The sequence below is a fragment of the Podarcis cretensis genome (genome assembly GCF_951804945.1).
Source record: "Podarcis cretensis genome assembly, chromosome: 13".
Lineage (NCBI taxonomy): Eukaryota > Metazoa > Chordata > Lepidosauria > Squamata > Lacertidae > Podarcis > Podarcis cretensis.
In genome coordinates, this window is record NC_137182.1 from 32,854,184 (window position 1) to 32,905,856 (window position 51,673).

Genomic DNA, 51,673 nt, shown 5'->3' on the forward strand with positions numbered 1-51,673 from the left:
AACTCCCTTTAGGATCCTTTTTTCAACTGCCAGCTGAGTATAGCCAGCTGCTGCCATTGCCGACTGACAGGGCCTCTTGTGCTCTGAGGTCATCTCTTCAGAGCTCATGGCTCCGGAATCTTTTGGCTTCACTCCCAGGCTATCAGCATCCAAAGCCACACCGACCATTAACAGTGGGAATGAACACCCCTGTGCATCCAAGCGCCCCTCTTAGTGGGAATGGTCTTCTACTAGATGGTGCTACGTACACACACCTCTTGGCCTTCCTTGTTGGTGAAGCCCTCAAAGACTTGACTAGCCTTATGATGAAGGGCCTTTACTAGTCATTATTAAATAAGCTTACTCTTTCCGGAACAACAGTTCTCTCTTTCTGTAACTTTGGTGTTATAGATGTTCTGAAGTGATGAACACATACCCTCCAACATTTCTCTGATGAAAATAGGGATGTCTTATTCCATCATCATCTTAGTAGTAGTAGTATCCTGCCCTTATGACTGGGTTGCCCCAACCACTCTGGGTGGTTCCCAACATATATGAAAACATAATAAAACATTAAACATTTTTAAAAATCTTCCCTATACAGGGCTGCCTTCAGATCTCTTCTAAAGATTGTATAGTTGCATATCTCCTTGGCTCCAGGGTCACATAACTCCATGCCCTCCCACATTTCTCTGATGAAAATAGGGAAAGCGGGAAATTCTGGGATCAAATCAGAAATTGGGATGGCTTGGATTGTCAAACAAAGACACCAGTAGGGTGAGGTGAGAAAAGAAAGGGGGAGGAAAAGGAAATGGCAGCTTTTCATGCCAGCTCCTCCAAATTGTTGCCTGGCCTTGAGAAATGCACATATTTCATTTCATTTCTTTTTTTTTTTACTGTGGTTTTATGCAAACGTGGTATATTGGAAAACTTTGTATTTTTTCCTTTTTAAAAATTAAAGCCATGCACCCTGTAATGCTTCTAGGGGTTGCTCGTGCGTAAGTCATCGCCACACCTGGCTGGGTTACCTGGGTGAACCCTTTCTGTCCGGACAGCCACCCATCCGTGGCTGTCTCAATCGGTGGCAGAATCCGTCAGTGGGCGTTTCTTGAACTTCTTCCAGCAAAGAAGTTCTTTGACGCCTAATCTCCTCCTACTCTCCCTGCGTGGAAGTCTTCTGCGCAGGGAGGGTGTGGGCAGCGGAGGACCCGTGCTCTCCCCGCTGGTCTCCGGAGAGGAGTCATGGAGCCCCCTCGCTGATTCCCCCATCTGCCCCCCTTCTCCACTGGTGCTATGCTGATTTCCTTCCCCAGCAGATGGGCTGCCTCTCTCCCTACTGGGACGCTCTCCGGCATCCCTCTGGAGCCCTCCCTCCTCCTCTGGCTCCGATGGCAGTTCCCTGACACACCCAGCTAAACAAATGCCCACAACTAGCCTCAGGTTTCTGGGACTTTGGGTGGGAAAGTACTAACCGAGGGCAGGAGGCAACAACATTCAGGATGAATATATCCCATCAAGCACCACCCACTACTAGTGTGGATGGGAAACACCAAGATAGATTTCAGAGGCATAAAATGGAAGGTGCTCATGTGTGACACTAACACACACATGGAATCCATCATCTACGTCAACATGAATGTCTTTGTGGAGGCACAGCCCAAGGAATAGACCTGACAGAACTGCACAGAATTCCAGCCTACCATTCAAACCAGTTCTGTCTCAAACCATTCTCCTACAGTTGTGTGTCATTTGTTTTATACCATTCTCCACTGATCAATGAGAAAAGAAACCTATCAAAGGGGAAAAGAAACTTTAGTCAAATTCTCGTGGGTAGAGAGCAGGGTTGTTGTTGTTTCTGCCATGCCTACCCTTACTTTTGAGGTGGCCAATGTTGTAGGAAAATCCTTGGGCTCACTTGGATTGCCAAGCAAAGACACCAGCCAGGAATATAGAAGCAAAACAGCAGCCAGTAGGCCTGGTTTTTATTTTAAAGGACTGGGTGAAGCAGGAAGAAGCCCAGAACAAAGGATGGCTCCCACTTTTATCAAAATAAATCAAAAAATTAAAAAATTGTCCAGTAGCACCATAGAGACCAACTAAATTTGTTCTGGGTACAGTGGTACCTTGGGTTACAAACACCTCAGGTTACAAACACTTAGATTACAGACTCCGCTAACCTGGAGGTAGTACCTCGGGTTAAGAACTTTGCCTCAGAATGAGAATGGAAATAGTGCGGCGGGTGCGCAGCAGCAGTGGGAGGCCACATTAGCTCAAGTGTTACCACAGGTTAAGAATGGTTTCAGGTTAAGAACAGACCTCCAGAATGAATTAAGTTCGAACTGGAGGTACCACTGTATAAGCTTTCATGTGCATGCACACTTATCTGAAGAAGTGTGCATGCACATGAAAGCTTGTACCCAGAACAAACTTAGTTGGTCTCTAGGGTGCTACTGGACAATTTTTTATTTTTTAAATTTATTTCTACTGCGTCAGACCAACACTGCTACCTACCTGAATCCCACTTTTATCAGTTTTACAAAGATACCCACAACACTCCTAAAATTACATCGTGCATACATCACAAATACATCACAAATTGGGAGAGTCTGGTGACAGCAACCTGAGCATCAGGTTTGCTCCCATCTTCCCTTGACCTCCACCTCATACCTATCAAGTAAGACAAAAAAAGTATTTACAAGTTCCTGGTTTCCCCTACCAAGTTAATCACATCTCTTTCTCCTGACCAAGAATCTAATCCATGGGTAGGCAAACTAAGGCCTGGGGGCCGGATCCGGCCCAGTCGCCTTCTAAATCCTCCCTGCAGATGGTCTGGGAATCAGCGTGTTTTTACATGAGTAGAATGTGTGCTTTTATTTAAAATGCATTTCTAGGTTATTTGTGGGGCATAGGAATTCATTCATTTTAATTTTTTTCAAAATATAGACCAGCCCCCCACAAGGTCTGAGGGACAGTGGACCGGCCCCCTGCTGAAAAAGTTTGCTGACCCCTGAACTAATCCATTCCTGGATGGGTTGCTATTGTCCACAGGATGACTACCTGTCTGGCACCCATTTGCCAGGATGCCAGTGATTATCTCTTATGCAGGAGGCTGCTGTGCACCTGATTCCAGGATTCAGGAATTATGGTTGTCTTTTACCAGTTTCCCAAGTCCCCCCTTCGGTAGCCATCTTTTCCCAGAGCAGAACAACGTTGGTCGTGCATTATGTGGTGCTTTGAGGAGACATTGTTTGTGAACAAAGGGGGGGGGGTACACACTGCGTGCTGGAGGGGCAACCCCACCCCAAATCATTATAAAAATTCCTGTAACACCAAGGAGTCCTTTCTTTCCTTCCACAAATCATATCACCAGTGCACTGCATTCTGCATCCTTCCCAGGTTCCCATGCTACAGTTAAAGTCTGGAGGAAGACATGAGGTAACTCCTCTTGTGAGTCTTTTCCAGGTCTGGAAGCAGAGATAACCAGGGAGGTCGCAGAATGGTGAAGAAATACTGGCTGGAAAGATGCCCACACTCACACCAACTTTAGCTGAAATGATAAGCTCAAAACCCCACACCCACCCAAATCCAAAGGTGCCCTGGCAAAGGGACAGAAATGGAAACTTCTTTCACAGGAGGTGGGAGGGGGGAATGGAAGGGAGATTTTGGCATAGCACAGCTTCAGACAAGGCCTGGGGAGATTACCAAGTGTTCACTATGAACCAAAGAATTTAAGAATTGCCCTGTGTGAGACAAACATTCCTCTTGCCCACTCTTTGCTAATAAAGACTTTATACTATTTTGTGCCAGAAGATGGCAGTAGGCCTTCTCATATGTGAGGTAAGACTCCCATATCTCCAGGAAACAAGGCAGTGAGTGTGTCACTTCAGGTTTTGTTGTCCACATTAAGCAACTCACATGAAGGGTTGCAGTAGAAGAGGTCTGGAAGTGGAAGATTTCTCCTTTCCTTTCTGCTTTTATTTTTACAAGGTTCTCTAGATCTGTGTTTGTGAGGTGCACTTCTGGAACACTGGCTGGGAGAGGGGAAACAGCTGTGGATGTGTGTTTTCAGAGACATGACACTGCATGACACTGTTTAAGAAATTAATTTTCTTCAGGGTTATCTCCAGTACAAATAACTGATTCCCTAGGGTACTTCGTATAGGAGAAAGGCTCATTGGTTCCTCTGAAGAGGTCTCATCCAAGCCAAGCTTTACCACTTTACTCTGATCATTGTAACTGGCCCTTAGCTTCGCTTCGCCTGATCTTGTTATAGAGTCTACCCAAGTTCAGGATTCAGTTTCAAAATCTAAGATTTTTTAACCCTTAAAAAAAAAATAGTAAGCAAAGTTTCAACTACCTTTTTTCTGAGGAGAGCTAAAAGACATCAGGAAAGAATGGGTTGGGGGGCATTATTAAGTAATCATGGCATTATCCCAGCTATATCTTCATTTGAAATATTGGAAACAAACATGGAGCAAACATTATATAGAAAATACTTTGAAGCTATTTCGGGGGGGGCATGGGGGAAATGACAGATGGCCCTGAATAGAATAAATGTCCTAATCTTGCAGATTTGGCAGTTATAACTACAGTTCAGAGATTTAAAGTAGCACTTTCTTCAGATTGCCCCCTCTTCGTCACCACAGGGCTGCTTAAGGCTTTTCCTCAGCCTATCCCAAAAGACAAGCTGAGCTGTTGGCTTCTCAGGCCAGTCTATGTAGGTCTTCTTCTTTACCAGCTTGGCCAACCGATGGTAAGATGAAAGCTGATACCTGGACCTGCGTTCCAAGAACACCAGAATCAGTGTGTCATCTGGTTCTGCCAAGAGTCGGTACGTAGCCAGGCTCAACTCCAGAGAACACCAATGGTTGCACAGGGAGTGTGGGCTGATCACACAGATGGCCTTCCGGCTCCTGTAGAGGTTGTCCATAATATTGTCCACAATAGCCTTGCCCACCACAAAGTCCCTACTGTGTAGACAGAGCTTCAGGAAGGGAGGACCATTGCGCTCTAGGTTGGGTACCAGGTTCTGAAGGACCCAATTCTGGTCCTGCCTGCAGTAAGACACGAAGGCATCATATTCAAACCTCTTGCCTTTCCCTATTTCACCACACAGTCTATGCCACCAGCCTCGTAGTATGTAGATGAGGAAGAAGAGCTCTGAACCACAGGTGACATGAATCAATGGGAATGACATGAGGAAGAGGATCAGAGAGGAAGTGGCCATAAAGAGAATGAAGTCTATCTTCAGGATGCAATTTTGCTCAACAAATTGCAAGAACTTCTGGGATTTCAATGCCGTTGTCAGTTGCTGACACCTCAGTGGGTGTACAATAGATACAAAAAGGTCTTTCTTTCCTGAAGCCCAGCCGACAAACCAGGCATTGGAACAGTAGCACCCAAAGTTGCCTGCGTTCAGGTAAAAGTACCTTAGTTGCCCCATTTGATCCTGAAAACTAGCATCTAGGGTAAGGATTAATTCACTTTGCAACACAAGAAGCTGCAAACTCTTCATGTCCCGGAATAAAACAGGGGATACATATTCCAGGCCCGATTCCATCAAGTGCAATACCTCCAGGTGAGTGAGGTTCTGGAAGAGATACTGGGCATCAGCTTTAGGAATATCTTTAATTGCATCTGCAAGGTTAAAAACCACCAAGACCCTTAGGTTTGATAAATGGGAAAAGTTGAAGTGTCCCCTGTAAGAACCCTGTACGATAACACTATGGTGAAGTTTTTCTAGGAGAGGGAAATCATGGAAAAATGGCCTAGAGGTATTACAGGAAAAAATGAATCCTGACAAATAAAGTTCCTTTACTTTGGGGAAAAAGGGCGATTTGCATGAGTCCACTTCAAGCTGATTACACTTGAGTGTTAATTTCTCCAAAGTGGAAAACATCTCCATGCTTTGTCTTCTAAATCTAACTCTGGATTTGGATAGAAGTTCAAGATTTTCAAGGCCAGGGATTGAAAAGCCCACATCCAGGTCACCATAATTTATAAAACCAAATTGTAGTTCTCTCAGCATATTGAGACCTTGAGAGAAGTATGTTGTCAGCACTTCAATTGGGTTATGCCTTAGGTTCAAGAAGGCCAACCTGGAGAGGGAAGAAAAGGAATGATTTGTCAAATGAATAATGTAGTTGTTTTCCAGATTGAGTACCTTAAGTTGATGAAGTCCATAAAATGCCATTGAATCTATCCTTTCAATATTGCTGGCATAGAGTAAGAGCTCCTGTAAATATGGCAGGCAGGAAAAGGCGTAGGCTTGGAGGTTGCTGACATTATTTCCTGAGAAATTCATAATCTGCAGCTTAGAGGTGAAATTCATCCTCTTATACACTGGTGGGCACAGGCCCCAGTGGAGGTTATTTAGAGAAAGATTTAAAAGCTGGAGCTGGGGCATTTTGTATAGAATCAAAGAATCTACATATTCTAGTTGGTTCCGCACAAGTGATAATTTCTCCAGAGAGCGGCAGGCATCATACTTTACAGCATCAAAGGTTTTGAAAAATATCCGGGACAGTGACAGAGAACAGAGGGAGAAACGGGAAGCCAAATCACAGACTGGGAAGGTCTGGCTCTTGAACCTTGGGTTGGTGTTTTCCAGTGAAAGGGAGTCAAGTTTTTCTATTTCTAATGCTAATATTAGGATCTCACCCAGAGTCAGAGGGGAAAAGCTCCATCTTAGGTTCTGGAGAAAACATCTGTTTTGGCCTTCAGGACTCTTTCCCTCTTTCTGAGACCATGAGGTAGGGACAGCAGGAGCCAAGCTGCTAGGATGCTGCTTTTGAGACAAAGAGGAAGAAAAGGAATCTGGCATGAGTTGATTTACAGACCCTTGAGGTGATGACTTCAATGAGAGGAAGAAGTGGAGCAGCTCCAAAACGTGTTTCAAGCTGCATCTAGAAACAGAGAGCAGTTGGAGTTGATGAGACAGTGTTATATCTCCTCCTGTGGGACTGACATCACTTAGGACCAGAGTTTGAAGGGAGGGCATAGGGAAGAAGGTTTCACAAATGTCGATGAGTTTGGAACAAGGCTGAAGATTTTGGAATATGATGAAAAGGTACTGCAATTTATTCAAGTCTATAAAAGCCCTGGGTGAGATAACAACATCCTTCTTTATCACGAGTCTCAGATAGTGGAGTTCTGGAAAAGCTTGGAAGGTTTGAGCTTCCAAGACTTTAATGTCCCCTGAGAGACAGAGTGCTTCAACCTCCTTGGGGACGGTGATGATGTCTTCTGGCAAGGAACATACATTCTGGCAGTTCACTATCAGCCTGGTGCTATTAGGTGGAGAGCAGCTGGGAAAGCGACGCACCACATAAGGCATCAGTGACCCTTCAATGGTATAGCATTTTAGGTTCATCAAAGCAAGAGAGAAAGGTTGTCCCAAGGAAAAAAGCATCAAGATGGCCAGCATTGTTCTTCTCTGTTGCATTGGCCTCCTTTCCACAACTGAAGAGTTTGGATCACCTTAGAGGTGCCAAGTAACCTGGCAAAGAAAAACAAACAGTTTGAGTTCACTTTGTTTAGCAACATCATCACCACCATCATCATTAGTCATCTTTCCTCTATGAAAGCTTGTCTGCCATTAGATTCCATTGGGAATCTAATCAGCTTTCAAAGAAGCCCAGGAGGTCTCTGTTCTTTTGAACACAGTTTGAAATTTAATAGTTTAGTACTTGAGTGGGGGATGTTTCATTCTGGGCAACCTTCCAAGGACCAGTGATGGGTGGGGCAACTAATGTAAATTTTAACCTTTGTACAGTCGGCTAGTTTAACACACACACCTGCCAACAGCTCTATCCTTCATCCAGACAAGCAAGAGGCATTGCAGACCCACTCACAGCACCCCACACTGAATGTGAGTGAAGGCAACAATACATTTAAACAAATGGGACAAGACAATGTACCATACTTGGGTGAAGTCGGCTTATATTTCCAGGGGGTGGACCAGAATGAAGACTTCCACACTCTGGTCCACTGCCCAGGCTCCGCCCCCAACCTACTCCTGATTGGGCAGTTCACATTTGTTGTTGGTGAGCTATACTGCCATTCATAGCAGCTGACCAGAGGAGGACCCAATGGCCAGCTGCTACAAAGAGGCTGCAACCACCACTCACCTTTGATTCAGGTAAGCAGCTATTATCAGAGCCCAAGAACAATCCTAGCCAGGCAAAAGCGTTGTGAAGCAGAGCCAATGAAGGGTGTGGCCTGGAGAGAGTTTTAAGTACCAGATAGTTCCAAAGGCATCTCTACCTAGATTTGAGTACCTTTGGGTGAGAGACCACAGGCATTTTGTAATATTTACAATGTTTCAGTGTTTGGAGCACTTTCTTTTTTTATTTACCAATGTATGGAAAATGTATACAGTAATTGGAAGCCAAGAATCACAAGGCAGAAGATCCCTGAGGATCCCTTCAAGGCAGCCTTCCAGGTTGCACCCCGCCCCCCAGTCTTAACTGACTCCAAATACAAACTCTGTACACATAGTCTCCCTCTTTCAAAACTGCAAAATGAAAAAGAGAAACTATTTCTTCACAAACAAATGCCTTACATCTTCCCCATTCTCAGAGCTGGAGAGGTGTAATTTTCCCAAGTTCTAGTAATGCTCTTTAAAACACAAAAAATTGCTTCTATACTAAAGCCCCTCAGTGCTGCTGAGACATTGCTTTCCCATAATTACATGGGTGAAATTAAAAGTTCTACACAGCTCAAGGTAATATTACATTTTATTCATCAACATGCATCCCTTTCTACACAATTAAGAAGCCTTCTATAATATTCACTATTAAGTCCTGGTTGGCAGATCCCCTTTCTGGTCCTAATTGCAAATGGGCTGACTGCAAGTCCTTTTCATTTTAACTCTTTCTCTTGATCACAGCCATGAGATTGGTAAATGTCCTTTTAGTTGCATCTTCAATAGTCTTTCTTAAAGCTCATCAGCTTTTCTGTGGAAAGCCACTGCATACCACTGAACTGCAGCAAACATCAACCAAGCTTTCTTGGGATTGACATTTGCTTCAATCTAGAGGTAAACAGTGGGTTTTCCAGAGGAAAGCAGTGGGGCAAATGGAAAATCAGTCAGACCCATGCCCAGAAATATGGGATAAATGAAGAACTGCTTGGACCCACACTTTCTAGGCATGGGATAAGCAGAAGAGTGGACAAACCCTTAGTTGTCCCAGCACCAGTTTCTGTTCCCCTATGAAGGGTGGAAGTTTCAACTGCTCATTTATTCTCTCTCTCTCTTTGTAATAGTGAAATTGTACTATTTTGTTACAAACAGAAAGAACCATATGCAAGGAAACCAGTAACCGATTCATTACAGATCAGGAGAAAGCACAAATCAATGAAATGGGTGAGACCTGCACATGGGATATTTAGAATTAAAGGCATGGGAGTTCTAAAAATCCTCAACAGCAGTTGGTCCTGCAATTGTGTTTTCTTGCAGAACAACATTGTCACTAATTGCATTTAAAAAAGAATATTCCATACAGGAAAACACTAGACATCAACACTATGGCAGTGACACTGTTCAGATGTGCCATAAAAATGTGTAAACAAAGGATGGTGGTTCCAGTAATGTAGAAGCAACTGTCAGTCCTCAAATATCTCCTTATCATTAGCTCCCATTGAGCAAAGCAATCAAGCAACCATCCTGGGGCACTGAACCATAATCTTCCTTTAGAAAGAGAAATGAGCAGCCAGAAGCAGCAAAAGTGCTTTTCCAGTGATCTCTCCTCCAAAGGAAACGGCTTGCTCATGAAACTTCCTGCTCCTTAGGAAAGTGGGTGTCTAAATAGGTCCAGAGTGACAGCCACAGTACATAACTTCTTTCAGGGTCACCCAGAAGTCCTCCTTTGGGACCTCAGAAAGGGCGAGTTCTGGTATTGCCTCATACATCTTCCAGAATCTAATGACTTATTCCCAGTTCCGTCCCTAAGCCATACATACCACTGCAAAGAAGCTCTTCCTTTATATCAAGGCTTCCTTCAACACCACTCTTTCATCTCAGAGTGTTTTCCCACAGCTTGCTTACATGCAAAGCCCATGTCAACCCATCCCTAACCCTTTGCTCTCATCTGGCCGTACTGTCCAAGCCCAAGTTATAGAGCATTGTTCTTCACCAAGCTTTTCCACCCTTTCTATTCTATAACAGTTCCTAGCTGAATGCCCCATGAGATCTGTCCAAATGACAACCTGTGGTGTGCGGGGATTCCCATCCACAAGTGTGCAAGACCATTGTTCATAAGTCACTTACCTCTAAGCAGCAACATGCAAAGACGCTTCATGTAGTTGTGGTTTGCAAAGGGAAAACACATAAAAAGGCTTCTTCTAGATGAGGAAGTAGGAAAGGCACAATTCTAGTAAATTCTCACTTCTGCATAGAGTTCCAGTTTTTAAATTACTGCCTTAACTTGCATGTGAAAGTTGCATGCAGTTTTGTAGTAAGAGTGAAAGAGGAATTGTGTCCTGAAGTGGAGTAGTGAGTAGTGAGATCTGCTATACCCTTTGTAACTAAGTTTATCCAGTAGAGATACTACTTGTATGAGACTTAGGGAGAGAAGTTAGCTTGAGGAGCAGGGAAAGAAATACTGGAAAAGAGAATGGCTAAACATGCAGTTCTAGCACCAGGATGGCGAAGCAAAGAGGTACTGCTAACTGGCTTTTTTCTCCCTTTTTCTCTAGGTTAGTTTTCAATGGGCTTATAATTTCATAGCAATGTATTCTGTGGAACCTGGAGAACCCACACAGATAAAAGCTGACTTTCCCCCATTTGAATGGGTATTGTTAGAGGGTTCAAATGAACATCTTAGAGGTAAAGGACATCATGGTGTGATTTTCAGGAGAGGAGTGTGTCTTTGTCTCTGTGTGCATATGGTATGGTCTGTATGGTGACAATGCCATGGAACAATAGTTGCTCATCTGCTGCTGGGTCATATTTCAAAATGATTCTAGGATGTGCACCAAGTGATTAGACCAGGGACAGGATTCAAGCCGTGTCTCATACACACAGTGTCTGAGGTGCCTCAACCGCTTCAGTTTTTCACCCAAACCCACCAAATTATCACCACTTTGTCAATGAGTAACTGAAAAAGAAGGGGCAAAGCAACAGGTTCTCCAGTTTCCTATTTGAGTGTTCAGGCCCACATAATGTTAACTGCATGAGCCAAGAGAGCTGGTCCACACATATTCATCCCACCTCCACATCGCAGGTCATGAGTTTGGTAGGTTGCACCTACCAAATGCATAAACAGTACTGAAGAGGGGCAGGGCTGTCTTTACCCAGGGGTGCAAGGGGTGCGGGACACCTGGGTGCCGAATTCAGGGGGGCGCCAGGCACCTGCCGCTGAAGCCACCTAAGCTCTTAACTATCTACCTGTTATGAAATAATAAAGAATTTTAATCAAGCTAGAAAAACAGAATACATATATTCCTAGGCATTACCGAAATGTATACCTACTGTTTCACTAAAGGACGTTTGACTTTGTGCGCTCATTTACCAAAGACGTGCCACGCCAGCGGTGGCGCTTGTCATTCACAACGGCGCGCTTGTCAAACTCAATGATAGCGCTTGTCATTCTCAACAGTGCTGTGCACGCAAACATAACTAAATTTGGGGGCGCTGGGCGGATCTGTGCACCCCGGTGGCACATATGCTAAAGACGGCCCTGAATATGGGTCAGCCCAGGACACAATGTGGGAGTATGCTGAGCACAGCCACACTCCCATGGTTCATACAACTGACATTTTGTGGGCCTTCACATACAAAGAGAGTTCCTGCAAACCAGGGATAGGGAAGCTGTGGCCCTCCAGATATTGTTGGAGTACAGATCCTATCCCTGACCATTGGCCATGCTAGCTGAGGCTAATGGGAGTTGAGCAATGCTCAACAGTGCCCTACACTGTCATTCTAATATATTCACTTGCTTTTAACTATTTAGGGTTACATTGCTTTTTTATACATGCAGGACCAAATTTGTGTATAAGATAGAAAGCATGTATTTTATAAGGCTGTACCAGTGTTTTTCTACTACCTAATGAACTCTTTATAGCTGTGGTGGGTGGGTGTTTTAATGCTGGTCTTAGACTTTAAATATGGGCCATCAGGAAAGAAAGTCTTGACATTCATGCCACATGAGGTAAACACAGTGCTGCCTTATAGACATCAACAAAGATGTCCTGAATTGTGTGAGGAAGTTGCCTTTCTGTGCATAACTTTACATGAAGCTGTACAGGAGAACCTGTCCATTTATTCACCTATACAAATAACTCAGGGCAGAATTAAAGATATATTGAGATGTCTGTTGCTAGAAGCAGCAGCCACCAGGTACTGAGGAAACTTCAGGAGCAAGGGCAAAACGGCTTCCCTCAATAATTAAGGGATACTAATACAAGGCCTGGGGTGCTCTGGTCCATGGGGTCATGAAGAGTCGGACACGACTAAATGACTAAACAACAACAGTACAAGGTCAGTTATTCCCCAAACTTTAAAGAAAGAAAATTGGGGTGGAAAGACCAAGGTAAAGGTTGTTTTCATGGAGCCAAGTTGTAACAAGTACAATATATAAAACTGTGGTACATATTTAATGTTTCCATGATACATAAGATGGGCACCTTAATCTCAAATTCCCATGCTTTTTGATACATGAGTGAATTTGTATGCACCTGATCTCTAATATTAATCCAAATGTATACATATTAATTCAAGACTCTTAAAAGGCTTCAGAATAAAGTGAAGTGAGTAGACCAACTGATAAGAGTGTGACAACACTCTACATATAAAATAGTTTCAAGCACTTACCTGCCCTAGCAAAGAGATTCTGGGAACTGTATTTCTTCTTTGAAGAGATGCAGAAGCTTTAGCAAAGCCTTCACTTAGCATTCATTCCAAAATTCAGTTCCAAGTGTCAAGATTTATAATGTTGCTAACATTACATTAGAGATGTGTATAAAAAGTGTGCCTCTGTGAAAAGATTCCCTGCATTCCCCAGTGCAAATTGCAGAATACCAGGTACCAGTGTCTGCATGTCAAACAGTAGGCAGTTTTGATCACCGCAAGTACCTCTTCTTAAAAAAAAAAAAACAGTGATCACTAGATGGACAATGTATGATTCCCAAATATCTTTCAGAGAGATGGAAGCCCTTTTCAGAGGAGCTGCTGGAATAAATTGGAAGCAAGAAGAGTGGCCAGCATCTTCCTGCTCTTCCTGTTTCTGAGCCCACCTTTCTGCAAGGCAACACTCACCAGCAAATGTCAGATCACTGAGGGCTGGCTACGACCACACACATCTGAACCCCTATCCCTCTGTCTCTCTGCTTCAGATGCAGGTCTGGTTGCATTCTGTAGCAATGTCACCTCCTTGCAAGAAGATCTGGCTACTGTTCCTGAGCTGGTGAGTGCCCTTTGTCTCTCCGGGAGTGTTGTCATTTATGAACGAGCTTTCTCGTCTTTTCCAGAACTTAATCACCTGAGCATCAACTTGAAGGCACCTGTTATCTCACCCAGGGCTTTCCTGGGCCTGGACAAGCTACAATACTTATCAATCCACCACTCAGATACAGGCTGCAGCAACAGCTCCATCCCAACTCAAGCCTTCCACCAATTAGAGCAACTGCAGACTTTGAACATGAAGGGCATCTATCTCACAGGACAGCGAGGGATAAATCTTCCAAGTCACTTAAAATCGCTTTCCATTTCTGGATGCTGCTTAGACCAATTTTCAGAGCTGTTCAGCATTTTCCCATCTTTGCAGTCAGTGCCTCACGTGTCTGTAGATAACTGTGAAATAGGGAGGTTTCCCCACTCTTTGTATCTGAGGCAACATCCTAACTTCTCAAGCTCTAGGGTCCCATCTTCTCAATCACAGGAAAGAACAGGTCTTTATTCTCAGAACAAAAGCTCACTTCAGTCCCTGGTGCTGAGCCATTTCCCTCTGGCACTCAGTGAGCTTCTATCCTTAGAAATAAAAGAACTTGACACACTTTCGTTGGAGAAGACACACCACATGCATGAGAACCAGACTTTTCAGGTCTGTGCTCTGGCCTCCCGTTTCTCCCTCCGATCTCTGTCATTTTCATTGAATTACTACAAAAACTTCAACAGTGAAGAGCTTCCTGGCTGCTACTCTGTGGAGAATTTGGTACTTGAGGATAATAAAATGGAGCAAGTAGATCCCTTGCTTCTGTATAAGCTCTTCTATCTCCAGCTGTTAGATCTTTCTGGAAATAATCTTTACTGGAACCTTTGCCCACTGGAGTATGAGAAGATGAACTTTAACTCCCGGCTGAGGATTCTTGATTTCTCTGGTAACAGATTTAAAAGTCCCCAATCTACAGTATTCTCCTGCCTGCCATACTTAGAGACACTCTCACTCAATGACTGTGGGTTTGAGAACATTCCAGTATCTGCCTTCTCTAGACTTGGCCACCTTAAGGTTTTAAATCTGAGAAACAATCGATTACGCAACCTTGCAAATGCCTCTTTCTATAAACTGTCCAGTCTGGTTTCCTTAGACTTGTGTGGCAATCCCATCACACAGTTTGAAAGCGATTCATTCCAGGATTTGGCTTTTTTGAGAAAACTCCAAATAGGCTTTCCATATTTTCAGGAAGGGGAAGAAACGCTGAGATTCTCAGCGAAAAATGTAGAAAGTCTTGTATTGCAAAATTTTTCATCAATTGCCTTATACAATCCGCCACAGTCTGACTTTGCTTCAGTGCAGAATATGACTCTAAGTGGCTGCTTTGAATTTTACAACTTGTCTCATAACACATTTTTCCCCAATGTGCGATTGATGCATTGGGAGCCAGCTTTGGAATGTGATTCTTCTAAGCCCCTCCATCTGCTTTTCCCTGTGCTGGAGCAGCTTGTTTACAAGTATAAGTTAGAAGCAAGATCTACTGGATGGAATTTCAACATGTCTCATCTGTCCAAGCTGCAACTGCTTGAGGTGCACAACCTGCCTGAAGTACCTTACGGTTCCTCTGCACCAGAGATGCAGTCCCTCTTCATGGATCTGCCCCAGGTGGAGGCCCTGAGAATGGTGAACAGCAACATCAGGTACATCTCAGCAAAGTTCTTCAGAAGAAAGTGCAAACTCAAGCAACTCGTGCTAGAGAAGGAGGCCTTCCTGGAACTTGACAGTGACATTCAGGATCAGATACTGGGACAAATGCCTCTCCGCTACTTGCATTTTTCCAGTGTCACCTTCAGGTGTGACTTCTCAAGTGCCTGGCTCATTGACTGGGCCATCAGAAGGAAAGAGATTTATGTATTTGGGCTGGAGCATGCAGACTGTCTGGATGTCCAAAGGAGAGAAAAGAAAGGCAACTATCTGTCTTTCATTGAGCAGAACTGTAGTCAGGATGTTGGCTTCCTCCTTTTTGTTTCAACCTCCTCGGTGCTGTTCCTCCTTATTTCACTCCCTATCCTGAAAGCCACTTGCGGCTCAGAGCTTCTTTTCCTGATCTACATCCTGAGAGCATGGTGGCATGGACTGTTGAATAACAGAAAAGGCCAGAGGTTTGAGTATGATGCTTTTGTGTCCTACAGCAGTCAGGACCAGGAGTGGGTGTTGCAGCACTTGGTGCCCAATCTGGAGCAGAAGGGACCCCCCTTCCTGAAGCTCTGTCTCCACAACCGGGACTTTGTGGTGGGCAAGGCCATTGTGGACAATATCATGGAGAGTCTTTACAGCAGCTACAAGACCATCTGTGTTATCAGCCACCATGCCCTCAACAGCTCCTGGTGTTCTCTGGAGATGACCCTGGCCACATACCGTCTTGTGGCTGAGAAAGAGGATACATTGATCCTGTTGTTCATGGAACACATCTCCAGATACCGTCTCTCAGCCTATCATCGTCTGGCAAAGCTGGTGAAGAGGAAGGCGTATCTAGACTGGCCTCAGGAGCCAGCTGCCCAGGCTGCCTTTTGGGATAGGTTGAGGAAGATACTGAAGCAACACTGTGGTGGGGAGGAACCAAAGCTTTAAGCATTCTGTGTTGTCCAACTTGGCAATGCAGTGAGCATCCAACAAACTTCTGCCCAACGAGATTTATTTCTTATCTTGCAAAATAATTAGTTGTGAAAAGATGTAGGCAAGCTTAATGGAGTCTTGACCAGAGAAACCAAGAGAGTTCACATACAGACACAAACACTGCTAAATCTTGTTCCCACATAACGTTTTTGTTTACTCGGATGTGTCCTATTTCTATGTAAATGAAAGAATGTTATATCATGGATAGCATTATTGTCAAATATTTTCCTGCTTGTGTGTAATGTACACAAACTCTGAGGTCTAACCTACACAAACACTGCATTACACTTGAGTGTGCAGAAGCATCATAGAATTAAGCCGCCTTTCTTGGCAACAATTTTATTACAGAAATTTCATCAACCATACAGTACAGTACAATAAATATACATATAATATCCTGTATAATTCATTATTTTAACAAGCCAAACCATTTTTTCCTGCATTCACCATATTTAAAAAAAATCCATATATTTACTCTCAGGTCTTGGTCTGCTGGAAACATAAAGCATTCTGGTTTCTTTGCTTTTAAAGTCCTTTGGTACAGCTGACGTATTGCTTTTTCTCTAAATAGTTGAAAGGGTAATTAAAATGGAGTTTCCAGCATATTAATATAGCACTATATCATGCAGCAACACCCTTCCTTTGTGGCCAAGATCCTCATATAATATTTACCCCCAAGAAAGTCCCATTCAGTTAAAAGTTTGTTACTTGCAGTTCAGCTTGTTCAATTGCTTCCTATTAATTGCACCTGGGAGATGAATGATCACCCCGTGAATAAGGTAAAGGTAAAGGGACCCCTGACTATTAGGTCCAGTCGTGGCCGACTCTGGGGTTGCGGCGCTCATCTCGCTTTATTGGCCGAGGGAGCCGGCGTACAGCTTCCGGGTCATGTGGCCAGCATGACTAAGCCACTTCTGGTGAACCAGAGCAGCGCACGGAAATGCCATTTACCTTCCCGCCGCAGCGGTACCCATTTATCTACTTGCACTTTGACGTGCTTTCGAACTGCTAGGTTAGCAGGAGCAGGGACCGAGCAACAGGAGCTCACCCCATTGCAGGGATTCGAACCGCCGACCTTCTGATCGGCAAGTCCTAGGCTCTGTGGTTTAACCCACAGCGCCACCCACATCCCACCCCGTGAATAGTCTCTCAGAATTGCTCCACTGACAATTTCTGTTTCTGAGGAAAGATGTTTTGATTACTGATCTCTTTTCTTTTCTTTACTGGTGAAACAGCACTATTTGGAGAGTGGGAATAAATATAACAGAAGGAAACTAGTAATTAAAGCAATAACAGAAACTGACATTTGGGTAATTCTGAATGGTAAATTAAAGAGGCAATTAATAGGTTATTTAGCACCAATCCCCTAATCAGGGGGCAAAACAAGATCTGAAAAGAGGAACTGCTGAAACTTTAAGCCTTAAATTTATAGGGATATGTTTCATCTCCCTGTAGCCTTCAGTGTAGCCTGCCATAAGTAAAAAAAGCCAAGCTGTTCACTGACACTGCTTTAAAAATCCTCTTGACAAAGAAGAACCTACAGCTGTTTTTGGACTATGTGAAGTTAAGGACAGCATTTCCATCCACACTACTCTAGTGCTGGAGCTCTAAATAGCAACCATGGGAATCTTGTGGGAGATAGCAGCAAAACCTAACAAACACATATTCTTGCTGAGTTAGCAAGAGAAGGGGCTATGTCCACAGAGCTGTATTGCTGATAGATACTCAGACCACCAAATTAAAATTGGCAGCGAGGGCTCTGTGTTATGTCATCCCCCCCCCCCCCTCTCCTGGAGAGGAAGGAGCATGCAGTACTTCCTGTTCCTCTCTCTCCCTTTGACAGCCATGGATGCAGATATGCCTCTACTTACTCCAGCTTTAGGTGCATAACTGAAGATGTTTATACTACAAATGTATTTTGCTTGCATAGTTTTTACTGCTACCATTGCTTGAACTAATGCTAGATTATAAGTAAACAAGCTATAGTTTTTAATTTACTTTCCGAGTTGTTGCGCAATCTTTATTGAGCAGGGTAAGAAAGGAGAGCCAACTTACTTCATAGCTGGACTTGCTAAAAATAAGGTTTTACAGTCTAATTCCTATTCTTTTAATTGTTCAGTTTGGGGTGGGATTTTAAAACTCTTTTCACCCCATACACATGGCCTAGAGGGATAAAGTGCAATTAATATATCCTCTCCTACCCACTAAAACCTATCCTATACTTCTCTCTGATCTTAATGCTAGCCATCACAGTGCTAAGGCTGAATATGAGCCTTCTGCTTGCTCTTTAAGATTAAAACTCAGCATTTCCCCACCCTAGGACTGGACTGAGGGATGGGCATGTTGCCTTTTACTCTTACATATCAGGTAGAGGGATAATCTCCAGTCTCAGCACTGTGGTGTTGAGCATTAAGATCAGGGAGAAATGATTCCCATGACTGCTCTCTAGATATCCCCTCTAAAGGGATGCCAGAGGGATCTTTTATCTCTCCATAGGTGGATCTAAAGAGAAGGAAGAGGAATTTTATGCCTCAATCTGGAGATTTAAGTGCCCCATCTGCTCCTTAAAGAGCAGGCGAGATTTCCAAATCAGGTTGTGGACTTGAAGGCCTGGTGGTCCTGATCCGGCCTGTGAGTTAGCCATCGCTGTTTTAAAGGTATAGGAGCTGTGAGAAGCTGGAACAGAACTCTGCCTGTTCCTCATGGGCAGGCTGGTCCAGCGATCATATTTTATTTCTTTAAAATTGTCATAATTGTCTAAAAAAAAATCATGGTGAGATGATACAGAAAATTCTGGACTGCAACACCTTAATAATGACATTGCCTAGATGCTCCACAAAAAGTAAGTGAACAAAGGAAGGCATCTCCAGCTAATCCAGCTAAAGAGGAAGCAACCGTTATCTTCTCTAGTGATGTTCCTGCTATTGAAATAAAGGCTGTTCTGCTGATACCATTGCTACCCAACTACACACTATCTCTCTGGCAGGGAGTAGATCACCCATTACTGACTAGCTAGTTCTATCCAACCTGACCAATAGCAGAGATGGCATTATGCTGAACAAACTACTGCTAAGTCTTATTTCCCTCACTTGGGTCTTTCAACTCATTTCAGCATGTTCATGGAAGAGGATTATCTAAAATCAGGGCTGGAGCCCAGGCTCAGTTAGCCATGAGGCTTCCTGTGGACTGGGATTGCTTCCAGGGCTATGACCATTCTGAATGGTGTGGGTTTTCTCACAGAGAATTAGCTCAGGCAGTATTTCCCCTGGACAATTCTCCTGAGATCTATTGCCCAGGTTAGTATTGCCCCCAATAGGGTCATTGAGGAAGGCACCTGAATCCATTGTATTCAGAGGTTCATCTTGAGGACTCTGTGTCCCTCCACAGCTGTCCACCCGCCAAGGCAGAGCTAAGTACTTGTGCACTTCAACAGCAGGAATGCGGCGGTTAGGGTCAATGGCCATTAGGCGGCGGAACAGACCCAAGAGATGGGTGGTAAAGCCTCTCCACAGGGCTGGAGCCTCCCCTGGCACCGTGCGGTTCTGCCAGATGCCAAATTCCTCAAACTGAGGGTCAGGGCTCATGGCCACATCCCAAGGGAAGCAACCTGTACAAATACAGAACAGTAGCACGCCAAAGGCCCAGACATCCAGACTGGGGTCTAGAGCCAAAGTCTCGGTGCCTTCCAAAAGGCACAATTCAGGTGGGGAGTAGGGCAGAGTGCCAGACATAGCAGCCACTTGTGTGCCTTCCACTCGTGTGAGGCCAAAGTCTCCCAGTTTCACCTGACGACACTCTTTGTCAAAAAGCATCACATTGTCCAGCTTTATGTCCCGGTGCACCAAGCCTTTGCCATGCATGAAATCCAACGCCTCGGCCAGTTGGGCTGCACACCGCTTCACCTGTACCTCAGGAAGGCCCTCCTGTTGAGAAAGAGAAAAGAGAGCAGGGGGTAAAGATGAGCAGTACCTCTTGAAAAGGATTGCCCTCCAGCCTCCATCTTTCATAGGAATGGGACCAGTTTGGCACCATCGCTGAGTCAAGTGCAAATGGACCTTTCATTGAAAGAAGCTAACTGTAGATGTAATTGCCTGGCTAGTGGTACCTATGATGTCACCTAGACACCTCCCCCCCCCCCAATCCTTAGAACAGTTTTGCTATATTATCATCAGCTGCTTAACACTAGAGCACTGAAGGCAAAGGATAAACATAAAAATGGGGAAAGGTACTGTGGCACTTTAAAGAACAAAAAGGTGGCCAGTTGAACCAGCATTTAATTAATATGCTAGGCTGCAATGTTTCCCAAACGTGTGTCTCCCTAGCTAACAGGACCAGTGGTCAGGGATGGTGAAAACAGCCGGAGATCCAGGTTTTGGCAACAATGTGCTAGGGTGTGTTTCAGTCATTCATACTAGAGCCAGGAGGAAGCTGGAGCTATGCTGCAGGCTCACTCTGAGTTTTAGATTACAATTGCTTGCATGTTTAATCTTTCCCTATACACAAAATAAATCCTACTTTCCCACCTGTGCTGAGACTCTCCCATTTGTAGGCCCCACAAAGTTTCCATCCCACTTCGTACCCCTGAATTCAGGATGGCACAAAGGTCACCAGCTGGTGCCAGCTCCTGTGCAAAGCCATAATGTGTAGATGTCTCAAAAGCAATGCCAGTGGTTCGGAGAAGGGCGCGGTGTGAGGAGAGGCAGAGAGCAATACAGTATTCCCGCAGGAACTCGTGCCTCCCTGTCCGCTCCTTGGACATCAGCTTCAGAGCCATCGATGTTCCTGCAAACAACAACAAAATGTCAGCGGCTGGACATTAGAGGGTGCCTGGGTGCCACAGCACCAAAAGTAGTGCCCATGTCACACATAAATCTTCTGTTTAGTACTTGATACCTGCACGCACCAGGCATTGTACCTCGAAAACACAGTTCACACAGCGGCTAACCTGTAAGCCCTTAGAAGCTGATCATCCTTGGATTGGGAGAAGGAACACTCAGGTGAGAAGCTCTGGAGGGCAATTCAAACTCTGGCAACACACTTGTTTTCAGAAATTAACTGCTGCATACCATTGTCTCCCCAGCAGGGGGCACTGCAAAGCTAGTTTCAAATGGTGAGGAAGATCTTTCATCTGGGTAACAGAAAAAATAATCTGTCCCTAACCTGGGTTTGGGACTCGGATTGAATCTGTTGTTCAGTGACATACTCTTCTACATTTATGTGCAAATGGTTACCTCCTTCCTTCTTCTTCTTACAGCTGTGAGGCTGGCTAGCTTGCTACTTGGACTGCTGCAGGCACTTGGCATCGCCAACACAGCACCTGCTGGCTGGCAGCTGCCCACACTCCTGGGATGACACAGCTAATTAATTACAGGATTTAGTGAACTAGAAGAGGGCAGTGGGGCAGCTTGGGCTGAGCTGCAGCAAAGCCAGCTCCAGGCAGGTCTTAAGTCAAGCGTTAGCCCCAGGGCATGTTTGCAGTACTAGAGGGTAGGTTCTCTTCAAGACTAGGGTCAATCTCAAGACAAGACCACACTCTAATCTGGTTAACATCCCATTTCCCGCAGCAACTTTTACTTATCGTGTTCCTGCTTTCCTCCATAGCAGCCCATGGAATTCTGGCCTACTCCTTCCCAACAAACCTTTAGCTTTCTAAAAGGACAAATTTTCCTGTGATATTATACCCCTCCCCTAATTCTCACTGGGGGTGAGGAGCAAAGAGAAGGGCAGTTCTTTTGCATTGCCTGTGGCCCTTAATGGCTCAGCACTTCTTTCCACATTGTTCAGCCAATGTGGTTTGCATAAACTAACCCATGAATTCCTTGTCTGGCACAGTTCTGCAGCTTGCATTTTCCCTTTGTATCCCAAATAATATCCAAATACTACGGTTTATTAGCTTCTAATATTCACTAACAGACTTTGGTCCCCAGCTGTAACAGCACATTGCCTCCTGTGGGCTGGTGTGGCCCTTATGAACATCAGAAGAACCTGCTGTATTTGTCCAAAGCTCCATCGAGTTCAACACTCTGTTATCACAGATGCAACCAGATGCTCATAGGAAGCCCATTCAATAACATTATTCCCACTTGTGATTCCCAGCAACTGATATTTAGAGGCATCCTGACTCAGACAATGGAGGCAGAAAATGACTAGTAAACTAGATAAACTTATTCTCCAAGAATTTTTCTAATCCTCTTTTAAAGCCATTGAAATTGGTGGCCATTTTGACATTCTGTGGGAGTGAATTCTACAAGTTAACTATGTGCTGAACTCTCTTTTCTGTGCTATGTGCTATGAACTCTCTTTTGTCTGTCCTGAATCTTCCAACACTCAGCTTCATTGGATGTCCCCAAGTTACAACATAATGAGACAGGGACAAAAATGTCCTTCACCCAGTGCATAAACTGTATACTGTTGTACTTTGGATCCCGAATGCCTTGGTACTCAGACGTTTTGGCTCCTGAACACCGCAAACCCAGAAGCGAGTGTTCCAGTTTGCGAACATTCTTTGGAACCCGAACGTCCAACGGGCCTCCTGCGGCTTCCAATTGGCTGCAGGACCTTCCTGCAGCCAATCAGAAGCTGCGCTTTGGTTTCCAAACGTTTTGGAAGTCAAATGGACTTCCAGAACTGATTCCGTTCAACTTACAAGGTACAACTGTACACCTCTTATTTCCCCGCTTGTTCACTAAACAAAAAGGCCTCAAATGTTATAGTCATTCCTCATAGGGGAGTTGTTCCATCCTCTTGATCATTTTGGTTACTCTTTTCTGAACCTTTTCCAGGTGAGATGAACAGAATAGTAGACTGTATTTCAAGTGGTCATGCTACAGATCTGTGTAACAGCATTACGGTATTGGCTGTTTGATTATCAGTCACTTTCCTAATGATCCCTAGCAAGGAATTTGCCCTTTTCACACTCTCACCTCTCTCACGATGCTGGATGTGCAGAACATGTCCATAGGAGCCACTGCCTAGCTCCTTGGCTATGTCGTATTTCTCCTCTACTTCTAGCTGGGGTAAGCTGTCCGAGGTGATGCACATGAGCTGTTCTATGAGCTCCTCATTGTCTTCAATATCTTCCAGAGCCTCAGTTGAGGTGGTATTCTGCTCAAGAATAGAGCCTGTGGAGAGAAAGAAGGAATGATAATTTTTTAAAACACTCTCTGTAATCCACATGTAGTCTTCTAAATTCCATTGGAAGATGGAGAAAGTTTGTTTTCTCCTACTCTGGAGGGTTGTAACCTGTACCAATGGCTGCAAGTTACAAGAAAGGAGAGTCAGGATAATCAGTAGGAAGAACTTTCTAATGGTAAGAGCAGTTTGACAATGGAACAAGCTCCCTTGGAGGGTGGCGGACTCTCTACTGGAGGTTTTTAAGCAGAGGTTGGATGGCCACCTGTCATGGATGCTTTAGTTGAGATTCCTGCATCACGGGGTTGGACTAGATGACCCTCGGTGTTCCTTCCAACTATACAATTCTATGACCCCATCCCATGATTCTATGATGGCTAACCTTCAGCATCAACAGCAGAGTATGGGGAGAGGTCCCCTTTCCTCTCCGTTTGGCTGGGCTCATTTATTTATTTTTGCAAGAGCACAGAAGGTGGGGAATCCTGCACTTAATTAACTTAGGTGAAAGACAGCAGACATCACAGTTGCCTGAGGTAAGAAACTGTCGAGGACTTTGACTTGGCTTTCTTGGGGAGAAATGGCATCTGGTCTTGCTGTGAGATAAAAAAGGAGGTGAAGCAGCAGCAAGCTATGCCACTTACCCATCATCAAATAAGAGAAAATGAACCACAAAAAAGAGGTGAGGAGAGGACGCATTTCCGTAAGACGTGCATAAGTATGGCTGCAAATTTAGTGTCAATCACTATTTATTTAAATAGACTGTAAAATACGTCTCACCACAGCGAAGGAAAATGTGAACTGTATGTCTGGCTTCCCATCTGCTGTCCAGTTAGTGTTGGTGGATAACTTTATTGTTCATGTTCTCTTATTTATCTTTTTTAAACACAGCTTTGAATGAGCAGCCCTTCAAATTCTCCCCTGTGCAGTGCAGGACACAGGGCTCTCTTAAAGCTTAGGCTGAGGTTCTTCCTCCTGCCTTCTGTTCAAAAACTGAACACTTTATCCTGCACAGCCCAATGAGGGAAGGTTTTGGTGCAGTTGCCCCTGATTTTAATGAGGCGCGATTCAGGTTTGCTTCCTGAATCTCTTATTATCGAAGGATGGCACTCAGGGAAGTATGCACTTAGGAGAAGAGGCAGCGGGCGGGGGGGGGGGGGTTGTTAGATAACCAACGGGAGCAGGGAGCCAATATAGCAGCAGGCTGGGAACTGGAGCAGCGCCAGGCCAGAGGCATCCTTCCACCATCCTGCGCACCACGGGAGGACATTCCCTACATGCCGCTTGCCTGTGTGTTAGCAGATGACTCTGCAGTTTGAGATCCCAGAAAGACTTTCTCAGGGAGTCAGAGCAGTGCCTAGGGAAAACTGGCCGGGGTGGGGGTGCTGTGTTGAATGCAAAGCTCTGTTGCTCTGGGACCGCAATAAGAAAGGTAAAAGCAGTGCTAGGTAATCTGACCCTTGTGTTATGGTCTTAAGCCCCCACCTTCCTCTGTGCTTTTTAGACAGCCGTAGGTATTCATTCGATTACGAATACGAAGCACACACACATTTAACATTTCCCCTTCCCAGCTATTCTATACTTTACATCTGCTTTTGCATTCCTGATATGATATAGAGTGAAAAAATAAACAAAAGGAGTTTGCTAACACTGACTTGAAGAAGGAGGAGGAGGAGGAGGAGGGGGAGGAGGGGGAATATTCTGAGCACATGCAATTTCACATAGGAAAATTACTTAAATAGCACCAACAAAACTACAGGAATAAAATGGAAGTTGCTTCTGCTGCCCCCTGATGAGAAAAACATTGGAACATAGGACCGTTTTGTTGTAGAAAAGGGTAATAACAAAATGAACACCTGGAGCAGCGCTTACTACCATGTTTGAATGAACAGATTTACAAACTGCTTATTTTTAAGCTGAAAACAAATTTTGTTTTAAAAGGTTTACCAATGAGAATAATAAAAAGATTTAGTGGCCAGCTTTTAGAGGTTTTCAACAGCTGGGTTTAAAACTGAAATTTGAGCATTTTGAAATTTCTAATCGGAATTCTGAAAGTTTAACGACATGCTAAACTTGCACACAAATTCAAATCAGCTTTAGAGTTTTGGTTTTTTGAATGAAATGTGTTTTTCCCCCGCTATCCCACACAATGGGAAATTTCAGAGCTATATCTTACCTGGGTTTGGTTTTCTCTCACTGGAGACTATTATTTTCTAATATTTGAGCTCCCAGCAGCCCAAGATCCTTCTTATCCCCCCCCCCACAACTGTCATAGTTCAAAACCTTTAAAATATTTTTCATTAGTTTTTGTGCCAATCTAAATATTCAACACATTTTATGAATAGTGGCTTCTATTCAGTTTTTTTTAAAAAATTGTACAAATTTTGCATATTTAGCCGTTTATCTTTTGATTTTCAAAAATTTTCTTCAAAACAGTACGTTCAGTTCTTTCCTTTATTTATTTAGCAAAACTTATGTGTTGCTTAATCAATATATCTAACAGTTTCCATGAAATTATATAAAATATGAATTAAAATAGCAATAAAAACAGACTTTAAAAACAGTAGACATAATAAAATTATTAAAATGTCAATAAAACCAGTTTAAAAAACAAATGTAAATAATAAAAGTACGTCTGGGTAGACTTGCCTAAAAACAGTTTTTAGCAGACATTGAAAACAGTACAAAGATGGCACCTGACCAATATTAATTTTCTGGGAGTTCTGGAGAATGGGTGCTGCTGCACTAAAATACTGATTTCTCATAGGTGAATAATGAATATTATGTGGTGTTTGTAAAGTGCCGGTTCCACAGTTAACATCATTAGAGTAAGCTCTTATAACCCGAAATCAAATATCTGTGCCGCTGAATCATCATTACCAAATATGTGTGAGTTAAATACAGGTGTTTTCCGCTAAGTTTAGAAGCTTTTACCTGCTTATATTTAAGACCTTTAAATAAATTGCCTTACTCTTGCCCCGCTAAAGCCCCTATCATGCTCACAGTTATTGCAGCTATGCTTTTGCGGTCTCTGGGTGTCCCACTCCGCCAGTCATTTAGTTTGTTGATTTAAAATGTTTTCATCATTATTTCCCTTTTAAAAAGCTCAAGCAGCAAACAGAAGGTTAAAAATATAATAAAACATAATTACAAGATTACTAAATAAAGCAGATACACACACACACACGTTAAGTATGATAAGGGGCTAGTTTCCGATCCACCCTAAACCAGCAGGAATCATGAGCAAGCTGAGAGATTCAGGTCAGGAGTTTGAAAAGTTATGGCTTGCAAGGTGGTGGGCAAGGCCTCATTCTTTTAATAAAAGCTGTCTATCATAAATTTAAACTTAAACAGAAAGTATTTGGGGCAACTAGGTGTTCTGGGTAGAAGCCTGGCCCCCTCATTTCAGGGATGCTTCTCATGAGACCAAAGGCACACAAACAGCAGGCCCATTTGGGGGCCAGTGCACTAGATACTCACAGTTGTTGGTCATCATGAGATAGCAACTAGGAACAACGAGCACCTTTTAGAAAATAGAGGGGAGGTTCATCAATCAGCGGGGTGAAGTGTTTTCTCCCCAGCTTTCTGGTGAATACGTTGTTTAGGAGGATAAACATGGGAGAGACAGCGGTGAGTCAGTTTGCATATTAGGCACCGTAAAACACATTGGCATGGGCATGCATCGCACAGGGATTTGCTGCTAACTCATCAACAGCCAAGAAACCATATATGGCATAGAAAACCCTCCCTTAAGTAATCACCTTATCCTTCACAGCCAAACTCTTCTTCATCTTCCAGTATATAATTCACTGTTGTTTTTGAAGCTATGGAGAAGTTGTTCATGGAGCAGTCTGGTGTGACTCATAGCAGAAAGATGGTGAACACAGCAGTTTAAACTGGATATGATGCATCCCATTGTGTGTATGTTTTTCGCTTCATTCACATGATGACATTCTCATTCAAGTGGCAGCCTGTGCTCCCCCACCCCCAATTTAAGTTGGATTTTCTTGATCCACAGACAGTGTAGTAAGGGGGGGAAATGTTACCCAACTGGGGATGTACTGAAACTCTTTCTGTTGGCAGGATTGTTTTGGGTTGTTGTTTTTTAAAAAAATGTTTTTGGCAATGCTTTGCTGGGTACCATCGATTACTGCACCGCCTACGATACAATATGATATCTTTATTGTCATTGTCCCATACGGAACAATGAAATTGAAAAATCTACATAAGACATTCAAAACCCCCTAAAAACTCTGAAACCCCCATTTTAAATACAATATACCCCTATAGAGACTCCTTATACTGCGTTTAAAACCAGAATTGCATTTGGGTAGAAACTGTTTCTCAGGCGGCTAGTCCTAGTCTTTATAACCCTGTCCTTCTTCCAGAAGGCAGAAGCTGAAAGAGATCATTTCCGGGGGGTGCACTATCCTGCGCTATCTCTGCAGCTTTCTTATGGCACCTGACAGCATAGATTTGATCTAAGGTGGGAAGAGTGCACCCAATTATTCTCTCTGCAGTCTTTACAATCCTGGACAGCATTATATTTTCCCAGGTCATGCAGCTCCCAAATCACACACACAGACCATAAGTTAATACACTCTCCACAGTACAATGGTAAATGCCATCTGAGAGATTGTTTTTCTGGAGGATTCTCAGAAAATATAACCTCTGCTGTGCTCTCTTCATAAGGTCTTTGCTGTTTTCTCCCCAGGTTAGGTCATCTCTCAACTCCATTCCCAGAAATTGAAACACTGAGACCTGTTCCACGCACTGGCTGAATATTCAATTTACATTTCCTAAAGTCCACAATAATCTCTTTTGTTTTCTTTAAAGTAAGGAGTAAGTTTTCTTTCCTGCACCACTCCCCCAACTGCTGATTGGTGCCTGAAAGCACTGAACAATTTGAACCCTAAGAATACAGCAGCAGCAACCTCTAATATTCAAATGCCAAAATACTCCTTCGGTGGGTGGCATACATTTTAAGCTATCATTAATGGAATGTGGTCGCAAAGAAGCATTGTAATTTTGGGGGAATTGATCTGTTATTAAATTCTAAAAACAGAAGGGACTCAAATTTCCTGGAAGTCATAATATATATGGGAATAAACCTGGGCTGTTAAGAAGTCATTAAAAGACACTCTGGACATATATTCAGACACTTTTATTATTTCATATGTTCCTTGACAGAGCACTGCTACATTATTATGCACTGCTAGAAAGATAAGCAGGTTCCTTCTTTTTTTTCCTTCTGAGATCTGCTTCTCTTTGCCTTTGCCCTTCAAATGACACATGTCCAGCCTCTAAATCAAATGGTGATGGGCTTTTCCTGTTCTCTGCCCTCTCTTGCCATGCTTCGGACAGTCTGTGTTCTGTGTTCCCCACCACTAGCCTCTCTTGCATATTTATTCTGTCAAAAACATTTTTTAAAAGCAGCTGAAAAATATTCCGGAAAGGGAATTCAGTCAACCAGGGCTTTGCAAATTTGGCCTTTGCTGCATACCTGAAGTACAGGTTTCCCATGAAATGGATATAGGGAGAGATTATATTGCATATAATGCTTTGAGTGTACTTTTACACTGCTCAGATTATGTGTGTCTGTGCACAGCCATGGAATCCTGAGTCAAAAATTTTCCAAGCTAGGACCTCAGCTCTGGTAGTCCACCTTGCAATCAATACCATAAAAATTGTAACTAGGGTAGCAACATTGTAAGTAGTGGCTAGAAAGCTATAGGTGGCCTGAGGACATTAAATCTCCAGTCAGCATTAAAACTGACTGGGTGATCTTGGGTTGTCTTTCACTCTAAGTTGTGCTGTGTGGTGGGTGCTTCACAACTAAGTACAGTACTGTGCCCTGAGCTACACAGATAAGGGTAGGGGGGAAAAGGAAATAAACAAGCTGTAAGCCAGGAATTTGCTGAGAGCCTTTCTCTCACCTCTGAGCAGCCCATTCACACCTATAAATCAAGAAGGGAGTTCAGCTCGGCTTGAATACCCACCACCTCTGGTTTTAGAAGTTAAACCTTGCTTAGCTTTCTCTCTTTAAGAAACTGATAGTGATAGACAGTGCAGATCTCAATAGGGCACTAGCTTCAGTTTCACTCAGCAAACATGGTGCAGGAGGAGGGAAGGGAATGCCCTGCAGACCTGGGCAGGTGTTTGCTCTTTCCTTGTGAGAAATTGCTGATAGGGTATTGGGTGCCAGGTTGCCCTTGCACAGCGATATTAGAGCTCCTGCTGAGACAGAATCTCACACTCAGTGGGCCCAGCTCTGAAGCCCACAGGGAAAATATATGGCCACTGGGCGGGGGGAGTGCAAGCAAACTGCCTGATAGGTCTGTAAATGATTCTGAAAAATCTATTGCCATGGATTGCTCTTTTTAATCCACCTTGCTTTTTAACCAAGTATTGAATCTGATCCGGGCTTACTATCATCCAGGACTCACCAGAACCTTGCCTGGTGTTTCAGTACCAAGGCTCACTGGAACACAAAACTAATAATAATGACTAGAATACCACTGAGTTGCACAGCATGCTTTCCCCTTCACCAATGAGCAAGTAGAACCAACCTTCCCACCACTGAAGTTAGGAGCCCTGACTTCTTCACACCGCTCAATAAACAAAGACTGCTCCAACCCTATAGGTAACACAGATGGCTGCCTAGGGCAGCAGTTTTCCAGGAGTAGTAGACTAACCAGAAAAAATTATTAAGAGGGAAGAGTCATAATTGCATCACATGTAATTTTTCCAGTTTGAGGTTCCCTTTCCCCTTCACAATTTAAGTCTGCTGGGACTTTCCACAGAAAAAACTGTAATGACTGGATAAACTCTTGTAGGGGGAACAAAATTTCTCTCCTCCATGGTTTCCTCAGTTGCAGCTCTTCTCTTTGATCCATTTGCGTAAACAGAGTAGAACCCTTGGAGAGGAAATATTCCTTCTTCTCTAGCATACAAGATGCTTGTGGAAAGACGCTAGAGGTTTGTGTTCATATTTTCTATCTGAAACAATCATTTTTAGAACAAATTTAAGGACGGTGATAATTGGATTATTAATAGCATGGCTTTTTTCTGCCATACACACAGACAGAAAAGACACACCCTTCCTTCAAGTCAAAGCAGTGAAAAAATGAGCAAGATAATTTTTATATTATAATATTTAACATTTTAATGAGAAGACCTTTTCATAACTTGCTTCTTTCAAGGTTGGGATTACTGAGCTCTTTTTACCTTTTGCGTAGCCAGAACTAAGGATCTACTACTAAATATTTTGTGATTCTATATTTAATTTTTGATTCTCTATTATAACTTCAGTTAACATAGCCCCTCCTTCCTTTGTTCAAAGAACCACAGGAGAGCCAGCTTGTGGCTCTTTGAACATGAAACTTCTCTTTTGCTCTGAACCTTTTTGTTCTTTAGCCTGAACAAGATATCGCTGTAATTAGAAAGCTCTCTTCAGTGTTTTTTAATAGCTTAGCCATTCCAAGATAAACATATCACCTCTCTTGCTTTATAGTTTCCCCTTCTACCATTGTTCCCTTTCAGCTTTCAGCTGTCTCAGGTCAAACGACTGGATAAATTACGCTTTAACCACTATGGCTAGTAGGTGTTGATAGATTTATCCTCTGTGAATATGTTCTAATCCATCTCCCATATCCCAATTATCTTTTTAGCTTTGACAACGTCCCACAGCAACAGGATTCTCCTCCCCTGCAATCTTCTCTTGTTGATGGAGTCTTCCATGCAATTTGACTTTTGCTTTTGGGTTTTTTGGGAGGGTTTAAACATTCCATTGGGAGTAAATTTCAAAAAAAACCACAATTCCATCCCCACTTCTCTGTCCTGTTGTGCTTAAGGCAGAAACCTAATGCCTAACTCCATGGATATACTTTTGCTTGGGCTTCTAAATATGCACAGCCACAGAGGGTTGATTGCAATTAAGGAGGAAAGAGCCTGGTGAACTGCTTCCATCCAGCTCCCAGTGGTGGCCTCCACCTGTCACCACAGCAGCTTCTGAAGGACCATCTTGCCCTGCAGGGAGCAGAGAAGAAGCAGTTGCAACTTCTTCTGAACAGACAGTAATATTTACTGTAAGTGGTTTGTTTTTTAAAAAAAATATGTTTATTTTAGTAACAATCTAAAGTAAACCTCTTTGTGAGGTTCGCCTGAAAAGTGGAATATAAATATCTTAAATAAATATGGTTTTTGTTTGTTTGCAAGGAAATTAGATGACATAGGTTATTTAATGAGCATGCATTCTGATTTGTTTTTGGGGAGGTCTGATGACGCATCAAAGCAAGTGTTGCCTCACACTTTCCAATGCATTTCCTGATCACTTTCCTTATAGCAAAAAGTTCGATCTTTGGGGGAAGCAGGTTTGTTGCGCAAGACCTCCCAGTCAACTATAATAAGGCAACCTGAATTTGCTGGTATGTGAATGAATTCCACTGGGAAATAGAGAGTCTGGATTAGTAGTAGTTAGTGTGTTGAACCATGACACGGGAAAATTAATGCTGAGCTGTGAAGCTTGCTGAGTGACTTTCATTGAGTCATTCTCCCCCTGCCTAACCTGCCTCAAAAGGTTGTAGTGAGGATAAAGAAGGGAGTCATGTTTAATACCCTGAGGTCCTTGGAGGAGTGCAGGATAAAAATGCAGTACATAGGAATGCAAACAAACACACATGGTCAACTGATGATTGAGCATAGTCTCAAGCTATCTATTACCTATGGGAGTTCTCTGAGCCAAGTTTCATCTAGTTTAAGCCATGGACTCTGTTTTAAATGCTGGCACTCAGCCCTTGAAGATGTGAAGTAATCAATTAGAAGAGAAAAGCTCTGAATATTGGCAGATTTCAAACAGGCCTCAATCAGTCCTGATGCATCTGATTTTAGGGACAAGGGCTTTCAAGTTAAGAAGGTGGAATAGCCAAAAAGTCTTCAGCCACAGCACCTCTCTTTTTAGAAATTAATGTCTAGTTGTCGTCTTCATATATCATGATTTGGAGATCAAACAAGATGCCTCTATATAAGGATGTAAAACCTATGTAAGTCAGAGTGATATTTTTTATTTTACTTTAATGTAAGCCACTGAATCACTTTCATTACAAATAATGTTACAGGGCTGCAGATATTTACAGTATTAACCTATATATTTAGTTATCTATCTAGTTATATATTTATTCAATAATATAAATAATGATAATTGGCAGGGGGAAGACTGCTGAAATGGTACCCACTAGAAAGAGCAAGTTTTAAATTTGCTCTAAAACACTTTTTAAAGTGTTGTACGCATATTTTAATAATTGGGGAGGATGAAAATAAACTGTAGTTCAAATAAAGAGTTACTTTAAAAAAACACAACCATTGAACCATTGGGAAAGATAATATTGAAAGAGCTTGAAAGCAGATGTATGTAGTGATAAATCCCTCTGTGAAGCTGCTGTGGGTGCTTTGCTTGTCATCGTCAACCATCACCACTAAAAATGCCATGCTTATTAAACTTGTTGCTGACAAGAGCTCCAGAAAAATCATATGGTTTTCTTAGAAGTTATTTCTAATAGTTTATTTGAATTAGAAATGTAATATGAAAACAAGCTCTATGTTGAGCTGTGGAAAGGAAGATTCCCTCTGTATGCCCCAAGGCCAAACTCTTGCTGCTACTACTATTACTGCTAATGATTATTATGCACCGTCAATTTAAAGGTAAAGGGATCCCTGACCATTAGGTCCAGTCGTGGCTGACTCTGGGGTTGCGGCACTCATCTCACTTTATTGGCCAAGGGAGCCAGCGTACAGCTTCCGGGTCACATGGCCAGCATGACTAAGCTGCTTCCGGCGAACCAGAGCAGCGCACGGAAATACTGTTTACCTTCCCGCCGGAGCGGTACCTATTTATCTACTTGCACTCTGACGTGCTTTCGAACTGCTAGGTTGGCAGGAGCAGGGACCGAGGAATGGGAGCTCACCCCATTGCGGGGATTCAAACCGCTGACCTTCTGATCAGCAAGTCCTAGGCTCTGTGGTTTAACCCACAGTACCACCTGGGTCCTTCACCGTCAATTTACGAGAAAGAAAAAACAATTATCAGGTCTCTACCTCAGGGAGTTTACAAGATATCTTTTTATTGTTGAAGAGACAATAAAAGTATAGAAATAAAGGCTGAGAGATAAAGGTAGCATGTGTGAAATATATTTGCACTGCCATATACTTTACCAATTCGTGATATTTAAAAGAATATTTATGATATTCCTGCATTACGGTGACCGTTGCAGAGAGAGGGAGTGTTTAAATGACCATTGAATTGAACTGATTTATTATGGTCACAGACCAGAAATATAAAAGACCATTAAACATAACAACCAATTCATTCAGTGGAACTTTGAAATTATTCTGTTTAAATTACAGTTCAGATGCTGTTTGGGGCTGGAGCTCTAAAAGCCCTGTTTTGATCATACTTGTGAGACTGAAAGCAAAGACACATTTGTGTCCACATTTACCCTACAACTTCAAACATGAATAGCACTGAATTAATCCTGAATTATGTCTATTTAAATGTACTACCAGAGGATGTTATTCTAGGATTGGTGCTGTTCATGCATCTAAGTCTTTTCCAGCATTCAGATGGTTACATCGGCATAAAAATACTAGCTCATAATTCCCTCACCCTTAATTTAATCCAGTTTTACTCTTTCTGCAGAAAAATCTGATAAGCTAAAATAGGCCCAACTGTTGCTAGTGATATCTGAAGAACTTGTCTGAGATATTAAGCCTCTGCAAGCACTCTGAGAATATGCAATTTGTTGAGTTCCACAAAACAATTTACTGCTAGATCTAAAGCCCTGTGCAACTGAAACATTTGCAAGCTCATGCTGGTTTTACCTCATGGACTGGCAGGTATATGTTCCCCTTGTATCCTAGAGCTTACCTTGATCTGGAAAGCACTTCTGAGCTGGTGCTGTAGAAGTCTTTTGTGGAAACACAACAACAGACCATTCTCTTGTTGTTGCTTGTTTCTCGTGTCCTATGGCATCAATCTGCCCAGGTGTCATCGTTTCTGGTGCCGGCTGAGCTGCTTCCTCTCTGGCCCAAGCTGTGTACACTGGGTGGGCAGAGCGTTGCAAAACAGTCAGATTTTTGCTCTGCTCAGCCTGTCAGTTGTGCCTGTGAGAGCTGGCTCATTCTAATCTCTCCCACTGTGAGAAGAAGGCAACATGTGTCACAGGCTCAGACACAAGCCGGGCAGGCTTCCAAAATTAGGCAGGGGAAGCAAAGGGAGAGCAGTGAGGTGATGGCAACAATTCACGGTGCCAGAACTAACTCCAAGCTCATCACCTGTGTGGGCAATGAGAGGCTGGGTATTGCTCAGGCCCAGGACCCTCAGCCCAAAGAGGTGAGCAGCCCAGGTAGAGAGATGAACTTCTAGCAATGGGGATGAAGGTAGACAGGTATGGGGATAAAAATAAAACAATTTTAGTGATGAAATATTACAAATTAACTTCACACCCATAGGATATAAGTCTGGGTTTGAATGAATTCACACACTTTCACATAGTGATTGTAAAATCATATGGTGGCTTCTACTGTATTTGTAAAAGAGCCACCACAGATCAGATTGAATGGCCAGATCTGATACATCATCTCCTATGCAGTACTTTAACTGGAAGTCTTTCAAGCATTCAGTATTAAATGATGTCATTAAATGATAAGTAAACATCAAATAATGAATTCTTGTGCGAATCACTCACTATCTGTGACCTTTTCTAGGCTCACCACCATAAGGAGTTGTACATGATCAGTTTCCATTTTTGAGGTCCACGGACAAGGTGCTTATAGCTGTACCTCTTAAACTTACCGGTACTTCTTTTAAAAAAAAACAAAAATAAACAAAATAAACAAAAATAAATCTTGGCAGTGGCACCCGCCCTGTGGAATGCCCTCCCATCAGATGGCAAAGAAATAAACAACTATGTGACTTTTAGAAGACATCTGAAGGCAACCCTCTTTAGGGAAGTTTTTAAAGTTTTATTGTGTTTTTAATATTCTGTTGGGAGCCTCCCAGAGTGGCTGGGGAGTCCCAGCCAGATGGGTGGGGTATAAATTATTATTATTATTATTATTATTATTAAAAATATCAGAGCTGTTTTCAACAATTATGTTTTAAAATCATATGGTAATATCCATATAAAAATGTGAAAATCAGTAATGAGCAAACTATTATGGAAATATGTGTTCTTAATAGCCTGCAAAAACTTGACAGAAAAGAAATGTTTTTGGCAGGCGTTTAAAAGTTGAAACAGAAGGCAGCTGCTGAATCTCTGTTGACAATACTATTCCATTCCGCAATACTGGGCTGATGGCACAAGAGACTCAGTTTCTTGTCATCAAGCGAGTCTCAACAACTCAAGAAACCAACAACAACGTTCCTGCAGATTATCTATGTGATTGAGCTGCGATGTAAGAGTTCAGGCAGCCGAGGTACCCTAGACCTCGTGTAAGTCTTTCAGGGCTTTATAGATTAATGCAAGGACCTTGGATTCACAGTAGATGGGGAGAAAGTACCTATGTTTTAACAATGGTGTCAATGAGCCACTTGCTCATCATGGCTAATATGAGTTAAATGGTGATGCTGATTGGGAAGGGGGCAGTTCTAGGCGTAGTGATGGAGGATTGGGTGACTGCTACTTTGAAATAGGTAGTGGTACAGCTACTTCTTAATATTTTTTTCCTGAATCCTAAGTCACTTAAAAATGACTATCTGGTCACAAATACCCCCTTTGGGGGCAAGGTGCTGTGCAGGTGGTATTTAACTTCTGGCAGCTCCAGGCATTTTTGGAGGAAATTGATTATTTGGAGCTATATATCAGTCTGGGCCAAGCTTTGGGATAGAATTTGCTTTTGTCAGGATAGAGGACCTTTATTCTTGCTGGATTTGTCAGTGGTTTTTGATACCATTGACCATTGTATCCTTCTAGACCAATTCTGTGACATGCAGAATCATGGACACTGTTTCACAATAGTTCCATTGCTTCCTGAAAGGTTAGTTTCAGAAAGTGGTATTGGGTGACTATACCATGGCCTTCTGACAATTACACCATGCAGCAACTATGCCTCGAGCTCTGGGCTTTCAATCAATCAATCAATAGACTTTATTTGCATAGCCGAAAGGCCATAGCATCAAAGGACAAACACCGACAAAAATACATTACAAATATAGTTACCATAAAGAGCTGTGGGCTTTACTTAAATATGCAAAAAAAGGGGGGGTAAATATTTGTATAGAGAAAAGTTATCAAACTAGAGGATGGTGACAAACACATCTTTTTAAATGTGAACCTGCCCCAATCAAATATAAAGGAGTTGAAGACTGATTGGAAGAGCAAAGGAGATTTCAGAGCAGAGGTGAATCCCTCTTGACTGGACTCTAGTATTGGAAGTAAGCCCAGATTGGACATAGTATCTGAGGAATGGGCTGCAATAGGCAAGCAGTTGATGGGGGGTAGAGATCCTCACAAGAATCAATTACCGATGTGATTGGGGCAGATCTGCATTTAAAGAGGCTGAATTGCCATTATATATTTAGTTATTTTGGAAAATGTTGGTCTGACTCTGAAAGTGCCTTACTGAAAATCACATCACCCTGTGGTTAGCTAGCCCATCTTAGTTCAATACTCCTTAAACCACATAACGCTTTATCAGAAAACTTATATCCTAGGAAAGAAAGTTGGATTATCTAACAGAAAACCATTCTTATTTGTAAAAGATTATTTTGTCCATATATATGAGCTGCTTCTGAGAAACTCAAATTGTGTTACAGTGAGAGGACTTTGTTTTCTAGATTGATATAGTAATAAGAGACAGCACTGTATAGTGACAACAGACTGGGAGCAAGCAAATATGCAGTTCATATCTAATTTCAACCACAGATATGCTCTTTATCTGTGTGGTGGGGCTACTGTGAAAGCACATTGTCCTTTTCTAGTCAAGCAAACAATTTTTTTCTCCAGGCCTGATCTTAGAGGGAGCAGACTGTTCTGTGAGACTGCAGCAGAAGTTGGCAACGCACAACACTGATTGACTGGTACCTATGAAACTCCTAATTCATGACATACAGCTATGGGTGTGCAATACACTAGATATTCCTGCATGTCTAACTACTTACACCTGAAGGTTCTCTATGTGTCAGGAGTGGGTAGCTAAACTGCCACCTTCCAGATGTTGTTGGACTCCAGTTCCTGTCAGCCCTAGCCAGCATAGTCAGGGATAATGGAAGTTGTGCTCTAGCAACATCTATAAGCGTTCTTGAAAGACAGCATACTTAATGTTACTGATATTTCTCAGCAATACATATAAGGGAGTGAGCAATGAGTTCACAGTGAGCAATGGTAAGGCCCAAATCACTGGTCTACGTTAACTGGCAGCATTAAAACAAGTCCCAGAACCCTTAGTAATATGCAGTTTATTTGGCAGACAAGTTGGCATTGAGAGTGCTCCCTTGAGATAGAAAATGGAAAACCACTGTGATACAACACTGAATATTAATACTATCAGATTTTAAATACCAGTGCTTGTCATCTATCAAATTATCACTCATCAGATATCAGATACTGAAATCAATATGTGCCAAATATAGATAACAAATATCAGGAGAATATTCAACATATATTTGATTACAGAGAATATTTGACATCAAAATACACAAAAGAGAATTGTCAGGAACAAGTACTGTATGTTTCAGTCCAGAAATGGGAACTGGCAGTGATTACTTGGTAATGAGGGGAAAGTAGTCACATATGCCAAGGCACTCTCTTATTTACCATTTACATGTCCCATAACTGGTGCAATGACTTTGACCACTGGGGAAAGCATTGGCTGGATCTGAACCAGAGTCCAAGGAAAGAAAACCAAATGTTCTCCAAATAAATAGCTAATGAACCTGGCGTTTGCCCAGCATAATCCAAGCAGAGGCAAGGAGTGAAAGCAAAGGTCATGATGTGGTGTCTGAGTTAACTCTGCAAAAATGATGGGGCTAAGAGCCAACCCCCTAGTGCGACCTATTCTGTGGCCCCTTGAGATATTTGTGGTGAGAGGGGATCATCCCATAAACCCGCCTTGTAACATTAGGCCAGCCCAGCCCAGCAGCTGCCTCAACTATTTACAATGGCTGGCTGAGGTCCTGCTCATTTGCAGCTTTGGGACATGCCCTACTTTACAAGGTAGTCTAGCTGCTTCTCCCTTTTACAAGCAAAAATAAGAAAAATGTTTGCACCAAGAATTAGAAGCCTTAATTTTTTTTGCAATAAAACAAAGACATCAGTTTAACCTTCTGGAAAATGTGTGCCAAGTTCCTGCCTATTGCTGACTTCTAGTTTTCTTTCTAATTACCGGTATGTGGTTAAAGAGACCAGGTTCATGTGCTCAGGTTTGTATGTATAGCTAATCATTTTCATTGTAGGACTAAACAAAGCCAGCAACAGAGAATTAGAAATTAAAACCCATTCTGCATGCTTAGATTCTAGATAGGGAATTTGAGTTTGGAGAGAAGCTGCAGCCTCTGACCTAGATGGAGATGTGATGTTTGTAGTTACTTGTAGGCAAGAAAGGAGAGAGTCCTATGATAGCCCCTTAAAATCTGACTGATTTATGGGATTTAGTAGGTAATGCTTGTTTCATCAGATGCATCTGATTCATAAATATGATGAAGGAGAACACTTTGTCCATGCTCATTTTTCAATATTACTTAACATGTTCTAAGGTGCGCCATGTAATTCAAAACAAGTGCTAAATCTGGGCCTTGTTGAGTCCAACCTCATCAAGTAGGTCAAAAAAGGGTGCCTATTCTGACAGATTTTATAGTGTCACTGCAAATTTCATGGTTTCACATTTCAGTTGCTTTCATCATCATCATTATTTTTATGGTTAAAAGATGTATATAAACCCTTCCCAAAGGCTGGCTCAGGACCTGCTGTTGTACCTTTAACAGGAATTTGACATGCAGATGTTAGCGGGTAAATGCTGATTTCCGTGCTGTGAAAAGTTTCATCTGATTATTCCTGCACACTTAACAGCTATAAAACACAAAAGGGTAGGCTATCATCTTCCACTAGGCACAATCTCCGTGCTGCCTCTGAATACTAGTCACTGGTGAACAATAGTAGGAGATGGCTGTTACCCTCATGTTCTGCATGTGGGCTTCCCAAAGGCATCTGTGGGAAAGAGAATGCTGGACTAAAGTTCCATCTAGTCCAGCATCCTGTTTTCACAGTGGTCAACCAGCTGCCACTTAAATAGTAATTGTAATTAAATTACTATTAATTCAACAGAACATTCAAATAGTGATCAAATAGCACAGGTTATAAGTCTGTTATGTTATGACACACTGATCTCTGTGTTGAGACACAATTGCCTGAGGGCCTCAGAGCTGAAGGGACTATGGTTATGCCAATGGTCAGGGAACAACAGGTTACTGGGAGGCTGCACTCTTTGCCTCCGGAAAGAACATCAATGTAAAAGGGGACCATCCTAGCTCCATCCATCGTCCAGAGAAGGAGCAGCTGCAAAGGACTTGCTTCTGTCCTCTCTACCAGAAAGTGACACTTGCGGGGGAAATTGCCTGCTGTTCTCGGACTTCAAGAGGCAAGGCGAAAGAACACACTGGACCCAGCCATCGTCCAAAGGAAAAAGAGCCACTAACTTTAATTAGAGGCAAAACACTGGCAAGGGAAGATGAGCCTGGCCCAAACTAGATATAAATGCTTTTAGCCCTTTGCTTTGTTCTGGCCTTGAGGGACTGATTTCTCTTCTCTGCCTTTTCTTTCCACTCCCTTCCCTTGTGTGTCTTTCTAGTTTGCAAGCCTAATAGCAGCACCTCTCTCTTTATTGCTTTGGGAGACAATAACTGTCTGAAAAGTAAGGTGAAAGTAATTAAAGGGTTTTTGAAATGGATTCCCAGAGAGACCAAATGCCATGTTACACTGCTATTATCTACCTTTCCATGGCGACAGCATGCGATCACCACTTTTCTCATAGGGGAAATGTTCCAGTCTCCAAGGAGCATGCCACAGCTGTTGCTGCCGCCATGGTGTCAGCTGCAAGCAATGCATCCTTGGAGGCCAGATCTGCTGCCCCTATGGATCCTGTGCTGTCTGAGACAGATGCCTCCTGGGTGAGCTAAGCCTTGCTGGCACATGTGTCTCAAGTTGCCTATAGAAAACTCATTGTGTCCTTTGCACACTGAAGGGCTCTGGAACACTCAAGTTTTTACGGTCATGATGCTATTTTCTGTATGTTTGTTTCTCAGCTCTGCCCAATGAGCACACATCTGTTCAGATGTTTTTGTTGTATCTTTTGTATAATTAAACTTAAATCAAACAAACAAAAAACCCAACAGTTTATCTACTTGGTGCCTTGAGTATCCTCTTCTTTGCTTTTGGTATTTTCCTGCCAATTTTATACTTCAGTTTTCTGTTTATAAGCTGCCTGAATTCCCTCAGTTCCCTTCACTGTAGTGTACAAACTGTCTATCATTAGCATTTCTGTGCTCATTTAGAGTTTCATATTTTTCCTCCATCTATTTTAGAAATCCTCCCATTTTATTTTCCCCCTCACACCTCTTTATGGCATTCCTTTGGTCTGTTATTAATAACTTGAGGGTTGTTTCCCCTTTGTTTTATGTTCCTGCCTTTTATTGGTAGGGTGGGTGGGTATGCATTGAAATAGATTTGGTTATACTTTTCAGGAATACTTACATGATTTTTTTCTCCTCATGCCTCATTTTGTTTCCTTTCTGTTTCCTTTTACTTCCTTCTGTTTCCTTTCACTATATTATATGAACCATTGACAACTGCTCATATTTTTCTATGCTTGGCAAATTACTTTTATTTTGAAAAACATTCATAAATATGTTCCCCACAAATAAATGCCCCACTCCCAAATCTTTATGCTAGTTTTGATCAGAATATCATCAGTGTCTGTTAACTAGACTTGAACTGAGCACTTTTTGTCCTTTTCTATCCCTGGGTTTGTTTTATTTATATTTTATTTAACAAAATGTGTAGACAGCTTAATAAAAAAAGAAAAACAATCTAAACTGCTAATGCAAAACAGTATGAAATGCATATAAAATCAACAAAGTCTAAAAACAAATATAAATAATGAAATTGTTTTTTTATGATGATACTGTGGAATAGTGAACTATGTGAACACCTTTCCATGTTTTTTTAAAAATACCCCCATGGGGTGGGGGGGTAGGGAGGTAAAAAAAATACCTGAGGTGCCAGTACTCATATATATTGATAAAAATGCTGTGGGTACTGCTACAAAATGGTTGCCATGGTACTGTGAGCAGAGTACCAAAATATCCTGCTGCTCCCTTTTCCTGAAATTATTGTGTGATTTTTCTCAATTCTTAATTATTAATTTTCTTCAGTTTATACTCTACTATCAATACTTTCCCCCTTCACATATTTTTTATTTATGCAGTTGCATTCATTTATTATTTTTTTATCCAGTCTGGTTTTCTACAATTTCTCTCCCAACTTTAAATAATTACTACTCTCAAAATACTCTCCGGATGTAGTTTTCAAAGTGCCAGTGCCTAGTTCTCTTATTTTTCTTCTTTCCTGAGATGTACAATGGTTTCAACTATTTTCCAAATTCTGTCTCTCATTAGTCATTCTTCCTTGTGCAGTTACTTTCTGAAATTATGTTTTCCTCGTGTTAGAAACTGGGTGGAAGTTCAGTGTGTAACGCTCTTTCTCTCATAAAATCTACAATGGCTCTGAAGAGCTAGTTGCAGTTTTTCAAATCAACTGTTGTTTATTTCAACTGTCACCAACTGCTGGTTCCTCCCCTTTCATAACCGTCAAGGCTTTTTAGTGTTTCTAGAATTTGTTTCCTATAGGAGAGTTCCCACCCCTCATCACTCTTTTGAAACTTTTGTCTCCTTTTGTCTTTGTCATTTTCTTTTTTTAACAAAGCACGGGACCGCTAAGTTTGCCGTTTATAGGGATGATGATTACTATCCCGAATGGCTCAGGCACCATATAAAAGTTAAAACAAAGAAGCAAATTGTGCCCACAAGTTTCAAATCCAGTAAAATGCCTCAAAAGAATAGACACAATATGATTCTGTTGTTTCACATTAATTAAACAACACCAAAAAATCCTACCCTCAATCCAGATTGTACAAACAAAAGAACAGCACAGAAGAGAGAATCCTGTGAACATACCTTTCTCTACTTTATAGGGGGCAGATATTATTATTAATTAATTAATTAACCCTATAAAATTTTCTTGGTAACGAACAGGAAGCATTTTTTAAATGCAATACTGAGCCTAAGGTTGCAACCCTTTTTTTATGACCAGGTTTAGCTTTCCCTGACATTCTTCTTAATGGAAAGGAAAAGTTTTGATTTTTGCATGTCATTCAGTGGCTAATCCACATCATTTACATAAAAGGTTTTTTGTTTTTTTTAATACTGCCTTTCCATTGTCAGGGCAGTTCATAAAGTAGTACTGAAATACAGTAAGAAATAAAGTAACGGCCTAGAATTTCAAGTAATTTCAAGTGCTTCTCTAAGGATTTTCAGGGTCTGCCTGTCCCTCAGCCTGCTACATAAAATGATTCACCACGACCTACCAGAATTCCTGAACCTTTGAGGGCAACGCTTCTGTCTGCGTAAATATGTGTACTTTTAGAAGGAAGGTTGGGTACGAATCAATAGAATTAAATAAATGTATGCTTTGCCAAAATTCTAGGGAAAACAGCAGGGCATCTATACATTACTTTTTCTAATGGTCTTTCCTGAATTCTGTAGAGGAATTGTAACTTGTATTGCCTTTCTTACCAACTTGAATATTTGATTGACTGTATATATTTATATATCGTTCATCTCCTCCCAATAAATATCAGAACTTTAAGAACACATGAAGAGCCTATCTAGTCCGGGATTGTTTTCACAGTGGCAACCAGATGCCTATGGGAAGCATGCAAGTAGCTTATGAGAGCAACATCACTCTCCCACTCCTTATCCCCAGCAACTGATATTCAGAGCATACGGCTTCTAATCCTGGAGGTAATATAGCTGTTAAAACTAGAAGCCAGTGATCGTTTTATCCTCTGTGACTTTGCCTATTTGCTCTCCAAAGCTCCTTTTATAGACTTGTTTGTGGTGACAATCTCGGACTTCTGGCAAATCTTCAAGCAGTCTTCTCACAGTCAGCGACTACTTTTTCCACGTGTCTTCATTTGCGCAGTTGTGTCTCATTTTATTTGTTCTTCAAAGTCCACTTTTTAAAATCCATTTTTTCCTTTCCCCTTCAATTCAGGTGCTTCCATAGTTGTCCTCCATTCCTCCGTCTTACCTTTTTTTTTAAAAAAAAAAAAAAAAAACCTCCTCAAAGCTTGCTTCCAATCTTTCAAACAGCAGAAGGTTTAAAACTCTTGTGGCTACCGCTTTTCCAATGCCCTTCACTAGGCAACAACTGCCATCTCCAGGGAAACTAGATCAATAGAGGCGAAAGGGAATCTCAGGGTTTATGGACAGATGACAGACCTCTTTCCCTGCAATGTTTTGCATTCCATTTCATCACTATTTGATTTACATTGTAGGCAAGGCATTTCAAGAGAGCAAGGTATTCAAATCAAATGTCATCATTCGCCAATGATGAGATGGTTATGAGCTAATCACTTAACGCATGCCATCATTTCAGTCTAGTAAAAATCCTTGAAGGGTTCTCTTTGTGCTTTTTAAAATTCCACAGCTGCTGAAAGACTTTCTTAGTACGCAACTGCTTGGCTTATGCATCTGGAACCAAGCTTAAGCACTCCTTTTCATGATTACTTAAAAATTGGAACAGCTGGGAAGGGAAGCTTGGGGGGGGGGCTTTAAGCTTTGAAGCAAGAATTACAAAAATAGTCAGGCATTAGCACCACAGCAATGAGCCACAGTGATTTCAAATGGTCATTTTAAAATAGTGATAATGCTTGAAAAACACTGACACGGAATACATGGCTTTTGTATTTATACAGTAAATAAAGCAGGTTTACGCCATTAAATCCAAACACTCTATTTTTAAAGTAATTGCATAGCCTGTGCTTTACAGTTCACCTCATTCTAGTCTTTATGTGGATAGGGGTTTTGCTCACAAGATTAATTGCTGAAACCTGTTTACAAGAAGAGGTCAGGGGTTTGGATCCTATGCACATTTATGGAACTGAACTGAAAATGTCGATTGAAGTCTATATAGGATTTCAGGCATGACTACTGCGTCCCATTGCTTTCAGTGGGACCTAAATGCAACTAAGGGCTTATCCACACTTACCTTTGCTCTGCTCTTTCCAGGTACCATCTGCGCTTTAAAACTCCCTTTTCCAAGTGACCCCCACTTGTTTTACTCTGGAGCCTTCCCTATGAAAACCCTCTCCTTCAAGCTTAATTGGAACAAATGGCAATCCTTTGAAAACTCAAATCGACAACTGTGACAATTGAGCACCAAAGAGCAGTTTTCACAGTGAAAGCTCTGGGGCAAAAAGAAAGGAAGGAAAGCACTTGAAAGTGGAGCTTTTAAGCACAGATAAGTGTGGATAAGCCCTTTGTCTGGATCCAACTCAACATCCATAAGAGAGGGATGTGGAAGTATGTGCTTGTGTCATAAGATCCATCCCTTTTCACAGTAAAGGTCAGCAGAATAAAGTCAGGGCTGTTTTGCAGGAATGCATCATCCTGTTGTAAAGCACATTTGTATGTACCTTGTGCATTCTTTTGCATGTTTTCTGCCTACAGGATAATGAAATGAGTTATGCTTCCCATTTCATGTATTTGATGTAATGATAGCAAGCAGATACAGGAAATCTTGGAATGCATTAAGTGATTTTCTTCCATGCAAGTTCCATGTTGAATCTTATACCACTTGCTTTGAAGGCAGGAAGCACAGCTCATGCTTCCTATCCCCCTTTTAGCAGGTAAATTAAGCAGATATTGTTCTACATAAATGCTCCCTTGTTCTTTGTCCCATGTAAAAGGCACTACCATTGGCAAATTCCAGGCTCTGTCTAGGGATCATGGGTTTGTGCCTTAAGAAGAGCACCTCCTGGAGGGGACTGAGTGTTGCGGCTAGAACAGTTAATCTGCATTCAGAACAGGGCTATGTTGAGATAATGACTGTTATGTTTATGTAACTGTTTCCTTCAGTGCTAGGTGTCATTGGCAAAGGGACTGAGGTGTCATGCATAGATTCCACCCACACACCCATTTCTTGGCTGTGATGAGAGGACCCAGGTGAACTGTTAGGAATCTACAAGTGTGCGAACACACCCACATACATTTAAATCTACTAGTCGCTTCAAAGTTCAGAAGAAAATGTTATTTGTTTGGAAGTGAGAAAATGAAGCTGCCAGCCAAGGCCTGAGAGCCTACATAACCACTTCCCAGTTGCATGTCTAATCAATGGTGACTGGAGGAGTACAGCCTTTAGAGTTGTGGAGAAGAGAGGATTTCAGCAGGTGCAGATTTTTTCACACCTGTACACCTAGGCAAAATATGCAGTTCCTAAATGATAATCAAGCTCCTTGTTCACCTTTGCTTCTGGTCATCCATGCACTGATGGATCCCCATGCTAACCCACCAACTCCTGTTCACATCTGGACTTGTCAGGAATGGAAATTTCCTGGGGTCTATTTCTGGAGGCCATGCTCTGTCAACAGCTCTTTGGCAGCACACGGAGTTTGTGTCCTGCCAGGAGAGTATTATTGTATTGAGCTGAGTTGTTTAATGTCAAAAAGAGGAGGCACCTAGTTTTTACGGGCAAAGCACCCCAACAACAGACATTGATAGTTCCACTGAGACCCACCCCCAGAGGGCAGAAAGGGCGGTAAGGTGGATAGACTGTAGTGTGGCTTATTTTGGTAGCCAGATGAAAAAGAGGGAAGGATTTCTGTCCCTTTCACAGAAGTGGGGAAAAGGGAATTTGGTCATGCCAGGATTAAGAAAAGCTGTACATTATGAAAATTTCACTTCTACATAGCTGCTTTTCAGTTAATTATTCTATCTTGGAAAAGCATGGGACACAAAAGTAATAAATAAATATATAAACTTGGCTTTTGCACAGGACTGGATATAAAGACAATACAGAGACCACAGTTTTATCAAATTAAGTGGACAATTGCTTTTTTAAAAAATAAAAAAGTCATATACAGTGAAAGTCAAACACAGTCACACATTACTTCAAAGAGAAAATTTCTCTTTTGAAAACTGGATTTGTAAAAAGAAAGTTGAAAGAGAAAGTAAACAGGGTCAAACCTCCCCAGAATTCTTGTGGGTTCTTCAAAACTGCAATAAACCGAAGTTCAGCCAGAATGTAGCACCAAGGCCAAGAGGATGTCAGCTTGGTTAACAAGCAAAATCAAAGAAGGTATTAGAGGAAATAATAATAGAACCATAGAATTCTAGAGTTGGAAGGGATCCCGAGATTCATTTGGTCCAACAACTTCCCTACAAGGAAATATTACATATTTGGGACTCGGGTTTAGGAAAAAGGTGAATGGGGGTGGGGGAGCATGGTATAAGAGTATAAAATTATGCCTTGTGTGAAGAAAGTGGATAGAGGGGGGATTTTCCTCCATTTCTTGTGATACTAGAACCTGATGTCATCCAGTGAAGCTGAATGTTACAAGATCCAGGAAACGCAAAGAAGTACTTCTTCACAGAGTGCATAGTTAAACTATGAAATCTTGTTCTATACGATTTAGTAATGGTATAAACAAATTCATGAAGGATAAGGCTACGAGTAACTACTAGCCATGATGGCTGTGCACAACATCTAGTATCAGGCACTATGTCTCTGAATGCTGGGGAGCACAAGCAAGGACAGTGCTCTTGCACTCGTGTACTACTTGTAGGCTTATCATGGGTCATAGGCTGGTCACTAAAAACAGAATACTGGACAGATGGGTCTTTCATCTAATCCAGCAGGTTCCTTCATATATTCTTATGCTCCTTTTGAAGAATTTTTGTTGGAAACCAAGACTTCTGGCTCCTCGCTGTAGCTAAAATGAATATACAGTATATTGGGGTCAGTGGGAAGAGCCATGAGCTTGGAATTCTGATTCCTAACGTCTATAGCAACATCTTTTGAGTTGTGTGAATATGTTTTAGAACTGTAGAAAAGGCACAAAGCCTTGAGTCAGCCCATCTGACATTTCAACTTTGGGCATCTACTGATTAGTTTGGGAAAGAAGTCAGACCAGCTGTTCCCCAGATGTTGCATGCCATGTAGTGGTCAGAAGCAGTGCCTGATTTTTTTTTTTTTTTGGGGGGGGGGAGGAATGTCAAATATATTATGCCCATCTCAAAGTCTATTCTGTAACCTGTCCCAGTTCATTTCTAGAGGTGGGTAAGCCATGGCTCACCAGTGCTTGAGGCTCAGAAAGGTGCATGATTGAAGGCACTCTTCTCTTCTAATCATCACTCTGGCATTTAGAAATGGACTTGAAATATTTTGACCTATACTCTAAGCATGCAAGTGGGCACATGGAATGCTTTGTCTCTCATGCCTGGACCTGTTCTGGAGGCATCTACCTCCAATCTGTCCTCCAACCATCAATCTCATCCTAGTGAGTAAACAAATTAAGCAGGCAGGCAAAGAGAGGCGGCTGCTCGGAAGTCTTTGCGGGTAGATGGCTGCATGCCTGACCTTTCCCTCCGCCAAGCCCAGGTGCTGCTAATGTGGTGTCAAGTATTAATTACCTTCCAAATGAGGCCAGGAGGGTCAGGCTATCTCCCTGCAGCTGGTTCCTCCTAGAGTGAGAGGGAAGCTGAGCAGAAAGGACAGAGGAGAACCCTTCTGGGAGGGCAGAATTTGCAGTTTGAGCTGTAGATTGATTTGTTGGTATAATGTGTTAAAGAGGCAATAAACTCCATAAAGCTTACTATCAAGACAGTGTCATCCCAATAGGCATTCCATATGTGCCATTTGTCATGAATATTCCTGCCTTGTTAAGAGTGTAACCATAAGGAGGGGTCATAGAATCATAGAATTGTAGAGCTGGAAGGGATCATCAAGTCCAACCTCTTGCAATGCAGGAATCTCAACTCAAGCATCCATGACAGATGGCCATCCAACCTCTGCTTAAAAACCTCCAAGGAAAGAGAGTCCACCACCTCTCATGGGAGTCTGTTCCACTGTCAAATAGCTCTTACTGTCAGAATGTTCCTCTTGATGTTTAGTCGGAATCTCCTTTCTTGTAACTTGAAGCCTTTAGTTTGAGTCCTAGCTTCTGGTGCAGGAGAAAACAAGCTTGCGCCATCCTCCATGTGACAGCCCTTAGGTCAGGGCAGCCCTTGGCAACATTTGACCTCGACAGAGCCTAGTCCCTCCTTCCCAAATCCTGGTGCCTTGCTTATCCAGCTTTGGGAAGACAGCATGAGGGTGGCAGGGGTGTGTGTCAAATTTTGACCTTGCTGCCCCCTCCTGAGCAAAGCTATAGTGTGCAGCCCATGGGTACCATTTCGAAGTACCTTTGTGGCCCATTTGGTATGAATAGTTGGACTGCCCTGCTTTAGATATTTGAAGATGTCTATCAGATCTCCTCTCAGGACTCATCTACACCGCTGCAAATACTTTTTAAATGTGTTGTAAAGTGCAATATACAAATGTGACCCTAAATGGTGACAGTGAACTATGCAAAACTCAAATGTATTTTTCAGAACTTTTTTTAAAAAGCATTTTGACGGGGGTTTTCTATGTGTGTAGATTCCATCTCAGTCTCCTCTAGACTCTACATGAGTCCTAGAATGTGTTTTTACTGCTGTGGCTCAACCTTGAAATATTTATTAATACAAACAAAGAAGGCTTCTGGAGCATGTGTAGAGTGTACTTTAGCTAGCATGCAAGGAAAACCTGTCTACAAATTGCAGGAATGTAGGTCATTTCCTGCGACCTTTCAGCATGCAGAATCAATAGCTATGGAGCAAGAGGAAAAATGATGGGGGCACAGACAGGGCCAAGTTACAAGGCCCACCCTAAACATATTCTCTGAAGTAAGTCCTATTGGTTTGAGCTGAGTCTTCAATAAGAATGCTTAGGTCTGCAGCTTTAATTTAATCTATTATTAATGTATTAATTGCATGTGGAAACTGCTTTTCCTTCAAGTAACCATAGGTATCCGGTAGTGATGGGGAGGTGAGCTACTTGTTGCGGGTTGCTGCCCTTGCTTCCCCTTCGTGCTGCCTTGGGCAGTGGGGAACCTGTATGGCTCATGAAATCCTGCTGATCATGTGAGATTCCTCTCTGGGCTTCTTCTTTTTTAAAAAAGCCTTGCCTTGTTAGATTAGAAATAAAGCCAGTAACCCTATAAGTGTATACACAGTGCTCTTTCTGGTAATAAATAAATAAATAAATAAATAAATAAATAAATAAATAAATAAATAAACAAACAAACAAACAAACAAACAAACAAACAAATTAGGTCCCGCTATTCATATATTGGTAAAAGCATTGTGGGTTCCAGTGCAAAATGGCTGCCGTGGACAGAGAAAATAGAGGTGCTGCTAATCGGTGTCAGTGAGAACTATCACAAAAAAGGCCTAAAAAGGTAAAGGTACCCCTGCCCGTACGGGCCAGTCTTGCCAGACTCTAGGGTTGTGCGCCCATCTCACTCAAGAGGCCGAGGGCCAGCGCTGTCCAGAGACACTTCCGGGTCACGTGGCCAGCGTGACATCGCTGCTCTGGCCAGAGCCAGAGCCAGAGCCGCACACGGAAACGCCGTTTACCTGCCCGCTGGTAAGCGGTCCCTATTTATCTACTTGCACCCGGAGGTGCTTTCGAACTGCTAGGTTGGCAGGCGCTGGGACCAAGCAACGGGAGCGCACCCCGCCGCGGGGATTCGAACCGCCGACCTTTCAATCGGCAAGCCCTAGGCACTGAGGTTTTTACCCACAGCGCCACCCGCGTCCCTAGGTGCACATAAATAAGAACTAAAGAACAAATCTAATATATAAAAATAGATTCAACCATAAAACTAGTAGGAACATGTGCAGCAATAAAATATCAAACCGCATGCAATAATCAGCCGAAAAAAAACCGAACACGAGGAGCATCTTCAGTGACTCACTCAAACGGCCTGGCACTGGCAAGTCTCCTTTTTTATGTAAGAGGCTTGCAGTGTTGTGACAACTACAGAGTTAAAAACAAAGCAACCTGGGCATCAGGGCGGGTCCAAGACATTTTGCTGCCTGAGGTGGAACAGCAAATGGCACCCATCTCTGGTCAAGTCAACATGCATAGTGTCCTAAACTGGCACCTGAGGCAGGAAATACCACAAATGCCTGTCCCTGGGAATATAATAATAGCAATAATAATAAATTAAAATGTAACAATTTTCTGCCCTTCTATCAGAGGTGGTTTTAGAGTAGTGTGACTGGTTTGGCTGCAGGGGGCGCCACAACAATGCTGTAGAATTGAGTGTGAGAACCCAAAGTCCGCCATCTCTTCCATTATGCTCAAAGTCAGCTTCCTGAGAGGAGCATCTCACTCGACCTAACAGCAGGGCTGATACAGGTAGGCATTCTAACTTAACATTGTACCCAAAAGAGACAAACAGATGAGTTTACTCTGCAGTCCGGACTCCTGTTTCCAGTGATAATTAAAACAATACATGAAGTGAATTCAGCCGGGCATTTTACCACATGTTTTGCATGACAACCTAGGTGTGTGCATGCCTAGCTGTCAATACATTTTGCTAATGGAGGCAGAACGAGAAATGGATCACCCAGTGCAATGCAAGGTATACAGTGGTACCTCAGGTTTAGTACTTAATTCGTTCCGGAGGTCTGTACTTAACCTGAAACTGTTCTTAACCTGAAGCACCACTTTAGCTAATGGGGCCTCCTGCTGCTGCCACGCCGCTGGAGCACGATTTCTGTTCTCATCCTGAAGCAAAGTTCTTAACCTGAAGCACTATTTCTGGGTTAGCGGAGTCTGTAACCTGAAGCGTATGTAACCTGAGGTACCACTGTATAGCACCCAAGATCAGTCAGGTTCATTTAGGACCTGAGGCAGAAGAAACCATTACATATTGATAAAGTGGAGCTGGTTGTGAGGGGGAAATGGATTGCAAAAGATTTTAACAGAGTATTGCTGCTTTGGTTGAATAGTCATTGTGTTTATCCACTATACATTTGAGGTTTGCAAAGGAAACCAAGACTTTGTCTTTTACATTTCCTGATGTTTCAGATCTACTGGTTTACTTCTTTTTTTATTTAAACCCACGTTAACTAAGAATAATAGTTTATGCATATGATGACATGAATGGCAACTTTTCCAACAATCTCACAAGATCTTTTTGCGTTGCTATAAATGCCTACAGACCTCCCCCCCCCCCATAATTTAAATACCAACACCATTGATTTATTAATCACCTTCTAAAGAAGCATCTCAAGGCAAGCCACACAGAAGATAATTAAAACAGTTAAAAACTCAAAATATAGCAAAAAAATAAAATAAAGCAAGTCTAAAACCATAACA

The 51,673-nt window shown here is 42.3% G+C and overlaps 3 protein-coding genes across 11 annotated transcripts; 1 reads left to right on the top strand and 2 right to left on the bottom strand.

Moving 5' to 3' along the window:
• Positions 1 to 3,971: 3,971 nt before the first annotated feature.
• LOC307201418 (toll-like receptor 12) lies at positions 3,972 to 12,892 on the bottom strand. Of its 4 annotated transcripts, XM_079950605.1 has the most exons (3): positions 12,794 to 12,844; positions 10,250 to 10,323; positions 3,972 to 7,477 (listed from the first exon to the last, which is right to left on the bottom strand). In XM_079950605.1, the coding sequence occupies exon 3, from the start codon at positions 7,421 to 7,423 to the stop codon at positions 4,598 to 4,600; it is 2,826 nt and encodes a 941-aa protein (XP_079806731.1). In that variant the 5' UTR covers positions 7,424 to 7,477; positions 10,250 to 10,323; positions 12,794 to 12,844; the 3' UTR covers positions 3,972 to 4,597. The 4 variants fall into 4 exon arrangements, with proteins under 4 accessions (XP_079806731.1, XP_079806732.1, XP_079806730.1 ...); XM_079950606.1 differs by lacking the exon at positions 10,250 to 10,323 and having other exon boundaries at positions 12,794 to 12,892; XM_079950604.1 differs by lacking the exon at positions 12,794 to 12,844 and having other exon boundaries at positions 10,250 to 10,364.
• LOC307201417 (toll-like receptor 11) lies at positions 10,546 to 16,045 on the top strand. Its single transcript, XM_079950603.1, has 2 exons — positions 10,546 to 10,640; positions 13,122 to 16,045. The coding sequence occupies exons 1-2, from the start codon at positions 10,596 to 10,598 to the stop codon at positions 15,981 to 15,983; spliced, it is 2,907 nt and encodes a 968-aa protein (XP_079806729.1). The 5' UTR covers positions 10,546 to 10,595; the 3' UTR covers positions 15,984 to 16,045.
• Positions 16,046 to 16,351: 306 nt separating this feature from the next.
• Positions 16,352 to 44,934, bottom strand: LOC307201422 (putative serine/threonine-protein kinase SBK3). 6 transcript variants are annotated; one of them, XM_079950627.1, is made up of 5 exons: positions 44,901 to 44,934; positions 34,078 to 34,251; positions 22,952 to 23,149; positions 20,608 to 20,810; positions 16,352 to 19,951 (listed from the first exon to the last, which is right to left on the bottom strand). In XM_079950627.1, the coding sequence occupies exons 1-5, from the start codon at positions 44,917 to 44,919 to the stop codon at positions 19,169 to 19,171; spliced, it is 1,377 nt and encodes a 458-aa protein (XP_079806753.1). In that variant the 5' UTR covers positions 44,920 to 44,934; the 3' UTR covers positions 16,352 to 19,168. The 6 variants fall into 6 exon arrangements, with proteins under 6 accessions (XP_079806753.1, XP_079806754.1, XP_079806752.1 ...); XM_079950628.1 differs by lacking the exon at positions 44,901 to 44,934 and adding an exon at positions 42,789 to 42,958; XM_079950626.1 differs by lacking the exon at positions 44,901 to 44,934 and adding an exon at positions 40,898 to 42,758.
• Positions 44,935 to 51,673: the final 6,739 nt, after the last annotated feature.

Coding starts and splice junctions, on each gene's coding strand:
- LOC307201422 (XM_079950625.1), bottom strand. CDS start 40,252: ATGCATTGCTTGCAGCTGACACCATGGCGGCAGCAACAGCTGTGGCAT. Junction 23,150..34,077: donor GAAGTGCTTTCCAGATCAAG/GTAAGCTCTAGG, acceptor TTCTCTCCACAG/GCTCTATTCTTGAGCAGAAT. Junction 19,952..20,607: donor GTGCCATCCTGAATTCAGGG/GTACGAAGTGGG, acceptor CTTTCTCAACAG/GAGGGCCTTCCTGAGGTACA.
- LOC307201418 (XM_079950606.1), bottom strand. CDS start 7,423: ATGCAACAGAGAAGAACAATGCTGGCCATCTTGATGCTTTTTTCCTTG.
- LOC307201417 (XM_079950603.1), top strand. CDS start 10,596: ATGGCTAAACATGCAGTTCTAGCACCAGGATGGCGAAGCAAAGAG. Junction 10,641..13,121: donor CAGGATGGCGAAGCAAAGAG/GTACTGCTAACT, acceptor AATATCTTTCAG/AGAGATGGAAGCCCTTTTCA.